The following is a 71725-nucleotide window of genomic DNA, read 5'->3' as shown; positions in this document are numbered from 1 at the left end:
TGGACACGGAGCAATCGACCGAAGCTAAGGAACACGTTGAGCGCCAAGCAAGGTGGGCTGCGGGAAGGTGGCAGCGAATGCTGCAAGAGGAAAAAATGGAGGAGAAGCGCAAGAAAGATAAAGAAGAGATCGAGAAGAGGTTCGCAGAAGTGGAACGTCGGCAGGCGGAGGAGCGTGAAGCTGATAGGGAGAGGAAGCGAGAGAGGGCCCGCCGTGCGAAGGAGGCGGGACCCGAGGCTATTAGGAAGGGGAAGTATCCTCGGTGCACTCAGTAGATGAATATCATGTAATGTTCGAATTTCATATTCCCTAAAGGCATGTTAGGTCTAGATGGAACACGACGTTAGCGTGTTCCATGTACATATCGACAATCTTCTGCAGTGTGCTCTGGTGCTGGGCGGGCGTCATGTCATGGTACTGGCCCATACTCGACGAAGCCTCGGACTCAATCGCTCGTATGACATTGTACTGTACCGAGAAAGTAGTAACATCATATGCAACCAGTTTTTTTACTGCAAATTCAATCAGAGAAACGTACCGCTATGGCGAAGTTCTGATCTCGAACTACGGGGTACGTCTCCGACACCCTTGCGGCCTCGATCGGAGCCTCTGGTGGAACGTGCACGACACGTGTGCGCGTCCTCGGCAGGTACCACCGTAGGTAGTCCGCGAACGCCTCGTCGCTGTGCGGCCGATCCTCGAAAACGACGTCGTCGAGGGCCGTGGCCCAAGAGTCGACGTAAGGACGGACCTTGTCGGCCCACCGCGAGCCTGGTGGCTGACCCTGCCGTGTCCACCTATAATAGAAAGCTTGAGCGATTCAATGCTAAATGGTAGGTTTAAAAATGATTAATTATTAACAAAACTATTTATTCGGTACCTGTGGACGTGGGCCTCCACTGAGTGCACAATCGGGACCGGGGTCTGCTGGTAGAGACCGAACTGCCTCATAACCCGGTGAACGTGGTACTCCTCGACGTGGATGTCGTAAAGGATCGGCTTCCTCGTCATCCAGTACTCGTGATCTCGCAGGCATAAGGACGAAAGACCGCTCGGTGCCCGGGCGTAAATGTCGGCTGAAGTGTACGGAGTCCACCTCACGTCCGTGTCCACAAGAGCGTCAAACTGACCAACGAAGTCGTGGTACGACTTCCTCGTCTGCACGCCGACCCAAGAAGGCTGCACAATGAAAAAAAAGTTAACCGCTAAATCGTACATTTGTGCACGCATGTAACAATAAGTAAAACAAACGATGTAACGTACCCTCCTGAGGCACCACAACGAACCGATCGTAGGTCTGTCGACGTCGTCGTGGTCTGCGGACAGCTGGACGTACGGCTCGAAGTCCATCTCTGGCCTACCGACGGGAAAGCGCTCGTAAGACCAGAGCTGTAACAGTAGAGGACACCCAACAAAAATGGGTTCCTCTGCTGAGACCTTCGTCACGCTCGTGCAAAGACCCATGTAACTCGCAGCCAAAACAGCAGAACCCCAGCTGAATTGTGGCATCTCGTGAAGTGGAGCGTCAGCTATCGACCTCGCCAAAGGAATGAGCTGTTTGGGGCACGAGTCACCCTGCGAGCTGCAGAACATGACCCAGCCGAACAGCCAAAGTAAGTAGGCCTCGAAGTGCCTGGCAACCGTAAAGTCGTTTGCGTCTGCCCTCATGTAGTCCGCCTTCAAAATGGTACGAGTCGTCAATGCAAATACGTATCAATATAAGTACGGAAAGAATCAACATTTATGTACTCACACTGAACTGTAGAAGCCACCTCTTTGTTGGTCCGTGTGCGTGGTTCGCAGGCAAGGGCCGGTACAGGCAACGCTAGCTCGTTGCGCTGAACCCCGGCGAACCAAGCCAAAAGGTCATCGCGCCACGAGAGTCCCACGTCCTCTGCACCCACAGCTCGTCCAGCACACGGCAAGCCTAGAAGCATCGCCACGTCCTGAAGAGTAGGGGTCATCTCACCAACCGGGAGGTGAAACGTGTGCGTCTCCGGACGCCAACGGTCGAGAAGTGCCGCGAGGAGGGACATGTCGAACTGGAATCGTGGAGCCCTGTCCCTAGGTCGACGTGCAGGGTCGGCCATATCTCCCTCCACAAGTCGCGCAATCGGGAGAAGACCTGAAGCACGTAACCTGCATCGCGAAAATGAAAATCAAGTTAGAACAAACGGTTAAGGAAACAACTAAAATATGTGACAAATGTAATCCATACCTAGAAACCCAGCGACGGTGTATCGGTATCGTCGACATGGGCACACGAGCCCGAAACGTCCCTAAGCTGATGCCACGGACCGCAGACATGTACGACCGGTGGCGCTTGTCGACGAGAGCATCTAGCAACTCAGGGGTAGCTCCTTCCTCGTGCGCCATACCTGTATAATGAGATTTATTACAAATAATTTCAGAACATAAATAACAATATTAAGCATAATAACATTAACGTAAAAAAAATACTAAATAAAATTTCAGAACATAAATTAAGTAATACAACAAATTTTTAATAAAATACTAAATAAAACATAACGTAATAAACTTATAAATGATGCACAACAAATTACATATTATATAACTTCAAATTCCAATTACAGCAATAAAGTTGAACATATATTTGGGGCACATATTACAATAAATATTCGTACGCCAAGACGAAATCAGTTTACGACATATTAGTTCTTAATATTACCTAATTTAACATCGAACATGATTGAATAGCGAATGACACAAATGACAATCGTCATCGATCACATAAGGCCATCGTTGTTAGGACGGTGGCCACGACGACCCGTTGCCTGCGGTGCCGGATTTGGAGCAGCTTCAGATGGGCCCGCTCCATCTGTGCGGCCACCATAACTCAATGCCGTACAATACTTGTACGTATGACCCGTCTCATGGCACTTCGAGCAGAGGCGGACATCTCGACCAGCCTCCGATCGATCCATGTTATTTCTAATGTGTTTCTTCTTGCGTCGGCCCACCCCTTGAAACATTTCTGGATCTGGATCTGGAATGTAAGTTGCATTGTGTCCAGGATCAGTTATGAAGTCTCCAAGGATGCGAAACCCATATATCTCGTGCCTCCAAGTCATCCAAATAGTTTCCTTCATGAAGTAATTTGAGACATACATACGAGCCTGTAGTCCAACAGCTTCAAAACTGGCAGCAATGACATGTGTGCACGGCAGGTGCAGCAGCTTTGGCTTATGACATGAGCAAATACAAGCATCAGGACGGAGAACACACTCCTGCACATGCTTCTCACGCCGGCCCCCCATTCGGCCTTTGTCCCTACACATCACCTCGTACCGACGTTCCATAGAGCCAACTGGAGTCACCCGATGTAAACGGGCCTTTTTGAAAGCTTCCTCCATAAGCTCTGTAATCTTGTATCCGTAAACTTTGTGATTATCGACCATATCTTTCTGTGCCACAGCGTAACGGTCCCTGAAGTACTCGCAAGTGCGATACAAGAAGAATTCCACGATCCCAACAAGTGGCAATGATCTTACACCACGCAGCACCCAATTGTATACCTCGGCTAGGTTCGTAGTCATTAAACCGTACCTAGCACCTCCTTCATCAAACAGTAAAGCCCATTTCTCTTTTGGTTCGTGCTCAATCCACTCAGAGAATGTCTTAATTGCCTTTCTCCTTTTGCGCCTGACATTCGGACCGTCCAAGCCCACATCTTCAAGCGAGACCTGGTCGTCGTCCTCTGTATTGACAGATCTCTTCGCTAGCTCCGCCGTTTGCTTTTTTGTTAGCTCATCCAATTTTTTTCCATAGGAAGTTGAATTTCCTATCCTGATTCTGGCTGCATAACCGCTTGAATAGCTTCATAAGGATTTTGTTCTTGAACTGGGTATGAAAGTTTGCCCCCATATGCCTCATGCACCACCTACTCTTTAGATCCGGCCAAAGTGCAGTCCTACTATGCTCAGTAGAACCATTCTGTATGTCATCGATTGCTTGTAATATATCCTTGTGCCGATCATGAATCAAACACACGTTCTCTACATCTTTGACAATCATCTGCTTCACCCTCTGCAAAAACCAATACCAAGTATCCCCTGATTCTTTCTCCACAAAGGCAATTGCCAAAGGCAACAATTGTCTGTTACCATCAGCTGCAACAGCTGTGAGGATTGTGCCTTTATACCTTCCTGTCAAAAATGTCCCATCTATACAAATGACTGGCCGACAGTGCGGAAACGCCTCAATGCAAGCGCCCAAGGCCAAGAACGACCGTTGGAGTACCTGCTTTCCAGGCTTCTGGGTACATGGATACGTTTTCAAGTCGTAGTAGCTACCAGGATTTCTAAGACATATAGTGTGTAGCAATGACGGTATATTGTGATACGAAGCTTCATACGTCCCCCACCTCATCTGCAGCGCTTTCTGTTTCGCTCTGTAAGCTTTGTTGTAGCTAATTTTATATTTAAACTCCTCCTCAACATCACAAATGATTGACTTAGGTTCAGAACTAGGATTGTCCACGATCAAAGGGTACATGTAGTTAGCTATGAAACCTGCACTGAGGTTGCGGTGCTGTGGTTCTAATTGCTCAAGCAGGCATGTGTGCTCCACAATTTTTTTAACCTCCCAGAAATCCTGCCACTTGCCCATAGAAGCATACACCCTGAAAGGACATTCGCTTCTCACACAACCCACGTCATATGTTCTCGGACTGCTCTTGAGAACTTTGAACTGTCTTTGCAAAGAGAGAGTCGACCAACGTTTTATAGCTTCCTTCATGTTGTCACTGTTAGCATACACCGAACCGATGCATACCTCATTTTGCCTATACTCCCAAGACACCGCTTCACCTTCATTTACACTTAATTTTGAAAATTCATAACCGGACCAATTGTGTGGGACATGATAATCTTCGTCATCATCATCATCATCATCCGAGGAGTCATCATTCATTGCATTATGCTGTTCTTCACCCTCCCTCTGAAACTCTTCAACTATCTCTGGAATGTTTTCCCCTTCATCAGCCTGACCAGTTGCTTGACGAGGTTCGTGTGCAGCATGTCTATCATCTTCTAAAATCTCAAGTTCACCATCTTCTTCATGAGATTCATGCATCGTCTCAGTTTCTTCGGAAACTATATCTCCCTGGCCTTCATGATCCCCGCCCGCTTCAGTTCTAAAACTAATCTTCTCGAATGCTTGAACAAACAACACAAGCGGTAAGCCTCGGCTACTACTTATATTGACATAGTTCCTCCAGTTTTGCGTCCCTTCAAGCGGCAATAGCTCCCAAAATACTGGTTCCCTTCGACTAACCACTGCCATGACAGAGATCTCATGTTCATCTCGACTAAGGCCAAAAGCTTTAAATAGCCAATTGGATATTGAAATCCAAGTCCTCTCTCTAGCTCGGGGTATTTTTTTTGTGATCGAGCTAAACTCTGACAAATCTACCCCTTCAGGACCATATCTAACTTCTCCTGACCCATAGAACACTTGAAAATACAAATCATCTGACATACCTGTCAATATTTACGACAATAATTACTCTTCCTTAGAATTTAATCAACGCTAAAAAATAATTCTGCTATTTTTGCATATATCTTAATTATTTCTTTACAATTTTTATTACTGACAATAATTTCTATTTTTCTGTAATATAATATTAATTAATATTATTTTTTATGCGACAAATATGTCTGTTTGAACTCATTAATATTTTCAATTATATTCGTATGTAAACTAATATTTTCAATTACATGTTCTACGATTTTATATCGTAATAATTTATTTTCGAATCACTAATATTTCTACATATAAAAAAATAATTTCTACACATCAAACTATACTCAAATAATTACACGCTAAAAACTATTTATACACATAAAACTATATTCAAAAACACTAATATTTCTACTCCCTCCTTCCCCGTTTATAAGGAATTCTAATCTACAAACTATTATTAATAAAATTAGAATTTAAAATGTACCTGTGCGCGCCGTCTCGGTGCGGCGGCAGGCGGCCGGGAGAGCGCTGCGAGCGCCCGGCGCGCGTGCGGGAGCCGCGCGGGGGCGGGCGGGCGGCGGCGCGGGTGGAGCGGGCGGGCGGCGTCGCGGTTTAAAGGGCCGGACCTTACCGCCGGTTGAACCGGCGGTAGGTGCTTACCGCCGGATCATCCGGCAGTAGGTTCCACCTACCGCCGTTTCAACCGGCGGTAAGGCTCGGCCCACCACGGCCCAGCGCGGAACGATCCTACCGTCGGTTCATCCGGCGGTAACAACCTTCCGCCGGATGAACCGGCGGCTGGGTGACATTTTTGAAAAAAAAACAAGACATATATTTTTGATAAATCAAAAAAAATAAAAATAAAAATAAAAAAACTCTGAAACCGCGCGCTGCATGTCGTCGTCGTCAGCCCACGCGCGTTCGTGCGCTCAGCTCGTCGCCTGCTGCAGCTAGCTAGTCCTAGCTCCGCCCCGCCGCACTTCCCGTGCGTGTGATCTATCCGATCCACGAAGAGCGGCGGAGCCACAGAAACATACACGCATCCACGGCTCTGCCCGCCGGCCGTGCGCCTAGCCGGCGGCCCGCCTATAGCTGGCGCCGGCCCGCGCCGGCGACCATGCACGCACGGCACGCACCACGCATGCCAACCTCCAGCACCTGCATGCCGGCCGGCCCGCGCATAGGGTATAGTACTGCGCGCGGCGGCATAGGCTGCCGGCCGTGCACCGGGCCGCGCGCGCGGGACGGGCCCTGCCCGACTACTGCGTGTCTCGATCGTACGTGTACCGCAGGCCTAGGGGGTCAAGGACGTGCGTACGTATGGTACCTAGCGCATTGCTAGAGACTGTACACATGCACGCGCGCTGAACATGCCTAGCTGCATCTGTCGCAGGCACGTACGTATGGATGGCAACGGGGCCATCCCCGCCGGGATCTGCAGAACGTTCTGCTCCCCGCTAGAGTAAAATCTCCCCGTTCCCATCCCCGTCCCCGCTCGCCGGGGAAGGATTTTTCCCCGTCCCCGTCCCCGAGCGGGGATTGCGTACCCGACGGGGTCTCTTACCCCGATAGATCCCCGAAGATTTCGAGCACAAAGGACTGAGGACGAAGGGGAGTCACGGCGGATCCCCCAGCTGCCATCTCACCGTGGAGGAGCGACGGGCGTACGGGGCGCGGCGTTGGCAAGCGGCGCGGGCGCGCGACGTCAGCACGCGTCGCGACTCGCGAGCGCGCAGCATCGGCGTCCGACAGTCCGGCGCCTTGGAGAGAGAGGACGAGATGCGCGGCGGCGGCAGCCTACGCTGGGACTGGGAGAGAGGAAGAGGATGAGGCTCGGCGACCACCGGGAGAGAGACAAGGCGTTGAGTCAACGAGGATGAGGCACCAGGGCAGAGAGCGGATAAGGCACCGGGAGGTCGTGGTGGTTGTGAATGGATGAGTCAAGTGGGCTGCCGCTGCTCCCTGGGCCAAACTGGGCCAAATTGTGACAATCAGACAATGCGTCAACCTTTAAACGGGTCTTGACGGGGATCGGGGACGGGGAGCCATGGAACGTTCCCATCCCCGCTCCACCCGACGGGGATCACTTTTGTACCATTAAGCTCCCCGCGGGGAGCAGAATATCCTCGTTTTAATCCCCTAATGGATGAAATCCCCATCGGGGATCGGGGATCGGGGGCCTGTTGCCATCCCTACACGTACGGCTGCGCGTGTCGTCGTTGCCCCTGCTGTCTGCTGCTCCCTCCGTTATAAATTATAAGTCATTCTAAAAATTTTGGAAAGTCAAACTATATCAAAATTTAACAAAAAACTATAGAGAAAAACACAAAGATTTATGATATCAAATAGCTATATTATAAAAATATAGCTAACAAAGAATCTAGTAATATTTAATTGGTATCATATAGGTTATTATCTTGTTATATAAATTTGGTCAAATTTGAAAATTTTTGACTCTCCATAATTCTTGAAATGACTTATAATTTGGAACGGAGGGAGTACTTGCAATTTATGCTCGCAAGTTACTGCTGCTCACGTATTACGGTACTAGCCAGCAAAGCTCGCAGAGAGTAAGCAGGGACTTGGGAGTGTCCGCCGGCAGTTTCGAAGGTGGCTGCATGCCCGCATCTATCTCCAAACTGTGAAAAATGAAGTCGTTACTCGTAAGCACTAGGTGGATACATGAGGGCCCTATGAAAATAAATCAGACCCACGTGGCACGAGTCCCCTGCAGTAATACAGAAAAAAACTCGTTCTGCATGATCACACATCTCTTTATTATATGTGTTAGTGTGTGTATATGTATTATTCTAGAGATTCCTTGCAAAAAAATATTCTAGAGACGACATAGATACGCAGTACGTGGTACTGTAAGCCTAGCTAGCTGGGCAGCGACGACAGCGAGCGCACACGCTGACGTGGTGCACGATGACGTACTGAAGCATGCATGTACGCGCGCAAGCAGGCACAGGCACTGTTGCCTGTTGGGCTCCGAGCCTCCGACTAGCTAGCCTCACGTGTCCTACGGCTGATTGGCACAAACTGCTCCAGCGAATAATCAAACGGTCCATTGTGCTGATCGACAAAATTCACAGTTCGTTCGGTTAGAGTTATTACATAACTACTAGTCATAATTTGCGAAGCCGATCAACCTTTCGTATTTTGTTAACGTTGGTATGAGCATTCATTTTAGACCCGGCCCAGGCCAAGCACGTAGGCTTTGCCCCGCCCACATCTGCTATAGGGATTTGTCACAGGTCCAAAAAAAATTAATTTATTTTGATTCTTGTTCCATAGAGAAATAATCGGAAGCTCGAGCCCTGTCCGGAAAATCATCTTGATCGTGGTTGTCCATAGAGCGCGAGTGGGCATGAATTTTTAGGACCGGAAATTTGTTAAGGTCTGGTGTGCATTCTTGTTTTCGATAGATTTTGATTATTAGAAAAAGGAGATTTTCTAGCATATTTTGGGATTTTGTTGAAATTGCCTTTCGCTATGCATTACTATACGGGTGTTTGTTGAGACTAGGGATGTAAACGGATCGAATACAAACGTGTGTTACTAATATTGTATTTGTTGTCATATTTTTATTAGAATACGAATAGTGTTAGTTTTTTTGGATAAAATTATAATGGATATTAACATCATAAAAATGTAAATTTTAGTGTCCGGATATGGATCGATTACGGATAGATTATGGATATTGAATATCCAGAATCGGATATGAACGGATAAAAACCCTTCCAAACTGAATCGAATTCGAATACGGTCGGAAAATATTCGTATCATTTCCATTGCTAGTTGTAGCCGCGGAGGGATGGGATACTCACATTAATTTTTTTCTTTTCGTTCTGTGCAGCTTAGTATGATTCAACTTTTTTCATAGAAAAGAAACGTAAATTAATAATGCCAAATTAATTGCATGATCTGTAGTGGATTTGTAAATATGCAGAAGCTGATATTGGAATTAATTAATAAGAAGCTATTGCTTCATAATCAATGTTAGACTTTTCAACAGCAAATTTTTATTGCTGCTCGTGCAGGTAAGTGTAACGAACATGGCCTCATTTAGGCCATTTCGAGTGATTTTGGTGACCGTGTGACAACGCAATCAATGAGACTAATGAGTTTACGAGATCATACACTACACCAAACTAGAATTACCTTGGCGGCCGAAATATAACCGCCAAGTAAATTTTGGTTTCCTTGGCGGTCGTACAAAACAGCCAAGGAATGCATATTTTTTGGCGTGCGATATGAACCGCCAAGAAAATTTTACATTTCCTTGGCCATTTTGATGGACCGCCAAGAAAATCAAGAATTTTCTTGGCGTTTTTGCTTTGCTGCCAAGAAAATAATGGATTTCCTACTCGTTAGCATAACAAATATACTTTAACTTTTTTGAAAGGAAGAACTTAAGTGTTTGTATATATACTTTATTAAACATTGCAAACTATATATATATATATGGAAAAAGAGAAATATTTTTCACTGAGCGAGACAAGCTCTCGAGTTGGGCTGAATTCGGCCCAACTCCCCCCTCTCTCACATCGACCTCGTCAGCCCGCGGGGCGGCCAACTGCCGCTAGCCATCCATCGCCGATCCGACGGCCTTAGTCCCACGCGCACCCATCAAAACCTACACTGCAGTCGTTCCCTTTAGAAACCCTAGCTATCTTCCTCCTTCCGCCGGCGTCGGCGGCGCTCTATACCACCTCCCTCCACGGGGTCCGCAACACCTTCGAGACCTGCAGCGCCGTCCGTGCTTCGCTCCAGGCCCACGATGTTGCCTTCAGGGAGCGCGACGTCTCCATGGCCGGAACTTCAGGGAGGAGCTCCGGAAGCTGCTTGCGCTCGCCGCCTGCTCACTCCCCAGGCTGTTCCTGCAGGGCCGCCACGCCAGCGGCGCGGAGGAGGTGCTGCGCCTGGACGAGCAGGGCCTGCCGGCGCCGCTACTGGAGGGCCTGCGACCTTCTAGTAACGGGGGCTGCGACGACTTCTTCGCTCAGCGACGACTCTCCATCCCGGTGGCAGCGGCGAGCTCCTAGAAAGGTCAGGTCTGCTTGGCGAACTCATAAATAGGTAGTTGATTTTGGTGGTGAGTTTATTGATTTCAGCAACAGGGACCTCGAGCTTGGTAGATAGGACCCAGATCTGTTGAGATAGCAATTCAATCTTTGTCGTGGGTATTTGCAATCTGTAGGTCGAGCTCTGCAAGATTTACCAAATGTTGATTTGAGCAATGGAAACCTTGAGCTTGGTAGCTGGAACCCAGATCTGGCAAGATAGGAACTCAATCTTGCCGATGGGGTGGGTATTTGTAGCACTCAATTTGATTAATGCTGTAGAACTGATTGAATAAAGATAAATTGTTGCTTCATGTTGGATCACATTAAATTGTATTGTGTTTTTTTTTGTTAGTGATATGTTTTTCCTTGGCGGTTGGTAGTCAAGGAAACAACAAATTCCTTGGTGGGTTAGGGCAGCCAAGGATTGTGATTTGCTTGGCGGCTACAGACTGCCAAGGAAACTAATTTGCTTGGCGGTTACAGGCTGCCAAGGAAACTAATTTGCTTGGCGGTTTGTACTTTTTCTTGGCGCATTTCAGATTTTGCCGTTGTCCCAATTTCCTTGGCAGCCACACCGCCAAGGACATTATTCTTGGCGGCCGGCAGCTAGGGAAACTTAATTTCCTTGGCTCTCTATTCTTGGCGGATTTTGCTTGGCGGCCAGCCGCCAAGGATCATTTCCTTGGCGGTTTTGCTATATTCCTTGGCGGTTTTTGGCCGCCAAGGCAATTCCGTTTTGGTGTAGTGATATTTGTAGGATTCTTTAGGTCTCTTGGATAGAATCCAAATCATATCCGAGACGTCCAATGCACCGTCGAGACGTCCAATGAGACTAATGAGTTTACGAGATCATATTTGTAGGATTCTTTAGGTCTCTTGGATAGAATCCAAATCATATCCGAGACGTCCAATGCACCGTTGAGACGTCCAATGCACCGTCGAGACGTCCAACTCACCGACGAGACGTCCAACTCACCGTAGAGGCACTTTAGTCGTAGTAAAAAGCAGAGATAGAATATATTTGGAGTGTCCAAATGACCGCTGCGACAAGTTGGACAAATGCAACAAAGAAACAAGAAAAACACAGTGTGACCGGATAATCCGACACCCCATGATCGGACTATCCGACCAATGCAGCCGGATGATCCGACACATGGATTCTGAGCGTCGGACTAATGCCCAGAGCATTCACCAGAGAGCCTGTTTCTCAAGCTAGAAAATTTGCTTCAGGATCGGATGATCCGACGCGTGGTATTTAGAGCGTCGGAGTAATGGTCGGATCAATTATCAGAGACATTGTCTTGGAATTCAAATCCATCCTTCAGCACCGGATGATCCGACGTGGTATTCAAATAGCGTCGGACTAATGCATCGGACTAATAATGTCAGCAATTAGTTTGAAACCTAGCGGCTACCGTGGAGAACACAGTGGGGTCGGATGATCCGACGCCCTTGGTAAGGCACCGTCGGATTATCCGATGCCCTGCGCAGAAAAAGGATTAACGGCTCTAAACGGCTAGTTCAACTTGGAGGGCTATATATATGGGTTCCCCGATCATTTGAAGTTTGCTGAAGTTCAGAGAAACCCTAGACACATTGAAGAACATCTCCAAGACATCCAAAGAGCAAATTGATCACATCCTTAGGTTTAGCACATGCTTTGTGAGTGTTAGTGCTAGATTAGCTCTTGAGTGAGTGAGTGAGTGAGTGAGTAAGGTTGTGTGTCTTGTGCATTGGTTCTAGGAGAGAACCACCTCTTGTATTCGGTGTGCCGGCCCCTTGGAGTGTTGGTGGCTCGCCAGCAACGTCATCGACCCTCCGGCTTGGTGTGGAGCGGTGACGACATCTTTGTGCAGGGGACGTGGAGGCCCCCACCCTTCTTGGTGAAGCTGCTTAGTGGAACCCGGGGCCAAGGTGATCGTGATTGTGTTCACGGAAGAGACTTGGTGGCCGAGAAGCTCTTTAGTGGAAATCGGGATCAAGGTGACCATGGTTTTGCCCACGGAAGAGATTTGATTGCCGAGAAGCGATACTCTTTGTGAGTGCTTCAACAACGTAGATGTAGGTGTGCCTTAGTGGCTAACCGAGCTACGGGATAAATCATCGTGTCAAAGAATTTACTTTCTCTCATCCCTCCTTTAAGCTTTCGCATTTCATATTGCAACTTGTGTGCCTCTACTTTTCTAGAGTAGTTTCTTGATAGGATTAGCTATAGGTTGCATAACTCTTTTGGGATGAGGGTTTTCACACTAGAAGAACACTAGTTGCACATCTAGATAGTATGTTTTAGTTTAATTTATGTGCAAATAGTTGGAGATTGATGTTAAGGTTTTTAGTTTGCCTAATTCACCCCTCCTCCTCTTAGGCTACGATTACCCGATTTCTTTCAGTAAGAAATGTATTTTGGGCAAAAAAAAACTTGATTTTTATGAATTTTGACCGGAATAAAACGAACTAAGTTTGTTCAAAAACTGTTCAGGCTACATAAGACGTATGCATAGTTTGTTGGAGGTAGCCTCTATATATGACCGAATAACATACAGCTTTATTCGATCTTCGAAAATATCATCAAAAGAACCAAAGGGGAACAAACAAGATAATGCATAGCACGTAGTTAAATGATAGTTCAAACGAAATTATCACAAGTCAACGACATGCATGCTTACCTTAAACTAAAGAGAAGTACAGATCATCCGACGACAGTGCTAATGAAAGTCTCTCTCGCAATTTAGCAGAAGAAACATACTCACATAAAACTAACCTCTCTCAAAACAAACAAAAAGAAGAGAAGAAAGAGAAGAAAGTAAATCGGAAGCAACGACCTAAACAAAAGCAGAAGGTAAGGACGATTACAAACAGAGGTCCAAGCTTAAGATGCCATCCTTGTGTCCCAACTCAGGTCTTCCTATCATCTCCGGCGACTGGCCGGACAAACGCGTCGCCGGCAATGCTGGCAGTGACGTCACCACGCTCATCGCCACCTTGTCGCCCTTGCCAGCCATCTCCTTGTACGTCGCGAGCTCCCCCTCGGGCCGGCCGGCCGCGCCAAAAGCGCCACTCCCAGCAGCCGGCGGCGGCCTCCACATCCCCGGCGCCACGGGCATGCCGCCGTACACGGGAGGCCGCGGCACGGGCGCCACGCCGGCGCCATACAAACCTGGCACGGCGCCCGCCCACACGGCGGCCGGGTAGTGCGCCGGCGGCAGCGCGGTGTGGCCAGCGGCGCCGTAGCCGAAGAGGCCGTAGAGGTGCGCCCCGGGCAGGTAGGCGCCGCAGTGCGCGGCGAAGGATGCCTCGAGGTGCGCCCTCCGCGCGTGCTGGCGCTCCCGCTTGTGCGCGTTCTGGTGGCCGCCCAGCGCCTGCGACGTCGGGAAGTTGCGGCAGCAGTAGTGGCACTCGAACTTCCTCTCCCCGGCCGCCGCCGCCGCCTCGCCGCCCTCGCCTGCGACGACCCCCTCCTCGCCGGCCGCGTCGTCTTCCTTGCGCAGCAGCAGCTGGGCCGCCTGCTGCTGCTGGTCGTTAGAGAAGTCCCTGCCGAAGAGGCGGATGGTGGAGTCCCTGCTCGATGGCGACGGGGTCGCCGGCGCGCGGATGAAGGGCAGCTGCGCGAACGAGTGGACGCCGTGCACGTCATGCGGCGCGGCCATGACGACGACGTACGCCGGCTGTAGTGCAGTAGTGCTTGTGTCGCCTGTGCGCGGTGAGCAAGTGGGCAGCAGAGTGTGGAGGAAGATGGGGTGAGTCCCGGTGCGGTTTTAAGGCGAGGGACGAAACGGCCGGCCATTCGCATTGCTATGAGAGGAGGGGGACCGAAGTACAGTACGTGACAGCAGCCGGGTCGTTGATCATCTCGTCAGCGAAGTAAGTACTACACACCAAGGCAGGCGCTGCGTGTACCGCACTGCCGACCTGTGGAAATGCCCGGCTGCCCCCGTGCCGTGGTTACTGTCAGCCCTGTGGGCGATCACTGGCGCCGGGATAGCTAAGCTTGGTCTGTTTGACACGGCTTTGGCTTCTCTAATAAAACTAGCTCTGGCTCCGGCTCCGATTTCTCAGGTTCTCAGGTGAAGCTGAAATTATTTTAAAAAATATTTGGCAAAACAACTCCTCCGAATTATTTAAAATACATAAAAAATGTAAAATACCCATAATACCCTTCCTTCTTTATTTTATTTTTTATTTTCCTTTTCTTTTCATTTTTCTTTCCTTCCTTGTCTTTCCTCATTACCTTCTCCTCATGTTGTTCTTCCTCCTGCGGCCAGCGGCCTCCTCCTGCTCCCCGTGTTATCTCCCTCCCCGCAGGCCGCAGCCTTTGCCCGCGGCCGCCGCCGGCTACCTCCTCCGCGCAGCCCTTGCCCGCGGCCGCCACCAGCCACCTCCTCCCCACAACCATGGCCGACCACCTCCTCCCCGCAGCCCCTTCCCGCAACCGCCGCCGGCCACCTCCTCCCTGGCCCCGCAGGCCGTACCCCTGCGATCGCCTCCAGCCACCTCCTCCCCCACGAGCTGCGCCCTAGCGGGCCCTCACCGAGGGCAAGGATGCAATGGCAAAGGGCAGGCCGGAGCTGTGTGGAGCCACGATTCCTAGCTCCTCCTCACGTGTGGACGGCGCAAGGGGCTCCATAGGCGGCTCCTGACCCGAAGCTGGTGCAAAATGCACCGTTTGGCAGGACTCTTGCTGGAGCCCTTTTTGGAGCCACTTTTGAAGCCTTGCCAAACAGGGTCTTACTCCGTCCTAAATTACATATTATCTCTACTTTTGTAGATACATAGTATTTGATTTGAATCTAGGTATATGCTATATCTAGACACATACTCTCTTCATACTAAAAAAGAAAGTCATTTTGGATAAGATTTGGATCAAACATTGGAAATATAAATTATTAATAACTTTTAACTCCTTGAGTTTCAAAATACAAAAATCATATGAATAGATTTATCTTGAAAAATATTTTCATCAAAATATAAATATATCACTTTGGAGATTGTGCGGCTGTCCAAAATGACTTTTTTCGAGTATGGAGGGAGAAATAAATACCATGCATCTATAGAAGTAGAATGCTACTTTTTATGCCCAATTAGTTGGTATAGGCTTGACAAAACAATGATTTAAAACGAAAATGTAGCCATTCCAAGGTAGAAGAGGCCGGCCGTTTTAGATAATCTATGTCACGTCGCACATAGAACGGGATGAACTGTTGCTCCAAATAACAGAGCTAAGAGCCTCTTTAGATACGTAGGCTTGAAACTGTTTTTTTTTTAAGAACAGGTAGGAGCTCTGCCGTTCATGTGTTAATAGAGTAGAGGAGCAGAGTTTAAACAACGTACCAAAAAACAGGGCCTAGACCCAAAGGAAAAAAAAGAAAAATAAAAGAAGATAGATCCAAGATCTCCTAGCCTGTACAAGGCTTATTAGGCGTCTCACAAGAGATCCCTCACACACCAGGCGCCCGCTAAGGACCATGCACTGATCTCCTCCTTAACCTTCGCCAACAAGGTGTGAATGGAAGACTCTTTTTGACGAAAAATTCTCCCATTCCTCTCCTTGCAAACCTCGCTCTGAGGAAACCAAGATCATTAGAGTGAAAGATGCATGTCTTGACCGGCAGTTTTAGAAGCTGGTGATGATGTGAAAAACTATAGTTTAGAAAAAAGAGGGGCTTGGCGTGGGAGTTTCTAGAACTCCGAAAGGACTATAGTTTTCAATTCTTCACATGGTTTTCAAAATTATGGTATTTTTCTAGAACTCGAAAATATTTTGAATCCAAACAAGACATAGGACATACTAAAGCTGCATTCGTGTTGCTTTTTCGCTGGCTCTGTGTGTAGATAGAGCCATAGAGGGAGCAGGGTATCAGTAGCGGCGGCATGAAGCCATGAAGTATGTGAAAGTGGCATGCATGCATGGTGTGGCTAGCTCTGTAGCTCATGGATATCTCGTCTCGCTGCCTGTTTGTCCCTCTTCGTCCTACCATGTTGGGTTCTTGACAGGAAGCAGACTGGGCTTGCATGCAAGGTTTTCAGGGCATGGCGTGATGTCGAGACTGACTGACTCCACGGGGATGCATGGCTGGGAAGGTGCCTCGGGATTGAGATGGTTTCATTGCCTGTTTGCTTGCTGCTGTACATGTTAGCATTACAGTAGCTTGTCCCATGATGCCATGATTTCTATCATGGACGTTAGAAATATACGTGCTGTCGTGCTCGTAGAGCGAAGGATGCATGGCTGTTAAAGGTCTCGCCTTTACGACATTGCTCTGACGATCTCTGAACTCTACTTGTTCCCTTTTGTCGCCCCTGTCTTTGATCAGTGCTCATCATTCTTGGTGCTGCGTCCGATGGTTGTGTGTGGGATCTACTTCTACGTGCATGCATGCTCGCTTGAATCGTCTCTCTCACTTTTGCTGCATGCTCCAAGGCCCTCAGTGATTTTACCCAAACTTTCATGCAGTGGTACTGACATCCTGTGCATCCTGCAAAGCTCACAGAGGGATACAGAAATTGGGGCAGCTAGCCAGCATCAGACCGGCCGGATGGACGGACACGACAGTTTCATTTGGTCTGCAGCGGCTGGCCTGCATTGTCGTCAAAGCTAGCTAGCTCAGCATCGCTTAGGCCAATACGTACGAGCTCGCCCATTACTCGCAACCGCGTGACCTAGAGTTCTACTCATCGTACGTGTACGACTCCTCTTCGCTGGGATAGAATTGATGGAGTTGAAGATTGTTATCCTGAGACAAAAGATTAAACGACGCCAGTACGGTCGCACGCGACTGTCGCAGAAAGATGGGAGCAGGGAAGCTAGCTAGGCTGGTTCCAAGTCCGTCAGCTAGCTGGAACGCCGGACGGTACTCTGAGTACGCATGCGAGTAGCGGCGACGCGCGATCATTTGCGCCGCCGTGCAACTTGTGATCGCAGCCGTCGTCCGGTGCGGTACATCGCCGCCGTTCGCGACGGAAGGATACATCGCCGCCTGTTACTGCAGAGATTCAGAGCCAGATCAGGACGGAGCACCGGCCGGCCGGCACGTTCTTCTTCCCGGGCCGGATATACGGCGGGAGGACGGCCCGGTGTCGCGCTGGTGCGGGACTGCGGGTCATGATACGAATTGCCTGGGAATTGCCTGCGCGCTCCCCGTTCTCCTTGGTTTCCCCGATCCATCTCGGGCCTCGGCTGAGGCCGGCCGGGTCTCGCTCGCTCTCGCCTCGGTCTCGGCAAAGGCACAGGTATGGGCGTACGCTCGAAGTTCGGTGGCTGATGATGATGATGATTGGATGGGTCATGCGCGTGTGTTGATACTGCTGCCTACGGTCCAACCCCGGCTTCACTTTCGGGTTTAGTTTTCATCCAATAATCCAGTTTCAGATCAGAAACTATTTGCAAATATGGAACCAATTTATTTGAAACAGTGTACAATTATTTAAACACAGCATGGATGTAACAGCCCTAGGTTAATTAAAATGATAAACATGCCATCATATGCATCACTATGCATTAACCATGATTAGATTGCACTTAGGGTTGATAAAACTTTAGGGCTAAGCCCTTCAAAATTATAGAGGCGGACTATCTCTTCCTCCTCTATAGAAACAGTCTGCCTCTATAATTATGGTTATAGAGGCAGATTGTTCGCCCCTGTAGGGGGGATTGTCCGCCTCTATGGGGGACTGTCCTCTATTCTTCATTACGACTGACTTTGATCAACCACGACAAGTCAATTATTTGCCACGTCAACACCCCTGGATGGTCCGCGCTCTACTCGCAGACGGTCCGCTAGTGCACCCCAGTGCGTGTTATGCGTGCAGAACTTGGATGCCACGTACCCCCTCGGGCCCCAAACGTCAGCCCGAACCCTCCTTGCACCAGAGAACTCGTTGCTCTCTCTCTCTCCCCCATTCACTCGGTCTCCCAGAAAATTGTGAGGCGGACAGTCTTCCCCCTAGGGGCGAACGGTCCGTAGTTAATCAACCGGATCTCCGAACCTGTAAGTCCATTGATAAGATCTCCGAACCCCTAAAAAAATGGTCTGCGGTCGTCCTGCGATCGGTCCGCCAAAACGGTCCATAGTTCATACGATCGGAGGTCCGAACTTATGTCCGGAGTGTCCAGACATATAACCGGAGTATCTGAGTAACCATAAATACGGTCCGCGGTTGGCTGGTGGACGGTCCGCCGTTTAGGACCGGCCGGTCCGCTTCTCCTAAGCCGGACAGTCCGCGTTTACCCATCTACTACCCTTGAGACTAACCATAGATAATGCACCTAGGTACAATATGTCTAGCCTCTTTTATCATAGCTTTGCAATGTTGAAGCATGATTTCTCATATCATTTGCATACCATTGCAATCATTTATGGCATATTTACTTATCAAGCGTCATTGCACTTGTGTAGAGACCGTGACACCGGAGCAAGAGGAGGGTGAGCACGAGTCGGAGACCTTGGGAGACGACACCTCCGTTGAGAATCAAGGCAGACACCTATACATCTTTTATCCCTTGTTTTGGATCAATGAAGTATATGTGTCTTGTTTGCGCATGAGTTACTATATGCATCAATGCTTGCTTAGAACCTATTTGATGAATTACCAACCTTGCTTAGAATATTACCTCCTAGGTGAGTATGCTTGTTTAGGTGTCACGAATTATATGCTTAGCCATGCTTAGCTTCGGTAGAAGACGAGAGATGGCAAGGTCACCACCGCTCGCAAGCTATAGGATGTATGTTTAATTCTACATGGTTAGTCAATGTTGGATAAAATTGAGCAACTATGTAAGATGATTCGGACTTGGGGCAAGTATGGTAGAGCCATGTTGGGAGTGGCTCAAATGGTTAGTCTTGCTTGGGTCGATTAAGGACGGATGCGTAATCATTTTGATACTTGAGCACTTTTCCGTACAAACCACATACTTTATAATGGGATGGTAAGCTAAGTAGCATAAGTCGCACCTTACCTTGAGTGGATTCGGAGCGGGTTGTGATGAAGTGTGATCGCCTGATCGGCGGTCTCGGTGCATTTGTCCCTCCTGACCGTTCGCTCATAGCCGGGTATGGGTATGCGAACGGTTGAGGCATGAATCAACACTTATCCTTGGCCATGGATATGGTTGTTGGTCTTGTTTTCGTGTGGGAAAATTTGTACACCCCTGCAGGTTTTTTTATCCGATTCATTGCAATAGCCGCGCTCTCGGTCATTGAGTACGCTCTTGTAATTTGACTTTAACGTAGAGTGATCAAGGAAGTTCGTGGAAGATTGAGCTTATGATTATGATTACTTTATTTATGCAATTGTATTGATGTATGATATAGAGATCATAGATGTTATATCTTTTGCCTATTAACACTTGATCAAAGTTAGATGCCTTTTATGCAAAATTAAATACCATGATCTATCCTTGCTACTAACCAAATGCATTCTCCTTGAGCCCGGACAAGTATATACCCATATTGGATAAGTCCTGTGAGTACCCATTGTACTAATGGTGCTATCGTGAAGTTGATGCAGGTGTTATATATGCAGCCGGAGGCCGTCTTTGGGTACTTCTATCCCACGGATGGAGGTGCAGGGTGAGGAGTAAATGGCCGGTGGCTAGGAGAAGGACACTATCGGCATATAGTGTTAACCTTTTTATTTTGTACTACGTATGGTATTTACTTATTGTGCCAGTGGAGTGTGTTTAAATCCTGGGCATTGATCATGACACATTCCAAGGACTACCAAGATTGATTCTTTTTATTTAGTTGATCAATAAATGATGACTTGATTAAAAGGAATCAATTTGGGCTGGTTCCTCACAATGGAGCATGCATGTGCATCAGCTTATTTGATGGTATAATTTTGATGAGGTATCTCAGAAATAGAAAAAGGCGCCTAATTAACACATTGGCTCCGGAACAATAATTGTCAACTACTATACTCCATGCCGATGCGTCCCCTTCAATGTTAGTAGACCTTTGGTGCCAGTGTTTTAGCCGCTGCTGTAGCGTTTTCTGTTGCCTGCTGGGAGCCTGCGACCATGACCCAACAATGGACTCTGCTGCAGTTCAGGGTATCGTACGCGTTCACAACCTCCTCCTTTCCTTCAGGCTTCAGCCGCGTGTGTGCTTCGTTGCCCAACAAATGATGGGAGCCGCCGTGGTAATTAGCCATATAGAATCGTCGATAGGCATATATAGGCTTATTCCTCGTCTCGCAGTTCGTATATTCTTGCGCAGTGGAGTTCTAGACGCGCGGGCAGGAGAGAGTAGACATTCGCTCTGTTCAGCTGACTTGTCAATCAGCCAGACAGTAGTGTTTTTTTTTCACACCAAATTAGTATCAGCCACCAGGCACCAGCCAGTAGTACTTTTGTTTTACAACAAATCAGCATCAGCTTTCAGCTACCAGTGGCGTGTCGTGTGGGTGATGATGGCAGTATGGCACGGCACACGTACGTAGTACCGTGTACCTCGCCATCGGATCAATACAGACACACGGCAGTACATGGGCAGCCATGGCGCACGCACTCTCCGACCGAACCCAGTGCGGTACCGGGCTCACAAGGTCCCTGTCGATCGTGGGTTGCAACAAGGACGAGGGCCCGGCCGGCCGGCTAGGAGTTGGGCCGCCTACGCGTACATCCAGACCCACATGCCATGCGCGTACCGACATATATCGTCTATCCTTGGCACCCACAGGTACAGGACAGGATCCATGCGTACGTGTACTCCTCGCCCCCCTGCACCGCCCTCTCGCGTAGCGCGTGCACCCACGTGCTGCCCGCGCGTACACGTACGCCCTGCACGCCGGGGGTCAGCTAGAGGTCCATGTCGTACGCCGTCGATCGGTCGATCCATGCACGCCGATCCAGACACAGATGAGCAGCATTTACCGGAGCATATTTTAGACCATCATCGTTCGTTGCTGGTTTACTTATACTTTGGCGCACGTACATACGTGATACGTGCGTATCAACCAGCTAGCTACATACTTTGCACGTGCCCGTCGATACACGTACGTGTGCCGGTGACTGTAGTGTGCCGCTAGCTCGTCTTTCTGTGATCCCACTGACACCATTATCCCCATTACTCCCTTTCGACGTACGTACGCGGTGTCGTCGGAGACGGCGAGATGCATCAATTGCTCCGATCGTCCGATAGATGGGACAACCAAGTGCTGCTGCAGCGTAATGGGCTCATAGATGGGAGGAGTTGAAGATGTACCCTCTCGCACGTGCGCCTGATCCGTCTTCCCCGCCCAGCCGGCATCTTGATGATGGGCCTTAACCTACGCCGCCGTATGTATACGTATATACGATACGGAGAACAAGACGCGGTTGCGTCGTACCCACGCACGCACGCCGAGCGGTTGGTCGAGGAATTCAGTGCGATGACGAATTCAGTACTACAAAACGGAACGGCCGAGGAAGCCGGCGGGCGGCGCCGGTTCGACTCCGAACCCAGTCAACCGCCCTGATCGATCGGGATTCGGGAACGAACCCACCGCTACGCGCGCGCACGGGGGGCTCCATAAAACGTGACACGCGTGCGAGCGTGACCCTGTAGGCCCTACAGCCGCCGGATCGGGGCAGATGGACGGCGGCGACGACGCGGCCTCGTGGGACGACGCCAGCGACGATGTCGCCATCGTCGAAGGAGATGGTAGTACGGGAGGGGCGACGACTACGGCGCCGCCTGATCCGGTGATCCTCGCGATCAGAAACAGGAGGCGGCGCCCGGTGCCAGCCCCGCGCGCGCCGCGGCCGAGGCGGCGTCGCGCGGTGGTCCCCGGCGCCGCCGGGTCAGGCGGCGCCGCGCGGCGGACCAAGGAGTTCATGCGGTGGCGGAAGTTGTACCTGCGCGAGAAGAGGCGGGAGAGGGAGGAGGCGGCGGCGGAGTGGTACCACGTCGGGATCCCGCCGCCGTAGCTTCTGCCAACTCGATCGCCCGGGAAGTCGACTTGTTCCCGCCGCCGTAACTTCTTCCAACTCCATCGCCCGGGAAGTCCACTTGTTTGATCAAGAAATTAGGGTTTTGTCTGCTTTTGTTACCCAAATTGAAATTGTCGATCAGCCACCGTTTAACTAGCCATTTGCGATCATGCGCACTGTACTCATTAGCGGTATCCATAGATTGATGGTGTTCATTCATGAATGCCTCATGGTTTCAGTCACGCACAGGTCATGTTCATGACTGCAAATAATGTACCCCTTACAATTCACTGCGTGTTCTTACTAGTTCGCCTCACTTCTCTGCATATAAAGTTATATTCTAACACAATGTCACCCCCAAGACAATTCGACCAACATAATTTGACTTACAGTGGCAGCAGTAATCGTCCGTAACTACTTATATACCATGTACATGGCACCAATAGAGCAGGTTGACGGCCAAGAATTCATCTAGATTTCTCTTCAGATTCTGAAAAATGGGTGCTTTCGATTTGCCGGGTGATCTGTGAAACTGCATAGTGAGAGCCGCTTGATGCCGCGTAGTAAGACGTCACAGTGAGCTGAGCAAACCTTGGAAGTGCATATGCTGCAACAACAGATCATTAGATATAGGTACTAGGCAGTAGCGACATTTTCCAAGTTAGAAGTCAAAGTTAAAAGTGTGAATGAAGGAGAAAAAGGAGAGGTCTACTAAGTGAATAATTTTGTCAAACCACATGTAAGCAATGTGTTAGTATTAACTAAAGAAAAGAGGATATGAAGCCAGGATTTGCTAGTTGGATTTGGCATGTCTGATGTGTTTGCCATAGGAGTACAAGACATTGAAGGGAATGCAGCCTGGGACAGTTCCAGTTCCATCCGAGGTCATCAGACTAGCTAACATAATATATATCCATACTTTGATTATTAGCTCTATAAAATCTGAATCAACTATAAAAATTAGTAATTTCCACGCTCCCATTTTTTCAAGGTAGCTAATCTAGTTGTGCTTCACATGCTAGCAAATGTTGGCATCGCACCTGACATTGTGGCTATACTTTCAGAATAGCGAATCATGTTCTATTGGACAACCAAGAATATGAAAACGCTAAATAGAACAATTCACGAAGGCCCAGATTTGAAATAACTTTAGAAGGAACTTCACAGTATTTCAGACTGAACAACTAGGAATAAGCTATCTTGTAACTAGCTTTGCTTGGACTCGAAAACTTAAAGACTTTTCTCATATAACAACAAACTATGACATTTACAAGTCAGTATTGTTCAACATTCAGTCGTGGTTAAACAGAAATACTTTTAGACACAAAATTCGGAGTCGAGGGATCTGGAAAGAACTACTAACTTTGTATTATTTATTATAAAGCGTATAGAAAACGAGAAGATGGAGAGGCTCAATTCATGTTTGGACATGAACAAATTGACCATGTCTAATCCAACCCTTGAGACATAATTCCATTCTATTGCATATATAATTTCTGTTTCTATACCCCTGTAGCCAGAACACATCCATTTTTTTTCATATTTTCGTGCATAGAGCTCCAGTCTATACATATGAAGCATTTGTTTAATAATCAAATAAGAAACCTTAGTGCTTAGAATATTTTCCAGATATAAATATAAATTGGAGACTTACCACCAAATACAGCACTGGCACCTGAGAACAGCAGCAGTGGTGGCACCTGCAGAAAAGTAGGAACTTCCAAAGTGAATAAAGCGTAAAAATGCATTCTTTCCCAGACTTCTATAGCCAAGCAAATCACAGAGTCTATAATTAAACAAATGCAAAAACTGGAATTTATGTAAAGGACAGAAAATGCCCAAAACAAGATGCAAGTACATGATCAAAACATAGGACAGCAAATGCCCAAAACAAGATGCAAGTACATGATTACATGCCACAATATCACTAATCCTATAGCCAAACTGGAATTTATGTTAAGAAGGTTGGCTACCTAATGTTTCAATCGACGAAACTGTGTAGGTAATCAAAGATCTCACTTGGACTATTTCTTTTCCTTTCGGCAATACTGTTTTTCAATAATCCACAATGCCATATTCATATCTCTAAATGTAGTAGCATACATCTCAGTTTGGACTTTGGAGTTCAGTTGAGCTTGATGTCTATGTGTGTCTAGCAACATAATATTAGTTTTCTACTTTTCTTTGGATCATGTCACACCCAGTTTTAAGGATCCTGGCATGGATATAGTTATGCATTCGGTTTTGTCCTCAAAACCGAGTGTGATTGATCAAACACTCATCGCCTCAAACCTTATATGCTTTCTGTAAAATAAAAAAAACACATATTCACATTTTTAAAAGCCAGGGCATATTGAAGGTGTTCTTTATTTGCCTATCCTTGTTAAAGCTGATTCCACAGAATCACGAAATAGGTAGAATTTTTTCGGTGATAATTTTTTTTTACCTAAGATCATGTTACCTAACAGAAGATAACTTCCCGTTACCTATTTCAATGTAATAAAATTGTGCTTGTAGTAAGATGTAAGATGTCGAACCAGACTAATAGAGCAATCTTCCCAAGGAGCAGAAGAAGGCTACCAAATATAAATAACAATAGAACATGATTACTCATACATGTACATCATATCAGTAGATAAATACGAAGACTTACCCCAACAAGCAACTGGAGCCACTTCGGTCCCTTCACATGCTTCTGGACAAAAGGGATCCCTGTTCCAAAGGAAGCAACAAAAATTTCTCAATTTCTGGGCACCGGGCTGCCTACTGATTCAACCCCAGAATCTAACAAGGGACTGGCGGATACCTGTGTTAAACCCGTGCACAGCGCTGAGCAATGCGCCGGCGCCAGAACCAGCCTACAATAACAGCACAAACAGGACAAGCAAAATTGCATAAGCTAGCAACGGTTTACCCCCCAAGCTGTAACACCCAAGGCCACGCGGATCTAATCAGCAGCATCGAGAGAGCGAGGGAGGGATCCCGTGGTTACCACGGCGGTGGCGTCGTGCAGGACGGAGGTGATGGCCCAGTCCCCCTCTCCCTGCGCCGCGGAACAGAAGAACGGGGTCAGATGGAACACCACGAAGGAAGGAAGGGCGGGGAGGAATCGGGGAGGCGGAGAGACGCACGGCGGTGGGGTTGAGGAGCGAGAGGCACCGCGGGCAGCGGGGCGAGCCGAGGCCGGGGTTGATGGTGGGGTCGCGGTGGAGGTGCGCGCCGCTGCGGAGCTTCTCCTCGTACACCTCCCGCGTTCCCATGGCGGAGGAGGAGGTTGCGCCGCCGCTGCTCGGGGGAGTTCGGGGCCTCGGGGGCGCGAGGCGTCGATGACTCGTGCTGGGGCGACCCGTTGGTGGTCTTGGACCCGAGACGGTCCACGGGCTGGGTCGATGTCAGAGTTTACCGACCGTCCGGCCAAACCGGCGGAGTCCGGTACCGGTATACCGGATCGGTTTGGCCAGAAACCGGTCCAAGTCAAATTTGAATTTAAAATCTTCTGTGCAAACGGTTCGTGCCGGTAAACCGGTCGGTTTGATCGGTTTACCGATCGGTTTGACTGGTAACCGGCCAAATTCAATTTTTTTCTTTTTTGGTTTAAATTCAAATGCTCGCAAAGTATACTAAATGAATGTTTGTATAACATATTTTAGTCTAAATGAACCCTCCAATCCTTTTTGTACTACTTTTACATTGTATTTGTATACTTTTGTATGCACGTTTTTTTGTTTAACTTCAAATCCTCGCAAACTATACTAAATGAACGAATTTTTGAGAAAATTTGACACCATTAGATTCGTCGCACCTTAAAGTATTTTTAGGAATTTTTTAAGAATTTTTTTTTTAAAATTTAAATTTTGAATTTGGGCCGGTTTGGTACCGTTCCAAACCGGAACCGGGCCGGACCGGTTTGACCGGTAACCGGTCAAACTGGACTAGTTCCCACCGATTTGGTGAACCCTAGTCGTAGTCGATGTGCGTACGCCGGTTGTCGGGGTACATGCTATTCCTAGGCAAATCCTCAAAAAAAAGAAATTCTTCCAAACCTACCCAATAATAAATTATAATACAAAACTAAACAAGAAATTCGCATATTTCTTACAAGTTATAACTAGCTCTAATTTGTAAGAAAATTAAATGGAAAGTTAGAATTTGTACCGGTTGTTAACAGTCAAGTGCTGGCAGGCATGAGCATGCTCTGCCAGTCAAGCGCTGGCGGGCATGAGCATGCTCTTTTTTTTTTAAATAAATCTTGAGAATGCTCTACCAGATGAAGTGATGATAGCATCCTTCAATTCACAAACGATTTCGCACGCTCCTTTTCAAAGATCCGTGTGTTGATTTCCACCATCTATTGAGTTATCATCACATGGCAAAAAGATCCATGCGATTTGCGTTGCATGCATATTAAGTCTACCATCTCTATTTATATTTGTTATGAACTTAAACTTTACACACATTTAAAGAACTTGATGCATCCGACTTTCAGAGCATCGATAGTGTAAAATATAAATGGATGATATTGCTCCAAAAGGCATAGAACTACATGCAACAAGCATAAACGTGAACCCATTGGAATGGTTATGTAGTACATTATTACTTGTTTACTCACAATCCAACATGTAGGGATTCAAAGGACCGACAAAAACCTAAACAAAAAAGATAAATAAAAATGATGACTGCAATGCTCTGTTGGATACTCACTTGGCTCTTTATAAGATATTTTTATATTTTAAGAAATAATAAGACGAATTATGGAAGCGAGTGACTTAGATTATTAATTTGATCATGCAAATAGAGAATTGGATCAGCCACATCAGAATTTACGATAAAACTATCTCTACTTCCCATCAAAACTTCAGTTTCTCATCTAGAAAGGAAAGGCTGATTCACTCGCAGGTCATACTTTCTATGATCATATTCTAAACATCCATGAAGAGGACGTTTGGATCCCTCCCATACACACGCCCTAGTCTGCCCCATGAAGGATGGGGTACGAAATATTCCCATAAAAAAGTTGTGCCCCAATACTAACAAGTAACAAATCATAAATAAAACTAGTATATAAGAAATTGTCAGATTGCTTAACTTCTTTAATTGGACAGATTACTTAATAGTACATAGCTACATATAAATCGCCTTATAGATTATCTGTTTCACGTAAAATTTTGGATGATAGTATGATACAAGAGGGGAAGGTGAGAGAAAGAAGTGGGTGTTTGGCAAAAGGTCTCATGACCTAAAATTTAGTATCATTTATCCTCCAAGCATTATGAGTACAATATTTATTTGTTCATCCACAAACTAAGGGATATAATATTTATTATGAGATAAAAAAAGAGATTAGAGTACAATATTTATTTTTTCATCCACAAACTAAGGATATAATATTTTTTATGAGGCAAAAAAGAGGACTTATTGCAGAGGTTGTTTGTTAACTCATCCTACGTGGCATACTTGCCCTAACTAGCTTGACCTTTTCCACACAGCATAACCAAAGGTTCAAGCTGGAACATATAATGGACATCCCGAGCTAAACCAGCTGTAGAAACTGTTTTGCCCGTATTGCACAGCCTTCTTTGGTCATATCGATTACCTATTTACCTTATCACTCTTGTTTCATCCACTAACAGTGCACATGATTCAGGTATTCAGAAAGTAGCCCAATATTGTTCGGTTTGACACAGTTTCACAACAATAGGTTGTTTATAAAATCTTTGATTGTAAATCATTCCAGACATTTTTTTTCAAAAAAAATGTAGAACAATGTAGCACTAAAAGTACAAGAGCATCTCTAACAGATTACTCATCTCTCTCAAATAAAAAAGATATTCTTTTAATAATGGAAATACTCCAGTAGATTACCATTTCTACATGCTAAAATATTTTTGGTGATTACTAAAACACGCCTTCCTCTTACTCAAATGTAGAAAATTTCTCCATCTACCCTATCTATTGAGTAGTCTACTACAGCAGTAACTACCAAAAATATAAAAAAATATTATTTGTGATGAAGATAAAAAAATATATATAATAGACAATGTAAGTAATCTACTGAAGATGCTCTTAACACACATTATAGACCACTTCCTAGCGCACCACGCAACTCTAGATGGGGGGTTTGAACAATCGAAGGTCCATCAGAAAACCCAAGCAGAAGAGCAAACAAGTCATGACTACAGTGTTCAGTTGTTTGCATGTACGATAGGAAACTGGCAAAACTAAAACTTGACAAACTGAGGAATGTATCTCTCGTATACTTAACGAATGTTGAATAATGAACATTTTGTGCATGCGCCAAGCATCAAACAACAAACAAATGAACAGTGTTGAATAATGCCAATTTGTACATAAAATTCGGCCTCAACACATCCACACACCCCCCAGGGGAACTTGATCAATGTAGTTACAGTCAACTATACAGACTAACATAACAGATCTTCAGGTACCACAGCAAGAATAATATTCACTTGTCCTCTAGCAGTTTCAAGAATAATTAAAAATATTGCCACAAGCAATTAAATGGTAAATCGTAGTTTCAGAAGGAGCCAACCAAGTTACATTGCCTGATGATTCATGGCGTGGAAGGCCTCAACTACAAAGAAGCCCAACAGGTTATCACATTGCACTTAATAGCAGAACACACAAAAATGCTCACTGCGCAACTAAAATTCTCCACACAATGTGTAAATAATTAAGATTAGGACACGGCAGAACAAAAAGAAAAGAAATCAACCTTGGTGCTCGTGCGAGAACTTGCCCAATGTTTAACTCAAATCTACATCATACCAGTTCAGATGGGATACTGAATTCACCTGGGGGAAGGAAAAGCTAACAAAAACCTTGTTATAGCTTAAAATAGATCAGAAAGAGCTGCACTAAAAACAAAGGTGCTTCCTGTTAAAAGGAGCCTACTCTTGTTACATAAAGGCTCTTGTGACCCCCCTAATTACAGATAATTAAGAAACCTTCAAAAGCTGGGTCTCCAATTCATGTGACCGAGCTGTGGTTGCTGGTAAGCCCCAACTTGGGGGCCAGGAGCAGCCACCCCAACACCAACATTGGGGCCAATCGCTGACGGCACCTGTTGATGCACCATGGGGTGCGGACTTACAATAGAGGGAGGTTGCTGGGGATGGTACATGCCTGGGAACTGAGCATGAGAAGATTGGGCCGTAGCATTGAAAGATGCATTCGCTGGATTTGGCACAAAAGCACCAGGTGTTGCTTGACCTGATATGTTGTAGTACGGAGGAACCTGCATAGTTGGAATCTCTCTAGCTGTCTGAATCCAGATGTCAGATGTCTCGACCTATGGAAGATGCACAAATTAGTAAAAAGGAAGTTACCGACAAGAAACACAGAAAGCCCCACCTTAAATACACCAAAGTGAAAACTGAGCCTAAGCTATTATCATTATCAGTAGTTTGATTAGTTTCCTGTGGGGATGGAATGCCACCTCTCCATCTGATTTACATTTACAACGCAACAGATGTGGTACTAGCTAAAGTACACAACCCAATAACAAAGGCTACCGTCCTCTTAATGCGCTACAAAACTATAGCAACATCAAAAACAATACCAAAAAATTGTGAATTGTACCTGTGGAGTCGAGGCATAAATGTTGTTGTCCTTGTACTTCATCCTATTGACATCATCAACACCAACTGCAGCACCAATAACACCAGGAGAACCAATTGTAAAACCAGCTGGGTGAGTGTAGTTTCCATATCCAGACGGGTTACCAGCTGGGACTGGTTTATACTGTGTAACTCCATACTTCATGCCTCCTGCAGTTAAATGTGAACCTCCACCCGGCATCTGAAGATAATTATTCCCATTTGATGGATAAGGGACATTTGGAGAGTAGTTTGGCATAGGCACAGGATAAACTGGAGAATATAGTTGTCGGTATGGCATGAAATTTGGAAAATGTTGCACATGCATTTGAGGGTACATCTGTGCTGCAGCTTGTTGCTGAGACATATGTTGCTGCTGTGAAGAGATTGCAAAAGGGCTGTTGCTCACCATCTGAGGATTTAGTGCCTGCAAATGTCAGCACACGTCATAATTTAATCCTGAGATCTGCAGACCTAATATTACAGAGATATTGCAAAATTATTATTTTCCTTGAACTGTGATATTATGTTTTTATTCAGATCAACAATGAACGCAAGTTTACTTTATGAAAACAAAAAAGGACAAAATGTGGCAACAGTCCAAACATCTTTGTCATCTTTCAGCCTGAGATAGAACACTAAAACCAAGACTGCAAGGTGAAAAATAATCCGCCCATAAAATGTCAAAAAGATAAAGATAGCGAGTAATACAAAAAGGGACTATAGGAAAGAATGGTGAAAACAATGGTACCTCAGAAGTGGAAGGAAGTACTTGTGAGTGAACATTAGAATCTGGCATCCTGAACACTTGCACAGCATTATCTGCTTCCGGATTTTCTGAAGGATACCCCTGATGAGAGTGAAATTGTAAGCAATGGAATAACACATTTCATCGAATCACTCTACTAAAAAACAATTGTTGATTTGGAATAAGAAGTCAATCTCTGTAATATTTCTCCACCAAAATATATTTCGAATCATTCAAATTGAATGTACTATTTGTTTCAAAAGGTACTTCACAATATTATAACATCAATAGTTGTACACATTAAAATAGGAATTAGTATTTTAAGTTGCATCAAAATGTAAACTACATCCAGAAAAGAGAACATTTTTAATAAGCAAAGAGTGTATGAATTTTCAGGGAGACCAATGAGCAACTGAGTTTCAATAGCACAAATACCTGAGAAGAGGAAGCTAATATTTGCTGATGTACTGGTTCCACCAGTCCATATAGCTGTGCTTCATTATTTGACTGCATATTAGGATCTTCATGACTATATGTCTGCATGGCCAGTTCTACATGTCATTCAAGATACCAAGAAACTCTCTGAAAAACAAATTGGCTTTTCTATCCAATAAATAACCTAATAACAAATAAAATGCCAAACAGAAAAAAAAGGCTTCAACCATGTCAAGCATTGACAAAATATGCATTGTGAAGGTCAAATTTCCTCATTTAACTTACTGAAAAAGCAGTCAAAGTTGTGGTGATTTGGGTACTTTCTCCATCTGCTGCACCGATTGGAGTGTCGCTCTGAACTAAGCCCAGACCATCATCATTCTCTACTTGTCCACTCATTCTGTCACTATCTTCGGATGGTGGTAAGGAAATCTCAGCCGTTGATGTGGAGAGGTGCTGTGAAGATCTGGCTTGCTCATCCACATCATCATGTCCAACACCCAAACTATCATCTTCGCTAACCTGTTGAACCGGTTCTTGTACACTACATATAACAAAAGGATTATCAGAGAATGCCATATTATCTAAATTACACACAGCTCACATCAAAGTGCGTTTGCAAAGCGTTCAGAAATGGCATGCTTGAATTATTATTAAAAATAAGGGAAAAACAAATGAAAATATCAGTAGGATCTGTCGAATATTATCACCAAAAAAGACTTAAATGTAATCTAAAAACCAAAATGGCTATATCAATAAAACTGCAGGACCAAACCATTTACCGAGTAAAAGAATAGATGATGTTAGCAAATTGTATATTTAACCACAGATGTGATGTTAAACTAAAGAATCTTATTGAATAATAATAAAGTACTTAAAATTTAGAAAATCTATCATGAACTGCATAATCTAACTTAGTATCTTCTAAAATAAAGAACTTCCAAGGGATCAGCTTCAGGCAGCAATATTGTTTAGTTCTGGCATAATAACTGATAAAAAATTGGAAAAGGTTCACCTAACTGTTCTGGTTGTTCAGAGTCTGGAGAGGTTGAGGTCGGTACTTGTTCTGAATCAAAACCAGATGTAAAACTGCCAAACCTTAACTTTGTCTGCTCATATTCCGGCACACGAAGATGTTCTGGGATGATAACATGCTCTACCTCGTGCAGGTTAGATTGCGAAAATTTATCAGACAAGCCATTTACATCTGATGCATCAGCATTTTCAGTATTGCTAGCTGAAGGAGAAACAGCATCAGCTACACTGTTATCCGCATCAGTAGTGGATGACTTCTTTGTCGATTTTGGCTTCCACTCCTTAATAGGCTGAACAGCTGCAGATACAGAATTTATCATTTTATCAGATTATTTGACATACAACATGGCTAGAGAAAACTTAAGAAGCTAAACATTAAGTGGCAAGGTCTAACTGTTCAATTTGGCAAATTTCTGGAAACATGGAACATTTTCAGAAAGGGTATCTTAAATTAAAAACCCATTCAAGTCATGGTTCTCATGGCGTCGCCTAGGCGACAAGGCGCTCCGCTTGTTTTGGGCTAAGGCGTCGCCTTAGCCCGCCTAGGCGGCTGGGCGGTGGTGACTCGCCACAGCTCGCCTTACCGCCGTAAGAACCATGATTCAAGTAGATCTCCACACGAAAGCGAAAAAGTAAACACAGTTACAATGAATTTTTACATGAGAGCCAAATATTTACATGAAACATACAAAAAAAACTGCAAAATATGAAGTTCACTGGAGCACAAAGTACCCAGTAATAAAACTGATTAAAACCAGCTAAAGAAATTATTGTATGTAAAAAATATGTACTACGTTTGTTTTCAAACATAAAAGATAAAGCACATCACTAATCCAAGTTTTGTTTTCACAAAATCCTTACAATTGCTGACCAAATTACAGCATAACCATCAATTAAGAATTTTACCTTTTTGGTTACTAGTAGGACCCTGGTGATACCTGTTGAAGTTTTGGGCAACAAAAGATCTACCAGTAGGCCTTCCACGGAACATGGTGTCAGGTCTCTGGTTTTGTTGAATGTTTCTAGACATAAAAGCTGGGTGCCGCCCAGATGTCCCAACTGAGGAAAAATTCCCCCTCTGATTATTAGCATAAAAACTGCCCGGTGCATGCATCTGAGAGCCCAAGCGGCCAGCAGATTGCCTAGTGGAATTAATAATGCCAACTTGACGTCGAGCAGGTCCAACAGGTCCACCAGCATTCCTGACATTGGTTGGCACATGGGCTGGGTCAGAACCTGGAAAGTGCTGCTCGTTCCGAGAGTTCTTCAAATATGGCTTTGCATGCTTCTGCATAGCACCCTGATCATCCCTCTTCCCTTGAAGTGTGTCAGAGTGGGAGTTTGGCTTAACATTTTGATGTGTGATCTGGCCATCTGAAGTTGTAGCAGGTGAATGGTTTCCACCAGACTGAACACTGAACATAGACATCCAACAAGTATTAGTTTGATTACAAAATGTGCATATGCAAAATAGCTGACATAAACGTTTAAAGGAAGAGAGCACTTTTCAAATTTATATTTTTGGTCCATGAGGTTATTGAATTATTGAAGAAGTAGAAAGGCTCCGGAATCTAGCAACATAAATCGCGAAAATGGCTGTAGACAAGATGTAAACCTAATGGATATGCAAAATACACCTTCAGACAAAGCAGCTACCTGTCAGCATCTTCCATTTACTTCAAGATATGTATCCTCTTCGTTTCACAAGATGTGTTCAAGTACCATAGGGCACAGAACAAAGAATCATCAAACCCAAATCACTATTTCTCACAGCATTAAATTACGGTTGATAGTGAAGGTGATGTGACATCTACAGTTGATTTTCTCTAATGGCTGACAATCGACGAGAAACAACCTTTAGCTATAGAGAAATATAGTGACGTGGAAAAGAGGACAACTCATCATACAACTTAGCCTGAACTACACGAAATAATGGCAAGATTGTTTGACAAACAAATGAGCGTGACAAAGATTAACAACAGCAACAGAAATTGTCAAAACAATAATACCTCTTATCAGATGTTTGTACATTTGGTAAACCTTTGTTTCCTGGTTCTGGTCTGTTTTCCACTGCACCATGTTGAAGTCTGTTGTCCCTCACAACCCGAAATTCCCTATTAGGGCCTGCATCAAGCAATGACTTACAATTCAGGTGTGAGGCTGCAATCATGCAGACATGCCAGGTAAAATGAAAAACACTTCCAATATGAGGGCAACAGACTACAGAGCATATCGCAATCTGAGAAAAAGGAACTCAATACTTCATAATGAACCTGCACATTTTACATGCAGAACCAAATAGAAAATCATGCAATTTCAAGAACTAAGTAATATAAAAAGTTCTAATGAAATTATTCTAGAGGTCTATTTCATCTACGATAAACACCACTAGAAAGAGACAGCTCGCCAGATTATTTTTAAAAAATTTTGTCATTTTGCTAATTCTAGCTGACAACAGCCAACAAAATTTGTTATTTGTCCACTGAAAAGGCTGAAATCCAATATTACTAAATCTAAAGTGTTATTTGAGAGACATTACTAAATCCAGTTCTATGGAGAGGGATCGAGGAAATAAACGCGCACATCATAAAAGGCATAATGACAATAATCAAATGGTTTACAAGATTGTACAATGGAATAGCACAAAAAGGTGTTACAGCAAAGCCAAAGATGAGAGAAAAACAGCCTTAAACATTTTAAAAACCAATGGCAGCTACATAAGGCTTAACTTGTGTAGAAGTTCACTTATGCTACCTGACATCTGACCCTGATTAGGAGCTCTTCTTTCATTCTCAATCCTTTGTGTGTGCGGCTTCATCCATTGTGGGTTCTGCTCAACCTGTACAGTACTATCAGCAAAGCTCTTCTGACCAGAACTCTAACAAAGCGAGAGAGAAAAAAAAAATCAGCATAAGAGAATGTAAAAGTAAATACTTATTAGTTACATAGTGGACTTAAAGAGATGCTTTGATGAGAATTTACGACCACCCAGGCGAAAGCACTGGTGAAGCCTCATATAACACACTTCGACAACAATATAAAGAAGCAACAAAGGGCATCTTTATTCAATTCATAGAGAACTAATTAATAATTGCATATCTGTGAAAATAATTAATAGCCAGGGCTGAAAGCTTGCACATAAGGTGGGGTCTGGGAAGTGAATTTCTAGGCCATTAACGACCTGGATGTTAGCCCTACCACTGCACAAGGCCCACCTTCACAGTTCAAAAACAGTACTCATACCAAATACTAAAAACCTTCGATCACCATATGAATGTTGCACAATGTACATGATTAATAAGCGGCTATGGCCTCTTTGTTGAATGAGTAATTTGGCTGCACGACCACACACTCTTTTGGAGCACCTAAGGTTAACTTCCATATCAATCATAACCATAGTTTTGGTGCGCCTAACTTTCGTTGCCACCAAATCCTACCTGGGGAACTAGTATTTCACCTAAGTAGTTGAAGGTCAGTTCAACTATAGTCAAGAGTACAATAACTCTCAAGGTCTAGTATTCATTATCTGTAAGCTACAAACCTGTTAACAAGGAAAAACAAGAAAGTGCACAAAACAGCAAATGGGCTGTTGGTGTATGCATATCTTGTGCAGGAACGACGTATATATATACCATATGCATCTAGTGTTTCCTAGGGCAGGTTTCCTTTTGTTGGCACTTGGAGTGCCTGCGTGTACACAATTTTAAGGGCATAGAACCCCCCAAGTGTGCTTGTTTGGTTTAGACTGTTTGAAAATTTGTTTACCAAAACACTGTGACAAACCTAACATTATGACAAAAACAAATCTTGTACGCTACAAACAAAAGGAAAAGTGTAATGCAAAAGGTTAACAACTTCATTATTTAAAAACCTTCGGTTTGCCATTGTACTGAAAAAATACCAAAACTGCTAAAGTACCTCTTTCTTCTTGTCCCTTTTTCTTTTCACTTCGTGGAATGGATCTGCAATTGCAAACAGAAGAAGACTTACTTCCACAAAGAGAGTATGACAAGAATTACCACCACAGAGGCAATGGATTACATATAATGGTATCTATCATCCATCAACTAAGTTGATAAATATGGAGGATGCCACATGTTCGTAATATTTTGCCAACAATAGACACTCCACGAATCAGCATCACACAAAACCTTCAAAGCAACCTCTCAAAAACAATTAATGGAAAACATCACTATGTAATTCTTACCTGGGTACACAAACACCACAAACAATAGTAGCACTGCCTGACAAATTTACCTTACCAACATAAAAGCCAAAAATACAAATAGTGAAAAACTGGAACTAACAATTTGACGCTGCATAAAGGCCATTGGCATATCGACATCCTTGACTAATCAAGATCACAGGCTACAACAAGACCCTCTTGGTTACTAGTATTATTATTCAATAAAACGCTGACCAACCCAGCGAATATAACATTAATCACCTCAAATCGAGTGTGAATCACCAGCAGAGCCTCCCCCAAATTGCTACAGCTCGAAAACCCTAGGCCGTACAGCGCCCCCCCCCCCCCCCCCCCCCTCCACGCACCCGCGAAGACCTCGCGTGCAGCGGCAGAGCCGACCCAATGCGGCTCGGCGCACGCCCCCAAAACCCTAGCTCCCGGTGCGGCTCGAGATCGACCGAGGCGACCCAGATCGGGGGTAACAAGGCAGAGAGAAAGGGGAAGACCTTGGTTGAGCAGCTTCTGCGCCGTCTCGTTGGGGTCCATATTGGACTCGCGGAGGGTGTCCAAGATGTCGGCGTCGGAGTGGCCTCCGACGACCTCCTTGATCGACTGGATGGTGGACTGGATCGCCGTCGTGGTGGTGGGCGAGCGCGCCGCCCCCGCCCTGTCGGAGCCCCCGCGCGCCCCGCCGCCGCCGCCGCCAGCCATGCCCGCCGCGAGAGTGGAGATCGCCCGAACGCACGCTAGGACGGGGGAGGCGCTCCCGATCGCCGCCGGAATCGCATCAAACGACGCGAGGCCCTGGGTTTTGGTTGGAGTGGTTAGGGCCGGCTGGGCTCGGTCTCGGTGGGTGCTTGGTTTTCCAAGGGAGGGGAAGGAAGGGGAAAAAATACGAGATAGAAATTGAAAAGGACGGTGTTTGGTTCTTTTTCACGTTTTTACTGTAGCACTTTTGACCAAAAATTTAAACTATCAAACGAAGTCTAATTACAAAACCATCTCCACAACCCCTTGTAAATCTCGAGATGAATCTAATGAGTCCTTTGACCGCGCGATTAGAGGATAGTTACTGTAGCATCACTGTAGCAAATCATCAATTAATTACAACAATTAGATTCGTCTCGAAAAATTACACCCGTCCCTAAAAAGGTTTTGCAAATAGACTTCATTTAGTACTCCATGCGTACGAGATTCTCTTCTCGAAAAACGTGCGCGAAAAATTTTTCATCCAACCAAACACGGCCAAGGTTGCGCGACTTGCGAGGAGGGGCCGGGTGTGGTGGCCGCTGTGCACGAGTTTTTCGGCCGGGCGAGACGAGTGATTCGTGAATGCGAGGCGACGGTAGAGATGTTCAAATGACGGGTATACCCCTGCGTGGGAACTGCGGCAAGCGTGGGGTTTCCGCATTTGTCTTGGGGAGAGGGGTGGAAGCGTCATTTTGCGTGGCGGCAGGGTAAATTCGATTTGTTTTGGAGAGCACGCGGATTTACTGGTCTTGTTTGCACTACATCCCCGGTTGATTGATTCCGCCTGCATTCGTTCCAATTGTGATTTGGGCTTTCCGTCGGCATCGCGCCTTGCTGGACCGAAAGGAACAAAAGGTTTTTCTTTAACTTTTCGGCTTTGCTTGTCCCTTTTGTTTTCAGAAATATTCTATGTGTTTAAATTTAAAGAGTTTCTTCTTGGTGCAAGTCAAACATGCAAATGTATGGCGCGTATAGCACAACCTCATCAAAATTCGAAAACAACTTTTTGGCATCGGAGATCAGTCAGCTCCGACATGTGAAGGTTGTCAAAGCTCTGTCAGTGTTCCACTAGGAACTTTTTTTTTCTGAAACTATACACTAGGGACTAGGCAAGGGATTCGGTGATTTGCCTTCAGCAAGTCACGCTAAAAGACAAAAAAAACTATCACTACTGTGATGGTACTGTAGCAGCTACTACAGTAAAAAGTTGCAGCACCAGTATTGTTTGAGATTGTAGTACGGAATCTGTTCATGCAGATCTAGCCGTTGATCTTGTAATGGACGGCTTTCAAGAATGGTAAGTCACCATTATAGTACCCAGACCAGAGCGTCTTCACGACTCCACCACTCCCCGGGCGCCATCGCTTGCAGACTCTCCCCGCATCTGCACATGAGCACATGATAGGGATGGCAACGGGTCGAGTAAGGTGCAGGTGGAGCAAATACCCGCTCATGACAATACCCGAAACTATAAGGCATACCCATACCCGCGAAGTCTTGTGGGTAGAATTTTATACACGTACCCATACCCGCCGGGTACGGGTCGGGTTTCGGGTACCCATCGGGTATTTTAATAATAGTATAAATATAAGCGATCTATTTTAATAATAGTATAAATACCCGCGAAGTCTTGTGACTAGCATATTTTGAGTTTATCATCTATATAAGCAATCATCTTGCACCATTTTTTTTTCTTATTTTCAACATCTATTTTGTAGTTGTATGTAAGTACATGCGTTCAATTCTAATATATATTTCATCTAAAAATTGTAAGAATGATCATACGTTTCACTACAAATAATAAGCAAAATGCCAATGTCATTTTCACATCTATTTGTTCATACAATCTCACTATTTGTCTATTTAGTTCATACAATCACAAGAAAATGAGACATTAAATTTATAAATAATATGAGTTCACTAGATTGTTTTTTGTATTTCGGGTACCCGTTGGGTACCCGCGGGTAAAGATTTTTACCCGTGCTCTATCCGCGGGTGAAATTCTATACACATACTCATACCCGCGGGTAAAATTTTATATCCATACACTCACCCATCAAGTCGGGTACCCGCGAGTACCCGCACCCGAGGATAAAATTGCTATCCCTAGCACATGATCCACCAATCGGTACAGGTCTCCTCTGCTCTGCATCCCCAACGGGAGGTTCTCCCTGCACACGTTCTTCCTTGATCAGACGACAAACGCACGGTCACAGAAGAAACCAAATTTGAAGTTCTTAATATCTTCTTGTGCCTTGTAGATTGTATCATGGAGAGGTCGATTTCGTCGATGACGGTCGCTTCCTCGTGCCCAGCTGCTGCGAGCACTTCATCAAACTGTAAATTTTGCAAAAACATATTAGCCTCGAATCCGGTTGATTCTAAACTAGTGAGAGAAGAATGCAACTGCTTAGCTTTTGAGGTGTTCGTACCGGTCCGATGAGGCTCGAATGGCCCCAAATCATGTAATCCGACTCCGTGTTAGGGTCTCACGCCGGCGAGCATGTTGCCACAAACAGCTGAAAAAAGAAAATTCAGGATAGCATATCAGGGTGCGCATCTGGTTTGGCAAAGTCAGAAAGAGAGGTTACCTCACGGTCGCAAAAAAAAAAAGAAAAAAAAAAGAGAGGCTGACCGCTGACCCCCCTGTTGAGCCATTCATGGAAACTAGGTAAATTGCGCGCTATGCCGCGCCCACTTGAAAATATGGAGCAAAATGGTTGATGCGTTAATAGATACGTATGCGTATAGAGCAGAAGAGAAGTACGCTGGAGGCTGTGGAATGAGCTGATTGTTGAATGTATCGACAAGTCCTCCTTGACAGGGGCGGGCCCACTATGTATCAAGAGTATTCAGCTGAATACCCATTATTTTTATAAAAAAAAATATATATATATATATAGTATTTATCATGTATATGAAGAAAAAAATAAAAAAAGGAACAACATAATAGCTTATTAGGCTCAAAAATCAGTCCAACTTCCCCTCCCATCCGGCCCATGTTGGCCCCCTACCCCGCGGCCCAGCGTGGCCCACGACATGCCCCCCGCCCCTGCCATGCCCAACCCCCACCCCACCCCGGCCCGTCGCCCCCCACCTCCCTCACACTGCCTCCACTCCAAGCTCCAGCTCCCAATTCCCAAATCCCAAACCCTAGGTGAGCAGGGCAAGCGCGGAGGGTAGCGGCGGGCTCAGCTCGGCGGCGCGCGGCACTCGGCACTCGGCACGGGCGCACGGCGGTCGGCGGCGGAGCTCAGCTTGGCTCGGCGGCGCTCGGCGACAGCGCTCAACTTGGCTCGGCGGCGGCGCTCAACTCAACTCGGGCTGCTCGGCTTGGCGGCGGTCAGCAGCCAGGCGGCGCGGCCGCGCGGATGGCATCACGGCGACCGGCGCTGGCACAGCGAGCCAGCGTGCCAGAATACCAGAGGAGCGGGCGAGCGGTGCAAGCTGTGCAAGGCCCACACGCGGCGGCGTCGGCCGGCCCCGCCGCTGGACGGGCCGCTGGTGAACTCCTCCGCCGAAGCTCTCCCCCGCCACCGGCGCGATTTTGCCCTCCCAAACCCTACACCAGCTCCACAGTAGCGGAAGGAAAGCGAAAAGGAGGCGGGCCGGGTCCGAGGCGGTGCAGCCGCGGCGGGTGGGCACAGCGAACGCACGGCCCGCGTCGGGCGCCTCTCTCCCAGCTGGGACACGCGGCGTTCCGTGGGCAGCCGGTGGTTCCCAGCGCCCCGCCTCTACGGTGTATAGTATTTAGAGCATTGGGGAGGATCTAGCACTACACCAAAGAAGAAATGGCGAGGCGTACTACTTGATCTGTACAGCATTGCTAGTTCTGGGAACCTGATATGATGACATATATCCCTATGCCAATCCATCCAACATCTTGTGTTTTGGCACTGTAGCACATTTCATTGTTATTTGACAAATAATGCCCAATCATGGACTAATTAGGTTTAAAAGATTCATCTTGTGCTAATCAGTTAGACTATGTAATTACTTATTTTTTCAACTACATTTAATGTTTTATGCATGTGTCCGAAGATTCGTTGTGACGGGTACTGTGCAAATTTTTTTTGAAACTAAACCGGGCCACGTTTAGTCCATGAAAAATTCGCAAAAAGTTACTATAGCATATTTTGTTGTTACTTGACAAATAATATCTAATCATAAACTAATTAGGCTTAAAAGATTCATCTCGTGCTAATTAGTTAGACTGTGTAATTAATTATTTTTTCAACTGTATTTAATGCTCCATACATGTGTCCCAAGATTCGATGTGATGTGTACTGTAGAAAATTTTTTGGGACCTAAGGCTGTTTTCAGCAGACCTCGTATCCCATCCCGCATGCGGAAAAAGCGTATCCGGAGTCAACTGTAGCATGTTCCAGCAGATCTCCGACGCGGATGCGCAAAATAGGAACCAGTCCGTCGCGTACCCCAAATCTGCGCGCTTCTCTCTCCTTACCGGATACAATCTTGCATAGATGCGCACGCTGCTGGAACGCCCGGATTCTTTCCGAGTTGCAAGTGGTGGGCCAAGATGTGCATCCCTTGTGATTTCCGCATCCGCAATGGTATGCTGCTGGAAACAGCCTAAGGATGTGTTTGGTTCGTGGGACGGATTGAGACGGCACAGAGCCGCTCCGTTCCTTGCACCGTTTGGTTGAGGAGCGGCGAGAATAGGATGGCTCGTGAGGAGAATATTCCTCCCAGATTCGGGACCGAGCCATCCTAAAAATTTTGCCGAACGCGCTTGCTCCCGTCGACGGCGTCACGCGTCTCTTGTCTCTGTTCTAGGCGGCGAGCGGCGAACGGCGAGGCACACGGCGCGCGGAGGCTGCAAGCTGCGACCAAGCGAGCACAGGCGGCAACAGGTGGGTCGCACGACGCGCGGAGGCCAGGAGCTGCGACGGGGCGAGCAAAGGCGGTGAGCTGCAGGTCTCACGGCGTGCGGGGCGGCAAGGCCGCGGGTGCGGCGGCGGCATGGAGGCAAGCTGTCGCGGCCAGCTGCTGGCAGGTAAGAATGGAGCTCAATCCTAGAAGAATCAATTGATCTAAACTTGGCCGCACGCTTCGATTCACCGGCGAGGGAAGGCAGCCAGCCAGCGGTCGAGCAAATCGAACCTGAACTTCAGTTCGTTCGTGCCGAGAAAGAATAGGCACCGAGGAAGAGGCTTGAGGTGACAAGCGCACCCCACAAAATTTTGGCTAACGGCAGCCGTTATTTGATGTTTCTCATCCTTCCAACCAAACATAGAAATAGAATAGTTTCATTCCTTCAACCAAACATAGCGTAGAACTGTTCTATTTCTGAAACTAAGAACGAAGCCGTTCTATTCTACCTCGCTCTCCAACCACAACCAAACATAGAAATAGAATAGTTCCATCCCTTCAACCAAACACAGCGTAGAACTGTTCTATTTCTGAAACTAAGAACGAAGCCGTTCTATTCTACCTCGCTCTCCAACCAAACACACCCTAAACGGGGCCAACACATTGTCACGATTCACAAAAATGCAAGCAGAAAGAAATTAAAAGAGAAAGAATTGTGTCTGTACATGTACTCCTCCACCAGTACAGAATCTTTCTCTTTTTTTTTAAAAAAAAAGAAGCCTGTACAAAATCTTTGCAGGAGCTTAGCGTGTAGGAGGTTATTTTCAGACACCATGTTGTCACATTTTTTTTAGCACACACCATGTTGTCACCTGTGATACTTTCTAATAACATAGCTTATAAGCAGTTAGCAGTTAACACACAAATGCAGGGGCGGGCCCAAGATTTAGGTGTTGGGTATTCAAAAATTTAAGTAGTGCAAAAAAAATAACAGCCCAAAGTAGATATTAGTAGTATACAATTAAGTACCGACAATACAAATTGTTTATAATTTGAAAATTATTCAACATATAGATAATAGACATACTAAATGATCAATATATTAAAATGGGGTTATCTGAAGTAAATAGCAGGTAAAGCAATATATATGCACATCTTTAAGCACACTATACTCTAGCCACTTGAATTCATCAAGCCATTTAGGTTGGGATCGAGCTATACCTCCACAATAATGTTGGGGAAAATGCATCTCTTTCGAATACACAATCTGTATGTGACTTTTATTAGAAGACGGAGTAACAACCTGTCAGGAGGTTTTTTGTTTGCATCAGCTTTTTGCAAGACAGATTTCAAATCAGCAGGGGCACCACCACTCTTCTTCAGAAAAAAATCCTCAGTATGTCAGCATTGCTACTAATTTCACAAACTCACAAGTAATCACAAACTGCAATGACATATTTTCAAGAATAAATTCACCAATCCCCTGCTCACCTTGGACCTTGGTTCACTGGCGTCTTGAATCATATTCATCAGTTGCTTGTGCGACAGCAAACAGGACAGGCGCAATGCGTGTGCCCCTATAGGCGGCCTGCCTGCCTGCACTGCCGCCCGCCGCGGCGGCGGCGCTCCCTGGTCTGGGCGCGGGGCGCCCTTGCTGCCCGGGCAGCGGTGCCTATGCGGTAGGCGGCCGGAACCCTGGGCACCTACCCCTGCCGCCCTACGTGAGATGCTGTCACGCGCGGTGCTGCGGACACACCAGCCGCATGACGTGGAATGTAGTCGACATGTAGTTTGTGTCCAGCTGGGCATGGTGGGCCCTGAGCGTATCTGGCCTCTGGGTATGAGTATCCAAGCCGTGTAATGGAAAAGTCAGAATTGAACTCGTTGTTGTTTCGAGTAAGAACAGAGCAAGGGGTCAGGGTTCTTCCCCCTCCCCAAGTTATCGTCTCCTTCCTCTGTTCTCCGATTGCGCATGCTCACGTCGCCGGCGATCTCGCCGCGGCCACGGGATACACAGTTGGTATCAGATTCACTTTCCTCAGAACGCCGCTGTACTCTGCGCCTCGGTCCTTTCCGCTCCGAACGCGTCGTTCCTTCTATCGCCGCCGGTGAGTCCTTCCGCTCCCGGCGTTCACACCCCGCCCACCGACTCACAGTCGGCGGCGGCCACCGCATAGTGCCGGTTAGCCATTCCGGTGCCGTCAACCACCTCGGGTTCTCGTCGTGCCGCTTAGGGTTGTAGTAGAGGTCAGAGCAGTTCGTGTCTGCTCGCTCCTTGCCGCGGACTCATTCGTCTTTGTCCTTGTCTCCGCTCGATTGGTCTTCCAAATTCGGCGTCACCACGGTGCCTCCGAAGGAACCGAAGCCCTCTGCACAGACGAAGTTCGTGCTCGAGGTGATGGAAGCTTCTCATTTGTCGGATTCCGCGCGCTGGGATTCCGTGATGGAGAGCCTGGACTTGCTGCTCGCGCGCATCACGGACATGGTAAGGAATGAGCAGTACTCACTCCTGGCTGTGATGAGTGAATTGTCAACCGTGCGGTGTGATCGTGTGCTTGGTCTTTGGTTGCAGGTACATGGGCGTCGAGTGTCGACGGTGAGCTGCCGTGGAGGTGCTGTGGCCGATGGACCGTGCGGTGGACGGCGGTGAAGGGCAGTCGGTACCGGAGCTCGGGCCGGGCGGCAGCTGTGAACAAAGTCGGTTTCAATCGATTGTGAACAAAGTCAGTGCGAATAAATCTGCTGATGCCCTTGACTACACAGAGCATGAGAAGGCTCTCAAGTTGCTCTACGCACTCGACCGCTCTGTGTGGGATCTCAAGCTGAACACGATCATTGAGTCTGCAGGCTATGAGACTCTGACCGTGAATGAGCTCTTCAGCAAGCTCAAGGCCACCGAGGTGGATAACCAGACACGAGCCAAGCTCAATGGTGCCCCTCCTTCCAAGAGCATCGCTCTTGTGACTGGCCTAGGTGGATCGAGCTCTAACGCTAACTCTGCTCTTGGCTTTTCTCTTGCCTCTTTGCCTTCTGTTACAGATGAGCAGCTAGAGACGCTGGGCAACGATGACTTGTGCCTCCTCATCAACAAGTTCCAGCGTGTCTACCACAACAGGCAGAGGAGGAAGAACCCCGGGTGCTACCACTGCGGCGATCCGAACCACTTCAGCGCCGACTGCCCCAAGAAGTTCGGCGGTGGCCAGAACAACAACCTCGACTACTACCGCCACCGCGACCGCGACGAGGGAGGCTCCAACAAGGACCGTCGGCGCCACAAGCACCGCAGTCGTGACCGGGGAGGGCGCTTCGACAAGGAGTCGCTCAAGAAGCGCTTCCAGTACAAGGCCAAGAAGCGGGCGAAGGCTTTCTTGGCGCAGCTCAGCGACCTCGACAAGAGCTCCGACACCGACCTGCGACGATGATGACAAGAAGAAGAAGTGGGACAAGGAAGCCACCGGCTTCATCGGCCTTTGCTTGGCGGCCGGTCGGCGCAAGAGCTTCTGCACCATGGCGGGCGAGGCCAATGGTGCTCGTGCGTCTCCAGGTGGACATGCTACACCGACGCACGACGACTCTTCTCCTGGATCCGAGAGTGATTCAGAGGTAAACTCCACCATCGACCTGCTTGACACTGAGGTTAGGGAGTTGTGCGCCGCTCTTGACAATCAGAAAAGGCTGCTTAAGGAAACAGCTAGAGAGCGTAAGAAGCTTAGGGCTGAGCTGGTTTGTGCTAGAGAGAAATCTGGTGAGGATGAGTGTGCTGGCTGCATATCTCACATGAATGATCTTGTTGCTCTCCGTGCCAAGCATGATGAGAACGTTGCAAACTTGGATGTTGCCAAGATTTCGCTTGCTGACGTGTCTCATGAGCTAGCCAAGGCCAAACATGAGCTTGAACTGGCCAAGGACATTCCTATTGTTAGTGATGTGCTTGAATGTAATGAGTGTCCCATCTTTAAGTCTGATCTAGCTTCGTTGCAGTCTAAGTTTGCTACTGTTGTTTGCGAGCTAGAAGAGGTGAAGTCTAGGCCAGTTCTGCTTGGTGCTTGTAAGCTTTGTCCCACGCTTAGGTCAGAGCTAGATGAGAAGAATGCTTTGATTAAGTCCTTGGGGAAGACTAAGGTCGTTGAGTCAAGCCCACCTAATGATTGTCTTGTTTGCCCTGGTCTGATTTCTGATTTGGATGTTCTTGCGGTAGAGAAAGCCAACTTGGAGAATGAGAACACATATGCGATTCTTAGTTGGATTTCTGCCAGTGAGCCGCAGTTGGGCACGATGATCAAGCAGTTTAAGCGTGGTGATGGGTTTGGGGTCAGTTACACCTACACGCAGTCAGACTTTGACAAGCTGTATGGTAAGATCGGCAAGGCTGCTGGAGTTTCGAGTGCTCTAAACACTGCTAGTATGAGCACGCACCCTTCTTGTTGACCCCGTGGATGGTGTGCTGAATGAACCATCAAAAGCACCTCCACAGAAGCAGGTTTGGGTTCCAAAGCCCAATGAGCTGAGGAATCCCCTCGATACGCTCCCTGCTGCCGCAGCCCAGGTCGCCCTGAAGAAGGGGGCCGCTCCTCCCCATCCAAAGGCGGGGCCTCCACCTCCCAAGAGAGAGGTGAGATACCACTGTGAGTTCTGTGACAAAGATGGTCATTTGGAGGAGTTTTGCTTCAGGAGGAAGCGGGCTGTGAGGCATGAGCAGGAGAGACGCAACTCGGACATGTACTCTGCTCGGGTGCATGGTCCTCCTCGGCGTGGTGTTAGGCAAGATGCCAGGGCGCGCCGTGTAGGTGGAGGACAGGGAGACGGTGGTGGTTACCATGCTCCAGCGGGTGGTCGCTTTGCCGGTCGTGCTCCTGGTCGTCCTCAGTACGGCTATGGACCACAAGACCGAGGCTTTGGAGGAGGTTACGATGCGCCACGCTTTCCTCGCGATGGTGGTCGTCGGCCTCGCGGTAGATGGGACGGGGGATACGTTTTTTCTGATTTTGCTAACCCTTCTGTAGAGCAAATGGCTCGACACTGGTTTGCTTCACTCTTTGCTAACCCCAGTGTTGAGACATTTGCTCACTCTTTGTCTTACTACTGATGTGCAGGTTGGAGGCTTGGAGAACAGGTGGATCATGGACTCCGGTTGTTTGCGCCATATGACCGGGAATGACAAGTGGTTCTCCAGCCTCACCCCAACGCGCCACAAAGAATACATCATATTTGGGGATAATGGTAAGGGCAAGGTACGTGGTGTTGGCGTTGTTAGAGTTTCTGATCGCTTCACCCTGAGAGAGGTTGCTTTGGTTTCGAATCTTGGCTTTAATTTGCTTTCAGTTTCGCAACTTCTTGAGGATGGGTTTGAAGTTCGCTTCAAGGAGGGTTGTTCTCGTGTTTTGATTCCAGGGGAGACCTGGTTTGCTAGATCATTCCTCATGACCGAGTTTTCTTGGTCGATTTCTTTGGAACTCCTTTTGGTCCTCCTTGTTGCTTGTTGGCTGGTCCTTCTTCTGATATGTGGAAGTGGCATAGGAGACTTGGACATTTGAGCTTTGACTTGTTGTCGAGTGAAACGGACATGGCACCATTTATGCCATTTTGAGTGATTTTGGTGATCGAATGACAACACAATACTTGGACTAATATGTTTGTTAAGATGACCATTCTCAGGCTTTTAGGTTCAAGTGAGCCTCCAAGCCACGAGTCCTTTTCTGTTTGTCCTTACTCCTCTCTCTGTTCTAGGGTTAGGCTGAGGTCTCCATGGAAACCATGGTCTAGATTATAGCTAGGTCCACAAATTTGAGAGGGCGGATGAATGGGTGGAGGTCTAGCTCTTGTATAGGTCAATTCCTCTGTAAATCACGATGAATTTGAATGAAATCGAGGACCCTTTTGAGCAGCTCTCTTGTGTTCCCGTTCATCTTTTGTTTATGGATTGATTTCCTCTCTTTTGGTGGTTTTTGAGATTAAAGCTTTCTCTTGGTGGGTTTAGGGACTCCGTGATTTGCTTCTCAACCATCTAGCCTAGAGCTAAACCCCCGAGAATCACGAGTCCCTCGGATTGAGGTTTTTGGAGTTTTTGGAAAACCCTCTTTTACCTCTTTCCCCCATGAAATTCTTGTGATCCCTTGCGTTTTGGGTTGATTCCTTTTGTGGAGAGGTTCGTCTCTATCCCACGAACCTCCCTGCAAATTTTGAGACCATTTGGTGATGATTTGAACGAGTAATCTTGAAATCACCTCGAGCTCGCGGGCTGGAATTCTGTTCTGAGCAGAAGCGGTCTGACCGGTCGCAGCAACCGGTCTGACCGGTCGGAGCAACCGGTCTGACCGGTCGGAGCAACCGGTCTGACCGGTCTAGAATTTCAAATCCAGCCCGACCGGTCTGACCGCCCAGAGCAAGCGGTCTGACCGGTCCCTGACTGCTAGATCTGCAGTTTTTCTCGATCGCTTCTGTGCTTTCTCTCGCTCATTCCTAGGGGTGTTTTGTGTTGGTTTAGCTCTTCTATAGCTACTCCACACCTCATCTAAGATTTGAGGGTTTGTGGTGATTTTCGGGATATAGGCCGACGGATCGATTTCGAAAGAAATTTTGATCGGCTCCCATTCACCCCCCCTCTGGTCTCCAGTTTCGGTCCCTCACATGGGTACTGTGCAGCATCAACTGAAGACCAAGTCGAGCAGTCTCATCTTCTGATGGATCAATTTGGGAAGGATCAATAGGTGTTGCAGCAACAACTGGCTGCCACGGGCCAAGCGGTCGCCAATCTCACGCTCGAGCAGATGCGGAGTTCGGATGTCCAGGATAGTCCTCGTCCACCTTTGGGAGGTGCATCTCGTCAAGGCTTTCATCAAGGGCAGCATTCTGGGGGGTTTGTTGCATCTCGATCGAGTGCTGGTCAGGGATCACAAGATCAGCGAGGCGGTTCCCGGGCACATTTGCCGAAGATGAGTTTTCCCCGTTTCAGTGGTCAGAATCCCAAGATCTGGAAAGACAAGTGCCTGGACTACTTCACTGTTTTTGGGTTACCTGAATAGAGTTGGGTTCCTACAGCGACGATGCATTTTGATGACAATGCTGCGAAGTGGCTTCAGGTATATAAGCTCCAACATCCAACCAGTTTGTGGGAGGAGTTCATTTCTGCAGTTGAATAGCAATTTGGACTGGATGATTACCGTGAATCTCTGAATGCACTCCTTGAACTCAAGCAGGGCGGTACTGTGGAAGAGTATGCCACTGAATTTCAGTCTCTGCAGTTTCAGGTGTCCATGTATAATGCTGGCTACGATGATGTGTTCTTCGTTTCTCAATTCATCAAAGGTTTGAAAGAGGAGTTACAGGGCCCTATTCTGTTGCACCTTCCTGACCAGGTTCCCAAAGCAATTGTTCTTGCTAAGATTCAGCAGCGCATGTTGGACAGAACCAAGTATAAGCAAGTAAAAGCAGGGATGCCATCCAAACCAGGCAGTCAGCCAAGTAAATCTGAGAGTAAAACCAGTAGCCCTTTGTGGCATGAACGGCAAGAGCGTGACTACAGAAAGGCCCATGGGTTATGTTACTATTGTGCAGAGAAGTTTGAACCTGGCAATGCTGAAAAATGTCTCAAACGTCCTAAGCAACATCTGAATGCATTGGCTGTGAATGATTTGGATCTTAATCTTACAGATGAGGTTCTCCAACAGTTGGCTATGGAAGATTCTTTGCAAGAGGAATTTGGCCACCTATCTTTGCATGCTCTTTCTGCTACTATTGGCTTTGACTGTTTACAACTTCAAGCTTTGGTTCAGAACAAGGTCTTGTTACTTTTGGTGGACAGTGGAAGCTCTCACAGTTTTCTGAGTACTTCTTTTGTGCAGCAAACAGGATTATCTACTGTTCCCACTACTCCTGCACATGTTAAGTTGCCCAATGGAGATACCCTTATTTCTGATCAGTTGGTGCCTCAGTTGTCTTGGTGGTGTCAAGGACATACTGTTACTGCTGCCATGAGAGTGCTTGATTTGGAGGTGTATGATGGTATTTTGGGCTTTGACTAGCTCCAGAGTCATAGTCCTATGACTTGTGATTGGACCACTAGAACTATGCAATTCATGAATGAGGGTCAGCTGATTACTCTACAGGGTGTTCAACCCCCACCCCTGCAGCTGTCTTCTTTGTCAGCTGATCAATTACTGAAATGTTACAAGGGGAATGATATTTGGGCTTTTGCTTTGGTTACTTCTCTGGATTCTCCTCCTGCTGTTGAACCTCCTGCTAAGATTCAATCTTTGCTGGCTAATTATGAGGATTTATTCAGAACTCCTACTACTTTGCCTCCATCAAGGGTACATGATCATTCTATTCCTCTTCTCTCTGATGCTGTACCAGTCAACTCTAGGCCTTATAAATATTCTTCCACACATAAAACATAAATTGAAACTCAGGTCAAATCCTTACTTAAGGAAGGTTTTATCACTCATAGCTCTAGTCCTTTTGCTTCTCCTGTGCTCTTAGTGCAAAAGAAAGATGGTACTTGGAGGTTTTGTGTTGATTACGGAAAATTAAATGCTCTCACTATTAAGAATAGGTTTCCCATGCCTATCATAGAGGAAATTCTGGATGAATTATTTGGAGTTAAGTTTTTCACTAAATTGGATATGAGAGCTGGATATCATTAGATTAGGATGTTGCTTGGTGATGAGTATAAAATCGCCTTCAAGACACATCATGGTCACTACCAATTCAGGGTAATGCCATTTGGTTTGACTAATGCTCCAGCCACTTTCCAGTGTCTTATGAATGATATTTTGGAGCCATTCTTGAGAAAGTTTGTCTTGGTCTTTTTGGATGATATTCTTATTTACAGTCCTACTTTGGAGTCTCATATGGCTCATCTGACTCAAGTTTTGGACAAATTGATGGAGCATCAACTCTATCTGAAATCCAGCAAGTGTTCCTTTACACAACATCAGTTGGAATATTTGGGCCACATTATTTCTGTTGAAGGAGTGGCCACAGATCCAGCTAAAACCAGTGCTATGCAAAATTGGCCATCTCCAACCAATGTCACTGAACTCTGGGGTTTCTTGTGTCTTACTGGTTATTATCGTCGGTTTGTCAGAAATTATGGTGTCATAGCTAAACCTCTCACTAATCTCTTGAATAAGAAGAAGTTTCAGTGGCATGAGGATGCTGAAAGAGCTTTCATCCAATTGAAAGAAGCCATGGTAAATGCTCCTGTGCTAGGGTTACCAGACTTTGCTGCTCCTTTCATTGTGGAAACTGATGCATGTGATGATGGTATTGGAGCTGTACTGATTCAGCATGATAAACCACTAGCTTTTCTCAGCAAAGCTTTAGGACCTTCCCACTGTCAGCTGTCTATATATGAGAAGGAGTTCTTGGCATTAATCATGGCAGTGGAAAAGTGGCGTCCCTATTTGCAGCTGCAAGAGTTTATGATTCGTACTGACCACAAGAGTCTGGCCTATCTCACAGAACAAAACCTGCATTCTGAAATGCAGTGTAAAGCAATGACTCAGTTGATGGGTCTTCAATTTAAAGTGGTTTATCGGCAAGGCAAAGAGAATGTGGTAGCAGATGCTCTTTCTCGAGTAGGCCATCTCATGGTTTTACAAGCTTTATCGGTCTCTCAACCAGTCTGGTTGCAAGAAGTATCCAATTCTTACAGGACTGACAGTGTGGCTCAATAGTTGTTGACACAACTTGCTATTCATAGTCCTGACTCCTCTGGTTATTCTCTCCACAATGGTCTGATCCGTTTTAAAGGGAAGATCTGGATTGGTAATAACTCTGCTCTCCAAACTAAAATTATTGTTGCCTTTCATGCTAGTCCCATTGGTGGGCATTCAGGTATCACTGCCACTTATCATCGGGTTAAGGGTCTCTTTTCTTGGAAAGGACATAAACAAGCAGTAGAGAGTTTTGTGCAGCAGTGTGCCATTTGCCAACATACCAAATACTCTCATGACCATCTAGCAGGATTACTCCAACCCCTTCCCATTCCAGCTGGTGCTTGGCAAGATTGGTCTATGGATTTTGTTGAGGGCTTGCCAGTGGTTGATGGTTACTCTATGATTCTTGTGGTGGTTGATCGTTTGACTAAATATGCTCACTTCCTTCCTGTCAGGCATCCATATACAGCTCAGTCTATTGCCAAGTTAATTTTGGATCAAGTGGTTCGGCTTCATGGTTTTCCCTCTACCATTGTCAGTGATCGTGACAAGATTTTTCTCAGTTCTTTTTGGCGCGAGCTGTTCAAACTCCATGGTACTCAGTTGCTCATGAGCACATCCTATCATCCTCAAACGGATGGTCAAATTGAGTGGGTCAACCAATGTTTGGAAATGTTTCTTCGCTGTTCCATTCATGATCGTCCTCGTCAGTGGAAGACATGGCTTCCTTTGGCTGAACTATGGTATAATTCTTCTCTCCACTCAGCACTCGGTTGTTCTCCTTTTAAGGCATTATATGGTCATGATCCTATTATGCCTACTGCACCTCCTGTTCCTGCTGAGACTACTTCTTCTGTGGCTGAGCTCCTGGCCGATCGGCATGATCAGTTAACTCTGTTGAAAGAACATTTGGCGAAAGCCCAGAATCGCATGAAGACCTATGCTGATCGCAATAGAGTGGAACGGCAGTACCAGGTGGGCGATGCTGTCCTGCTTAAACTCCAACCGTATGCCCAAACTTCTGTCGCCAATCATCCATTTCCCAAGCTGGCTTTCAAGTATTTTGGGCCGTATACGATCACTGAACGTATTGGTGCGGCTGCTTATCGGCTTCAGCTACCGGAGGATAGCAAGATTCATAACGTCTTTCATGTGTCCCAGTTGAAGCCTTTCATCGCTGATTACTCTCCAGTGTACTCTGACCTTTCCAAGATCATTCATTTGGACACTGCTACTCTCCAACCAGAGGCCATTCTGGAGCGTCGATTGGTCAAGAAAGGAAACACAGCCATTCCCCAGGTACGTGTGAAGTGGTCTCATCTTCCTGCAGACTCAGCGACCTGGGAGGACTTCCATGTACTACGTCATCAGTTCACGGATTCTCCTGCTTGTGGACAAGCAGCTTCTTCGGCGGGGGGAGGTGTCACGCGCGGCGCTGCGGACACATCAGCCGCATGACGTGAAATGTAGTCGACGTGTAGTTTGTGTCCAGCTGGGCGTTGTGGGCCCTGAGTATATCTGGCCTCTGGGTATGAGTATCCAATCCGTGTAATGGAAAAGACAGAATTGAACTCGTTGTTGTTTTGAGCAGGAACAGAGCAAGGGGTCAGGGTTCTTCCCCCTACCCAAGTTATCGTCTCCTTCCTCTGTTCTCCGATTGCGCGTGCACACATCGCCGGCGATCTCGCCACGGCTACGGGATACGACAGTTGGTATCAAATTCACTTTCCTCGGCACACCGCTGCACTCTGCGCCTCGGTCCTTTCCGCTCTGACCGCGTCGTTCCTTCTGTCGCCGCCGGTGAGTCCTTCCGCTCCCGGCGTCCACGCCCCGCCCACTGACTCCCAGTCGGCGGCGGCCACCGCATATTGCCGGTTAGCCATTCCAGCGCCGTCAACCACCTCGGGTTGTAAGAGCATCTCCAAAAATTTGCCATATTCTACTTGGCAAATCTTGTGATTTGCCAACTCTCAAAACTATTTGCCAAGTAAAAAATAGTTCGATCTCCAATAGTTTGCTATTTCGGACTTGGCAAAATAAAAAAAAAGCAATAGGCAGCATGCAAGCAGGGAGAAGACTTTATTTTCGTGGTCAGTACGCAGCATGCAAGCAAGGGGAGGATTTGCCAAGCCCTTTCCCAAGTTGCCATATATGCGCGGTGAGGGAGGGTTTTTGTTAAGTTGCCATATTTTGTCAAGTCGTTTGCCAAACTGTTGGAGGGGTGTTTTAAGCGTTTTTGCCAAAAATCAAGGATGCCAACTCCATTTTTCAAACTATTGGAGATGCTCTAACTGATTAGTATCCCACACCTTGAAATATATAAAGGAGGGTATGGATACCCAATTCTGGTTCTACGGGTGACCGGATGGAAGCAAACTCACGGTCAATCTCAACGTGGCGGGTTTCACACTCACGTGACTCCTCCCTACCTTCTTCCAGTCTAGTCTTCCTAGCGGCTAGCCTCCTCCGTGAGATCTTCCATGCCATTCGCTTTCCCCTTCCTCTCTCTTTCCTTTTTCTTGGTCTGGATCTAGGGGCGCGCCGACTGGTGGTGGGGTGCGCGGCTCGGCGGCTCGCACACGGAAGACGGGGGAGGCGGCGGCGAGGGTGCTCACGGAGGATGGGGGAGGTAGCGGCTAGGGTGCTCGCGGAGGATGGAAGTGGCGGTGAGGGTGCTTGCGAAGGATGGAGGCGGCAGCGGCGAGGCCACTCGCGGAGGATCGGAAAACCGGCGGCGAGAGCGCTCGCGGAGCATGGGGGAGGCGGCGGCAAGGGCGCTCGCCTCCGGCGGCGGCAAAGGGTAGCGTTTTTTTATTTTTGGGTGCAAAAGTTTTTTACCAAACTTTTTTCCCAATATTTTATTTCGGTTTTGGGTGCAAAAGTTTTATGAAACATATTTTCTCAACCTTTTTATTTTGGTTTTGGATGTAAAAGTTTTTTGTTCAATTTTTTTTCAATTTTCTCAAAATATTCTCTTATAAACTTTTTCTCATTAAAGGTTTTCCCCTTTTCTCTGCAAAATTTTTTCCTGAAAAATTTCCTTGAAAACTTTTTATCAGAAAACAAGAAAAAATACCAAAAAAAGAAGAAAAAAGACGGTCGGAAAATCGACCGTAGAGAAGCCTCCCTACAGTCGTCCGTAATTTAGAATCGCCCGCATGGATACCTAGATTGGCAGAACCAACTTAAGCTTAAACTAAGGCAACGCAACACCTAAATGTAGGAAGCAATATACAAAATCAACACATAAGACATAGAGGATTACGCTAATCTAGCAGCCCGAACATGTCTAAATTCGTGTCTTGTGTCCTCGTGTTTACCTTCAAGTTTCAGATCTGGCAAATCCTCACTAAATAATCTCCTACCTGAGGATATCCCTAAGTAGGCTGACAGTAAAAACACTAACATTTGGTGTCCACCGTCTCCACCTTCACCTCCTCCTCTTCGCCGTCTTTGCGGCGGGTGCAGCGGCGCATGCCCACCGCTGTGTCGATGAGCATGCAGCCGGCTCGTAGTAGGCGGTCGCATGCGACACCGCAGATGACTGGTAGTAGGATGACGAGCACCTGCATGCCAAGGGCATTTTCATTAAGGACAAGAGAAGGACGATGCGAGGTGGATGCAAAGCAGGTGAAGCCACATTTTGTGGCTCCATCCCCCTAGTGGAAGCAGAAAATGGGCTTCATGGACGGCTTCACACCTAATGTTAGTCCAAAAATATCCATTTGACATAGGTTCAAGTGAATCTCTCCATGAAGCTACTCAAGAAGTTGTTCCAAAAGGGGCTACACCTTGTTGTTTGTACTTGTTTATACGGTACCTGGTAGCATCTGCTCGAAATATGCATTAAATAACAATCAGAATAAAGAACTTGTCACTCATTTTATACGAGTCTCTGAAAGCTCCATCAAGGTTTCAACTGTAGAGAACTTAAGATACTACCATGATTTACTGTAAAAAAATCACATTACTCGATATATATTTGTCTTTATTCTTTAAGAACACCTTTATGATATCGAAGTTTATCTTTGTTCGTGTAAACTCATACGCTTTTATTGTAATAGTAGTAACTTATACGCTTCTGTTGTTTGACCTGAGAGAGTCGAAGGACCATCGTTGTTGTGCCCAGATCTATGGCTGGATTTTTTTTCTTTTCAAAAAACGGTAGGTTATATGCTTTTGACTTATTCTTTCTTACATAATACTATTGAATCAACCAAAATTAATAGCTTTTCCACCAGCCAAAATCAGCGAACACTACTAGAGCAATGGAGCCACGAACAGCACTCCTCAAATTGCTAGATCCAGTTGCGGCGTGGCGCCCTGCACCGGACGTCCGCTAGCTCGGAGTCGGAGTCGGAGTCGGAGAGACGGCGAGGGCAATCCGGCATCATGCGCGTGCCGCAGGCGGCCTGCGATCTGCTCGCGCCGCCAGTGTCCCACCCTCGCGCCCCCAGTGGTTTTTTGCTGGGAGGGCCGGGCGCCATCGTTCTCGTTCAGTCAGGTAGCATGACGGCTGTCGTTTAGCCTGTGGAGGGTTACGGTAGCGCTAGTATTCTAGCATAATCACTTCCCACTTGGATTATACCGTTATAGTACACCTGCGGCTGTTGCTCGATTTCATTGGTCCAAAAGTGTGATCAGGGGCTTCAGAGCACCTTTTCTCTATCTATGCTTGGTTCTTCGAGGTGGCTTTGGTGCCCTTTTTCAGGTTCTCAGCCACATAACTGTATGTACCTGAATGCGTCATACAATACGTGTTCCGTTCGAATATTCAAATCTATGCACGCGCGCCCCTGCGCCAGTCGAATAATTGTTGCGAATCTGCTTATTAAAGACAACATGACACTACTATATAAATCTTTTCAAAGGCGGGTATTTTTTTTATTTTCAGAGGCGGTTATACGAAACGCCTTAGAGCTATGATGACAGAAAATACATCATTTTTAGAGGCGGTTTTTTTGTCCGCCTTTGTTAATAAAAAACAAAAAAAACAGCCGCGCAGCCTGCCGACTGACGCCGCCCACTGGCGGCCGCCTGCCGCGCCGCCGCCGCCCGCAGCGCCACCGCCCGCAGCCCGCCGTGCCGCCCCCCCCCCCCCGCCGCCGCCCCTGCACGCACCGCCCGCCGCAAGCGCTCGCCCGCTCGATGCCGCAGTCGCGCCGCGCCGCCCGCCACCCACCGCCGCACCATGGGATGGGAGGAGCCGCCGTTGCGCGGCCAGATCCGGGCCCGGCGTCGCCGGATCCGCCCCCTCCCCTCCTTCCCCGCCGCCACCACGCCATGGCAGGGGAGGCGCCGCCCGCCGCCAGATCCGGCCCCCCCACCGCCGAATGCCCTTCGCCTTGAGGGAGAGAGGGGAGAGAGAGCCGAGAGGAGAGAGGGGGAGAGAGAGGTGCAGGAGGGAGAGGGAGAGAAAATGAATGAGTTGAGGGCAAGTACTTGCGGGGAGGAGATATTTAGGGTTTGGTCACGTTTACTGAGACGGTTACTATAGCGCGTACGTCTCTGAAAATATGACGATTAACAGATGCGGTCACGTTATATGTGACCGACTCTGTTAATCGATTTTCTGAGGTGATTATTGTAACTACCTCTATTAATTAAAAATGACCGCCTCTGCTAATGCTGGACATTAACAGAGGCGGTTATTTTTTGTGCCCGTCTCTGAGGTCTTTTTTAAATGCCTCAGCAAAATCCAGAACTGTAGCAGTGTGATGGTCATCATGCATTAATGTCTAATGATGAACTTGACATTCCATTTGCCTACGCATTTCCAGCGCAGTGCTTGCTTGCTCCACCACCTTTAAGGGCAAGTTTAGTTACAAAAAAATTTTGGGCAAAAATTTTTGGACACTTTTACAATACTATAGGAGATTAAACATAGACTAATTATAAAACTAATTACACAGATGGACGGAAAATTGCAAGAAGAATCTATTAAGTCTAATTAATCCATCATTAGAGATTGTTTACTGCAGCACTACATTGTCTAATCATTGCATAATTAAGTTCATTAGATTCGTCTCGCGATTTTGCCCTGGGGTTATGGAATGTGTTTTGTCAGTTATCCACATTTAATACTCCTAAGGTTTTGTCGGTTATCCACATTTAATACTTCTTGTTTGTGGTGAAATTACTGTAGCATAGGGAAAATTTTGGAAACTAAACGGGGGCTGACGAAGCGAGCTGCTGTGCCTGTGATACGGGGAGATTTCGGTCGTTGAACTTGCATCAATCTTTTCCTCAAAAGGGCCAGCATTTGGTGGCTGGTGGACGCCCCTAGAGCAAAAGATGAATGAGTGTTTGCGCTTATTGCCAAAGGGGTGTTTTGACGGGGACGGTTCTGATGCGTGACTAAAGTCTAGATCCCAACAAGTAGGGTCTGCTGATAAACTAGCGCAGTTTTCCTTTTTGATCACTAGCAACAACAGTAGCACAAGCCCTTCAAAAAAAAAAATAACAACAGTAGCACAAGCGCTTTGGACAATGAAATGAGCACCGAGGTGGAAAATGCGTTTGACAGATGATCTGCGCGGGGCTAAAGGTGCCTTTATTTGAGGGTTACGGGCTAAAAGTATAAAGAAAAACGTTGACAAAGGGTGACTGGGTAATTCTCGAAATACAGTACTACTCCCTTCGTCCAAAAAAGATGTAGTTCTCGCTTTCCGAAAAATCAAACAGTTTTAAGTTTAATCAAATTTATATAACGAAATACTAATATTTATATCTCCAAATAGATTTGGTATAAAAATATATTGCATGATTAATCTATTTATACTTATTTATAATGTAAATATGAATATTTTTATATAAATTTGGTTAAACTTTAAATTGTTTAACTTCTAGAAAAGTGAAAATTAAATTCTTTACATTTGTTTTTTATTGGTACAATACCTTTCAGTTATACAGATCTAATTTTTTTATTTTCATAATATTTAGTTTCTTTTAATTGTGTCTATTGGTTTTAAATAACTAAGATTCAAATAGAGAAATAATAAATAGGTTACATTTTTAGAAAAAATGGTACTAGTTTCATATTTTTCTGATTCAAAATGAATTAGTTTTATTTTTTAAAGCTAATTAATTTTTTTATTTTTTTAAAAAATACAAAATTATATTGGAAATCACGCAAGGGCTAAATTTGTCTGATTTCAACAGTTGGATGGCCTATATTATTCAATTTTGTAGTTGAAGTTCGAAAATCAAATTCTACGATAGTTCGAGAATGTAATTTGAATTTCTTCATTTTCTTTATCATAGAGTCCGGCTTCCCTTATCCCCTATCCTGCCAGTTTGCTCATCCTACTAGCTTCTCTTGGCCTCCGAAGTAGCCGAACGGACTGAAAGCATTTCTTGGAGCCCACCTAGTCAAAGTCACCGCCGCCGCCCTGGGAGCGGAGGGGAGCTGGCAAGATCAAGATGGCGCCGGGAGGAGTTGGGGCGGCACACGTGAGACCCGCGAGTGGCGCGCCGCATGGAAGGGGCCTGCGGAGGTAGCTGGAGCTCAGTTTCAATGAAAATTTCATGAAAAATTTATAACATTAAATATTATCACTTTTACTGATATGTTAAGAAGAGAAGGATGAAATTTCATCACCATGAAACTCATATGACGTCACAGTTACCTAGTTGCTAGAATTTGGACGTATTTGTTCAAACTTCCTACATCATCGTGAAAAAGCTAGAACCTTAAATCAACAATGAACTTCTAGCGCAGGTTCTAAAAGCTGAAAGCTAAATAAACTAAGTTTATATGAATAACTGAAAGCTATGTTTTATAACTTTACGTGCGCTCTCATCGAGGCGAGTGTGCGTACGTTGTAAGTGTCTGAATTGTATTGTATAATCTCCAAAAATATTAAACACATCTTTATATTGAATTTGCATAAAGAAAGCTAGCAACAGTTTTTTTCTAAAAAAAGCACAAAAGGTACAGCTCAAAGAAACAGACGATTCCATATATAGAAATATAATATCAGTCACTACCAGGAGCATGATAAGAATTTCAAATTTACGTATACAATACATTTTACAAATTTAGACATTTTGATGTGTACTCCCTCCGTCCCAATGTTAGGTGTAAAATTACAAAAATACTCTTTGTTTTTTGTGAGAAGTGGATGAGGTGGTAGTCGTCTTTTCTAAGAATCTTCCAAAAAAAGTCTTGTCTTTTGTGGTAGGCAGGTCAAAGCTGCAACTTTTGTGGGACAAATTTTGAACTCTATCGTTGTAATTATTTTGGGGCTGTCACTACTGAGAATGGGCGACTACTAAACTACTCGATTGCTCGTTTGTTGTGCGCTTGATCGGATATGGTCTAGCACGCAAAGACTCGAGGATTTAGACTGGTTCGGGCCGCAAATGCCCTATGTCCAGTATGGGGGTGGTGTTCTTGCTCTATTGCTCTCGAGCCCGGGTGTTCAAAGTTCAGAGGGGAGCTTACAAGCCTTTCAAGCAGTATGCTTTCTGGGAGTCGAACCTCTATGAGTCCAACCCTTTACTACGTGAGAGGCTTTCCCTTTTATAGTTCAAGGTGGGGCCCCCTGTTTACATATATCTATCATAGAGTCTTGGTTCTGTCTGGGAGTCCTTCATCTTCGTCAGTTGTCGGGGCCCACTCGATCGGTCGGGAGTGGGGAGGCTTGAGCCTAGTTGATTTTCTTGGGCAACGGGTTGTCTAAGTGTTGTCCCATCCTTGGTCAGTCGGGGTGGCCTTGCCATTCGGGCGGTTGCTCGGGGGGTCGTCTCCTATCTTGTCCGCCCGTACCTATCCCTCTGTCAATAGCGCTGCCGCACGTCCTCCCCTACGTAGCTTCTGCCTGAAGGACAGCACGCCCGGTGAGAGAAGTACTGCCATAGTCAGGCGGTGCCGTCTGGTCACACCCGCTGGCGTAATGGAGTAGTGTACAGGGGAAGCTATCATTACGGCGTGGGGGGCAGTGCTCGTTGACGCCCTCTCCCGTTGCGTCGTGGGGCCTGCACAGCCGGCACTGTTCCCTTATCAGGGGGGGTCCTGTGGACCACGTATGCGCGGCGTGAGGAGAGGAGTGGGCGTCGTGGGAGCATATATGGGACCAGGCTTGACTGGCACGCCCGTCGTACGGGGCGGTAATATTGGAGCGCTCTGTCCGGGTCGCTCAGTACGGCGCTGACCCGGGGGCGCTAGGTCGGGAGGCCTCCACATGTCTCCGGAGGGCCGGCTCTCGGCCGCGTTGGGTGCTGAGAAAAGGCAGTCGCCCGTACCGGTTGGTGGGCTGTGCTGCGAAGAGCCCAACAGGCTGTTGGGCTGGTGCTGTATGAGGCGGGCCCGTTAGGGACCCTAGATTTACACCCCCATCAGAGGCCCCCGAGTGGCTTTGCGATTTTCGTAATCGTGAAGCCGCTGGACCTGTCTTGATGGTTCTCGGTCGGGGCGTCCCATCCGCTTGTTGGCGTGCCCAGCTTTCGGCGGGCGACCGCGCTGGCGTGACGGAGGCGTGCCGGCCTTGATGGCCGGAGGCCTGGCACCGCGGAATCTCGAGGCCTGCCGGCACATCCCATCACCGCGCCGTGGGCGCATCGGCTTCTCCCCCGCCAGGAGTCGCTCCTTACTTGTGGGGCATACGATGGCGGAACCCCGAGTGGCGCGACGGTCGCTCGGTTTGCTGGACCCGGTCCTCTAGCATTGAAGAGGGGCGTGTGGTTTGATGAAGGCTTTTTGGTGCCCCACGTTTGACCGGCCCGTTGGGTGCTGCATCCGTTCGTGCCCACGTTTGCCTATAAATAGGGGCGATGTGGACGCTTGGTTCCACACAAGAAATAGATCATGAAGACCTTTCTGGCATTCCTCTTCCTCACACTCCATGCCCATCCTCCAAATGAGGGCGGGCACGTCTCATGTCTTTGGTGCTAGAAGAATGCTTGCGAGCGGCGGAGGATTTTCCTCAGGCATGAACACGTCTCATGTCCTCCCGCCAACCGCTGTCCGGTGCCGAGGAGTGCGAAGGCTGGTTGCCGGAGTTTGGCAGGCCAGGCCACAGGTCTGCCGGCTCCCTCGCTGTCAGACTCGGGGCAGCGGGACTGCTTATAGGCATAGAATGTTCTAGAGTAAGGAATAGCTCATGGATGTACCTTACTTCTCTTGTAACTACCCGAATAGGCGTAGAACTAGCTGTAGTACAAAAAAAACTATCCGATTGTGTCGTAGTAGGACTCCAACTGTACTTGGCTAGGACTTTCCATGTAACCCTGTCCCCCTGGATATATAAGGGAGGGCAGGGATCCCCTCAAAACATCAACACCTAAGGCAATACAAACAACCACACAGGACATAGAGTATTATGCAACTCGCGGCCCGAACTTGTCTAAATCTTTGTGTTCCTTACACCATCGAGTTCCAGAGCAGTCGATCCCTACCTACAAATCTTACTGCTAAGGGTATCCCTGAGCAGGCTTGGCGGTAAACACCGACAGCTGGCGCACCAGGTAGGGGATTCGGTGAGTTCATCGGCGAATTCGATGGCCGGATCAAGCGATGCTGATAACGTGCCCGAGGGCACAACTCTCGTTTTTGGTTCCTGGGCTTGCACGGCTGACGGAACGGGCGGCTTCTCCAGCCACCTTGTCACGCCCAACTCGCATAAACCGAAAACCATCCTCCAACCCGCCGACATCTGCGGGATCGCAGATCTCGACGAAAAATGAGCTGTACCCGAGCTCAGTTTGGATACTGCAGAAAACGTGTCAACTCCAACTCGAATTCACGAGTTAGTCGAGTTCGATACAAACTCTGACTCCGAAAATCCTCACTTTTCCGAAACTCTTGAAAAATACATGGCCTACCTCAAGTCAATTAAACGCCCCAAGATCGAAAACTCAGAACTACTCGATGGAGTAGATCGAGTTTCACGATCAATAGACGGATGCATTAAACTTGCAGAATCTGCTCTTGGCTCATCTAAAACACAGTAGAACCCAGAAGCATTGAACCCACCACAGGAACGGTCGGGCGATATACTCTCAGGGATGGATCGAGTAGATTCTGATCTCATCGACTGACATCAAGATAGCTGAAAGCACTCTGCAAAATAAGAAGCAGCAATCGGGAGGAGGAATCCGCGGGAGATCTGGAAAGACAAACCCCCGGCTTGTTCAGATGGGACCGTCTTCCTCCAGGAAACCTCAGAAGCCTTCACCGAAACCTGCTCACAATTGGATTCCCAAACCAACATACAATTTTGATTCCTTATTCGATCAGGATTTCGATCAGTTCATGAATAGTCTCGAAAATTTTAAACCATTCGATGACCTCGAAGACTAGTCTGACAATGTCGACTTATTCATGGATGCTATGCACCATCCACCCCAGAATGCTGATGCCCTCCGGGAACTGGCCAAGGTCAAGAAGGAGAAATCCAAAGCTCCTAAACAATCCAGCAAGTCAATCTTCGACAAACCCTGAATTAAAGAGCCTGAAGGATTAACTCCTATTCAATCATGGCTACATTGGATGAACAAGAACGCCCTCCGCGTAGAGATGAGCATCCCACTTCTCGCTCACCCAAAGCACACATACTCCAAAATCGGTGGCTTAACCGATTCTGACTCCGAGTACTCTTCTAACTCAGAGGACGAACTGGATGACCTAATCCAGTACAGCAAGGAAGTCGAATCCAACTCGACTAGGAATCACAAGTCCGATCAGGACTCCCTTCCAAACTTGGTCATATATGCAACACCGCAAGGACGGACGGTGCGCTGGAAAGACATACAAGATCCCTAGGCTTCCAGCCCTCAGCCAACAGATCTTCCCTTTCAGCAGAGCACCCCGCTAGATCCGTCAGCAAGCAAACAAGACCAAAAAGTCCAGAATCTCTGTCGTGAAATCCTCATAGTTCGCATCTCTGAAGTCCATGAGCCAGAGGATGACTCCACGGAGCGTCTTAACCTCGACGACTACAATTCTGATGAATTTGACGAGTATCTTTCTGACAACATGGAAACTACTCCCCCCACAGTCACAGAAGCCCAAGCTACTACCAAGCAAGACCCGTCTGCATCGCCTCCAGCAGTAACAGTTACTGTCCAACTGGAAGAGCAACACGCAGCAGAAGATCTCTACAAGCGTCGCCGCCTACTTAACTAGAAAAGGGCGTTCAGGCGCCGGTGCCTCGCCAACTGCCAGCAAGAACAACAAGGCGACAACTACGACTACTCCAACAACGATTTCCGCAATGTGATCAACATTGGTCATGACGCATGCAACGTCATCATCTCAAGGAGAAAGGAGCGCGAGGAAATAGAGGCTTACAGCCCTTCTTCCAACTACCACATCCCGGCACATGCTTCTGCATCCTTCAAGAAGCGCAAGCCGGCAAGTACCCTCCCCCAGGGTAAACCTCGCACTCAATACCATGGAGAAACATCTCTTGGCGGAGACAAGATCAACAAAACGCTCCTACGCAAGTGATTCCTGCACCCAAAGAGCTCTCACACGATCTTCGAGTGCAACTCACTCCGCAAGGCCCTTGGGGCACTACCAGTAATGGAAACTTTACCTAAAATCTAGTCGACTACCATTCTGACTACTATTACCCCCGAATATTTTCATTCAGTTATATAAACCATTGCTCGTGCCTATGAGCAAGGGGTAGGTCTTAAGAGTCAGAGTCTATCATTTTACAATCACTGTAATCTCGACAAGTATTCAATAAAAAGTTGATTCCTTCACAAATTGACTATTTCGCTCTCACTCATCTGATCTATACCCCATAACTAATACTGCTCTGAAAGCTCTGCTCAACATGGAGCAGCAATCGAGTAGTTTTTTATGGTTTACTTCGAGTATTCTTTCGGCATTTTCGTCTTGGGTAACCCGACGGGGTTCATCCTAACAAACATGTCCTAAGAATTACTCCAGTCCTTGGTTAGGACACCCTACTCGCTGGCTCGAGTAGGTTTTGGATATCCTTACGATGGTTTCATCTTGGGTAACCCGACGAGGTTCATCCTAATAGATCTGTCCTAAGGATTACTCCAGTCCTTGGTTAGGACACCCTACTCGCTAAGCTCGAGTAGGTTTTGGATATCCCTATGACATTTTCGTCTTGGGTAACCCGACGGGGTTTATCCTAACATATCTGTCCTAAGGATTACTCCAATCCTTGGTTAGGACACCCTACTTGCTGGCTTGAGTAGGTTTTGGATATCCTTACGACGGTTTCGTCTTGGGTAACCCGACGGGGTTCATCCTAACAGATTTGTCCTAAGGATTACTCCAGGCCTTGGTTAGGACACCCTACTCGCTAAGGTTGAGTAGGTTTTGGATATTCCTATGACATTTTCGTCTTGGGTAATCCGACGGGGTTCATCCTAACAGATCTGTCCTAAGGATTACTCCAGTACTTGGTTAGGACACCCTACTCGCTGGCTCGAGTAGGTTTTAGATACTCTTTCGACATTTTCGTCTTGGGTAACCCGACGGGGTTCATCCTAACAGACCTGTCCTAAGAGTTACTCCAGTCCTTGGTTAGGACACCCTACTCGCTGGCTCGACAAGTTGGGTAAAGTTCTCGATAAGCTGCTTACCTGTCGCTCATAGTCTGTGAGGAGCTGCTGCGCTTCCTCACTGTAGAGCGCGTACCCTTACGGTGTCTTACCTAGGTATCCACACTTGGAGTGGGGCTGTGCTCCCCATCACTCTTCTCCCCAGCTGCCTCTTCATCTACACAACTAAAGCCAGATATTAGTACTGCTTATGTAAGATTCCATGAGAATACTCTAGGACTTGGTTGATAGCATAAGAGCACGTGGAGAAAGAAAAAGGATGATTAAGTGCCTGGCAACGGAGGACTACTCTTAAAACGCTCCACGTCCTCCTACAAAAAGCAGAAATGCTATCAGAATCACACTAAGGTAAGGCACTCGATTACTACAAATCGACTACTCTTATCAGTACCTGCTTCGGAGGATTCGTAGCAGAAAGGGTATCAGGGACAATGGGTACTTTCTTCACATCTCTTAGGAGTCGCTAGACCCGACTAAACACTTCTTCATCCGAGATCTCCTCCTTCGAGTATCTTGATGAATCAATTGCTCCCTGATACTGGAAACCAAATGTTTCCCGAGCCTGCAGTGGCTGGATTCTCCTTCTCATCCAGTCGAACACAACAACCTCTCCAGTCAAATTCTTTTGCCTAAAATCGGCAATTCTTGAAAGAAGCTCGGAGACTTGACTACTGTCGACTGGTTTTTTATTCCACTCAGGCCATTGAATGGGAGGGCCTAGAGTAATCACTGGTACACTGTCAGTGTTTACCGCTAAGTCTGCTAAGGGATACCCTTAGTAGTAGGGTTTGTAGGTAGGGATCGGCTGCTCTTGAAATCAATGGTACAAGGAACACAAGGATTTAGACAGGTTCGGGCCGCGAGTTTGTGTAATACCCTACGTCCTGTGTGGTTTGTATTGCCTTAGGTGTTGATGATTGTTTGGAGGGGGTCCCTGCCCGCCCTTATATATCCGGGGGGACAGGGTTACATGGAAAGTCCTAGCCGAGTACAATTGGAGTCTTACTATAACATAATCAGGTAGTTTCCTTTGTACTGCAGCTAGTTATATGCCTATTCGGGTAGTTACAAAAGAGGTAAGGTACATCTATGAGCTATCCCTTACTCTAGAACATTCTATGCCTATAAGCAGTCCCACTGTCCTGGGTCTGACAAGCCTCCGAGCTCTTCGTAGCCGAGTCCTGCAGGCGTCGAGTACTTGGCTGGGCGTCTTCAAGTAGTCAGAACATCCTTCTGGTTGCTTCTGGTCCTTCCTTCAAATACGTTGAGTAGTCCTTCAAGTACTTCCATTTGCTTCGAGGCTGTGAGGTGCTCAAGCCCTGAAATCTTGAGCATATATGGTGCGCGAAGTACTCGCACTCCATATGGAGTAGCCCCCGAGCCTTAGGTTGAATCGCAGAATCAGGCTGAGGGTCACTTCAGACCATTTTCCAAAAAAATGAAAAATAAATCTCTGATGCCTATATCCAGCAGCCCCCGAGCCTTAAATCAAAATCCCTTTTGCTGCGAGTAGCCCTCGAGCATAGATTTGGAATTAAGGGTTTAAGTCATGGCATCAGATTTTATCCTTCAGATTATTTGCAGGATTCATCAAATCCGGAATCCGAAAAGACCTCTTTTTCAGGTAAAATCCTAGGAAAATGATACAATTGGATCCGCCACACTGATTGCACCCGAAATAATTTCAAGAATAAAACCCAAGATGTACAACTCTTTATTCAGTGCTCACACGAGATGTTACTGTTTGGAGAATCTGCAATATTACAGCTTTGACTGCGTCCGTGAATGCTGCCATGAATGCGTCCGTGAAACATGCACTGTTGATTCACGGTTTCTCCTTTAGCAAGTCTCCTTGTAGCTATAAAAGGCAGGGGAGAGGCTTTTGCCAGAAGCACCAAAGTGTAGCAACCATGGCTTTTCCTTGGTGTTCTTGTTTTTGCCCTCCTAAATTTTGTGTAGTCCTTTCCAGCAAGAGATGCTAGAAGAGAACTTGCGAGTGACAACAGAAGTCCATGCTACCTCATCCTGCATCCCTAGTGCTCTCTTCAGATCCATTCAGGACATCATGTCCTTGCATATTCCAATGAGGCAGGGTTTCAGAGGATGAGTGGCACCACATTGTGTCCTATTCTTGCTGTGGCCTGTTTCTAGGTGCCCAAGAACTGCATCTCTGGTGGGAGACTTAATCTTATCACAACGTATTCTGGGAGAAGGAGAAATTTCTCCACCAGATGCTACAAGAGGACTTGCGAGGTGATTACTGTAATCTGCCTCCAAACTCTTGAAACTTTCCTCCCAGAGTACGAGTATCATTATTCACTTAGTGGAAATAATAAGTTTGTACTTTGTCATGGCCTCGGACCGATCTAGTCTGCAGCAGGCGTCGACTAGAAGCTCCAAGAGATCCAGGCGATGGGCATGCAGGTCCGAGTCTTTGTAAAGTTTAGTTAGGAAAAGGTACTCGAGTTTTAATGTCGAGTAGTTGTACTGTGTCGAGTACTTATCCTTGTTTTGGAATGTAATCCCAGTTAAGGAAAAGAGTGTCAAGTAGTCGACTAGGGATGTGAGTGTTTTCTTTTCCAGAATGTAATATCAGAAAAAGGAATGTCTCTTTTAAATCCCGTTTTTTCTGTGATTTGTAACGGACTGTTGGCCTGTTGGGTGTTTTTACCATGTTGCCACTGTCATTACAAAATGAAAAGGTGACTTAGATTTTACCCGTCCGGGCGCCACTTGTTTTTACTACTTCAGATCTGTATTTTCGCTCTCGAGCTCCCAGATCCAAAGTTCTTGTTTTCCTTTGCTCCTCACTATTGCCCTAGGGTTTCCGCCAGTGTATGCGCGTGAAGCGATCCGTAGACTTCCAGATGGCCCCCAAGAAAACGACCAAGGGAAAGAGTGTGGCTGCAAAGCCAACTCGTGATGAAGGCTGGGAACCAAGTAAGTGTTCCAGATCTGACTTAGAATCCATAGCAAAACAAGGTTTCTTGGCTTCTGAATCCGTAATCCAATGGCGTCCCGCGTTTGGTGACGCCCGTCCGTACGAAAATACGGGCGAGATCATTGGATTTGTTCTGTATTTTGAGCGGGGGTTTAGTCTTCCCGGCTCTAATTTCTTTTCTAGACTTCTGTATTATTATGGGATCCAGCTTCACCATTTTACTCCCAATTCTTTTGTGCATATGTCTGTTTTCGTACATTTGTGCGAAGCGTTTCTAGGCATCGAGCCCCATTTCGAACTTTTTCGTCACCTTTTCCATCTTAAGCCTTAGCCCAATTCGGCTAGTTTAGATGTAGTTGGTGGAGTGGGAATTCAATTGAGACAGAAGATGGACAAGGTTTATATCCCCTATAAGTTATCTCAACAGGTCATCGACTGGAAACCACGATGGTTTTATGTCAAGAATCAAGGAAACAGCCTTCCATTCATCACAGCTGGTCCTCCCATTCGGCATCCTGAATGGCTGAAAAAACCTTATGATATGAGCCAAATTCTTGAACTCCTAGAAATGATTGCAAATATGAGGCAAAAGGGAATAAGTGGAGAGTCTGTGGCTTTTGACTGGATGAACCGTAGGATCCAGCCTCTCCAAGCTCGAATTACTTTTGGTTTCAAGTATCAAGGGAGAAGTGATCCCTCGCGATGTTCGGAAGAAGAGATCACAAATGGAGAAGCTCTTCGTCGAGTACAACAGTTATTTGACAAAGTGGAGCATGTTCCTCAACTTCTTAACACTTTTTCAGTGCTGAATCCTCCCAAAGAGGTAAGTGCTAAGTAGTCGATTTGCAAAATCGAGTACTTTATTCGGACTTCTGACAATATTTCCTTTTCCTTTTGCAGGATAATGTGAATGTTTGTAGGAGTAGTCCTCCTTTGCCAGGCATATTTCGCCCGTCTCATCTCCTTCCGAGTGCTAATAACCCATTTGTGACTGATTATGAAGATTCTTCAGAATTTGAAAGCTTTAGTTCTGATAATGAAGCTGCTAATGCAGAAGCTGCAAAGTCGGCTAGAGATGAAGACAGGGCGGATAGTCCTAATCGAAGCGAGGGCGCTTGCACAGATCACCCAGCGAGTACTCGCTTAGCTGCGAGAAAGCGAAGTAGCTCTTCACAAACTGCTGACAACAGGTATGTTGCTAGTTGACTTTAATCAGGAACTTCCATTGTCGATTCACAGATTTTGTGTCTTGATTTTTAAGTTCGGTGGCTAAAATGCCACAGATCGTATCATCTGGGGATGATATTGTGGTGGGACAGACTGTTCCCTCCACCACAGTGGACCCATCAAGTGTGATTGGAGCTACTCCTTCAGCGAGTAGTTCCAATGGGAATAAGGCTGTCGATGCGGGTAAGCAGGCCGTGATCACAAAGCCTGCCCACAAATTTGGCATCAAGGGGTTTGCCCTAATAAGAGCTCCTGCGTAAGTTCTTTAGGACTTGTATGTGTAGGCTCTGTTTTGAATCTAGTAGTTTGTAACTACTTTGACTTTGCAGAGATGCAGTCCTAGGAGAGGACGCGGGAGCTGAGATCCACTCGGCTTCTCAGCCGGGGCTGGGGAAGCCCTCGAGTACTCCTGAGATGAGTGCTCGCGATGCGGAGGCGATGGCCAACGCTATGCTTCTGGATTCTCCATTGCCGAACTTAGAGAGGGCCAATGAGGAAATCCCAGAGGATGGCGGAAGCGGCAGGCTTCCAGGAGAAGGAGAAGGAGAAGACGAGAAGCTTCCTAAGGGAGGCGATGATAAACAGCCTGCGGAGACCCCTGCAGGTAAGTTTGTAGTGCCTTGTAGAAAGATATTCTTTTGTTTGCTCTTAATGTAATTAAGTAGCATGTTCTTCCTTTAGATTCCTAAAACATGGGGAATACTGTAGGAAGGATTGAAGAAGTGCCCAAGAAGGCTGTTGTTGTGGCGAGTACTTCCCAAGTCACATCGGGAAGTGACTTGTCGCGAGAGAAGGTGGAGCATGCTTTTAAGCTGCTGGAGGTAAGTAGTCAAATGCTTCAAGTACTTTTATAGTAAATCGAGTAATATGCTGATCTTTTTGTTTTGCAGGAGGCACTGGGACGAAAGGGTGTCCAGACGCCAGATGAGATAGAGCTAAATGCTCTCAAGGAGAGGGTTAAGACGCTCTCATCTGAGAAGACTGCTCTTGAAGGGAAGCTGAAAATGCTTTCCCAATCTAAGAAAGGTTAGTCATCTGCATTTGATATGCACTTCGACTAGTAGATCTGCTTAGTGTTTATAAGATTTTCTTTCTATCGAGTACGCAGCTTGTGCCAAATCTTTAGAGATTCAGGAAAGCTTGGTACTGGATTTAAAGATTCTTATGTACCGAAACGCAGATGAAATAGAGAAGCTCAAGAAGATAAAGGAGGATTCTGACAGTGAGGCAGCATCGGTGCTGCAACAAATCAAGGCTTTGTTAGATTCTCGAGACTCGATGCAGCGAGAACTCGTGGAGCTGAGAGATGTCAGAGATGCCGCCCTGGAGGTAGCGGAGGCCATGGATATCCCGGGAAGGGACAGAGATGAGCTACTCACGCTGGCCGGGAGGCTTCGCAAAGTTCTCGGAGCTTTTGAGAGGTTTGTTTCAACCATCACCCGCCAGTACGTGGGTTATGTACTTGGGTTGATGAAATCTTATTGGCCAACCACTCGTCTAGATGCTCTTGGACGAGGAGCCAAGGCTGATTGTACTGATGATCAGTTCCGTCAGTATTTGGTGGAAACTTCCGGGGTGGCTGATCAAATTGTAGAAGCCTTGAGCAGAGCAGAGTCTCCTTAAGCTTTTCTTGTATTTGAGTTGGCGTATGGGCCAGATGTACTTTGAACAAATGTTGGATATTCGTGTAATGTTAAGTACTTGGTGGTAGGATTGTGGAATCCCTTGTTGTGTCGAGTGGTTATACTCGTGGGTCCTGAGTGTAGGCAGCATTGGGCCCACTCAGTCATAATAGTAGATACGATGCATTGTATCTGTGGGTGATGAGGACATGACCAATACGCATATGACCAAGGCCCAAGCGAAGATAGAGTTCAAAGCCCAATCCACATTGAAGTCCGATTTATTCGCGAGTCCGGTTCGGACTGCAGGAGCAGGCCTCACGAAAACGGACGCCCAGGCCACATACAGGCTTCGTTTTGGGCGTTCTATATATCGTTGGAAAGCTAAGGAGATAAGCTTTCCAACCCAACTGATCCCATATCAAAATACGCTCGGAGTCGACGGGAATCATCGAAACAACACGACGACCAGAATCTGCCTGGATGCAGCGACGCCAGTTTTTGGGCCCGAATGCCTTGTACTCCCTAGGGTTGCCCGGCCACCCCCTTGGCCGCCCCCCTAGCCTCTCTCTTCTATATACACAGCAGCCGCCATTAGGTTACTTGGGTTTTGCTTAGATTATTCTGTCGAGAACAGTTTCGCCGCCGTGTCGGTTTGTGAGAC

The 71725-nt window shown here is 46.7% G+C and overlaps 3 protein-coding genes and 1 long non-coding RNA gene across 4 annotated transcripts; 1 reads left to right on the top strand and 3 right to left on the bottom strand.

Moving 5' to 3' along the window:
• Positions 1-485: 485 nt before the first annotated feature.
• On the bottom strand, positions 486-1072 carry LOC120670886. The gene is made up of 2 exons (XM_039951065.1): positions 881-1072; positions 486-797 (listed from the first exon to the last, which is right to left on the bottom strand). The coding sequence occupies exons 1-2, from the start codon at positions 1009-1011 to the stop codon at positions 521-523; spliced, it is 408 nt and encodes a 135-aa protein (XP_039806999.1). The 5' UTR covers positions 1012-1072; the 3' UTR covers positions 486-520.
• A 9069-nt stretch (positions 1073-10141) lies between these two features.
• Positions 10142-10881, top strand: LOC120671435. Its single transcript, XR_005673649.1, has 2 exons — positions 10142-10536; positions 10688-10881. It is a non-coding gene; the product is annotated as an uncharacterized LOC120671435 (long non-coding RNA).
• Positions 10882-13167: 2286 nt separating this feature from the next.
• Positions 13168-14339, bottom strand: LOC120670359 (zinc finger protein 8-like). Its single transcript, XM_039950440.1, has one exon. It carries the CDS (start codon positions 14198-14200, stop codon positions 13403-13405), a length of 798 nt encoding a protein of 265 aa, XP_039806374.1. The 5' UTR covers positions 14201-14339; the 3' UTR covers positions 13168-13402.
• An 8307-nt stretch (positions 14340-22646) lies between these two features.
• LOC120669077 lies at positions 22647-37387 on the bottom strand. The gene is made up of 17 exons (XM_039948898.1): positions 36988-37387; positions 36214-36257; positions 35050-35173; positions 34305-34419; positions 33202-33710; positions 32281-32593; positions 31546-31804; positions 31261-31362; positions 30829-30927; positions 30061-30504; positions 29432-29770; positions 25593-25847; positions 25454-25504; positions 25268-25319; positions 25115-25173; positions 24116-24161; positions 22647-23068 (listed from the first exon to the last, which is right to left on the bottom strand). The coding sequence occupies exons 1-17, from the start codon at positions 37190-37192 to the stop codon at positions 22929-22931; spliced, it is 3156 nt and encodes a 1051-aa protein (XP_039804832.1). The 5' UTR covers positions 37193-37387; the 3' UTR covers positions 22647-22928.
• Positions 37388-71725: the final 34338 nt, after the last annotated feature.

Source organism: Panicum virgatum, chromosome 4N (genome assembly GCF_016808335.1).
Source record: "Panicum virgatum strain AP13 chromosome 4N, P.virgatum_v5, whole genome shotgun sequence".
Lineage (NCBI taxonomy): Eukaryota > Viridiplantae > Streptophyta > Magnoliopsida > Poales > Poaceae > Panicum > Panicum virgatum.
This window is presented reverse-complemented; position numbering and strand designations above follow the sequence as displayed.

Excerpts from the sequence above, each read along its gene's own strand:
- LOC120670886 (XM_039951065.1), bottom strand. The coding sequence starts at position 1,011 with ATGACGAGGAAGCCGATCCTTTACGACATCCACGTCGAGGAGTACCAC. Across the intron at positions 798-880 it reads GTGGAGGCCCACGTCCACAG|GTGGACACGGCAGGGTCAGC; the intron begins GTACCGAATAAA and ends TTTCTATTATAG.
- LOC120670359 (XM_039950440.1), bottom strand. The coding sequence starts at position 14,200 with ATGGCCGCGCCGCATGACGTGCACGGCGTCCACTCGTTCGCGCAGCTG.
- LOC120669077 (XM_039948898.1), bottom strand. The coding sequence starts at position 37,192 with ATGGCTGGCGGCGGCGGCGGCGGGGCGCGCGGGGGCTCCGACAGGGCG. Across the intron at positions 25,848-29,431 it reads TGAATTGGAGACCCAGCTTT|CCCAGCCCGTGGACCGTCTC; the intron begins TGAAGGTTTCTT and ends CTCTGACATCGA. Across the intron at positions 23,069-24,115 it reads TGCCAGTGCTGTATTTGGTG|CATATGCACTTCCAAGGTTT; the intron begins GTAAGTCTCCAA and ends CTGTTGTTGCAG.